Source organism: Lolium rigidum, chromosome 7 (assembly GCF_022539505.1).
Source record: "Lolium rigidum isolate FL_2022 chromosome 7, APGP_CSIRO_Lrig_0.1, whole genome shotgun sequence".
In the NCBI taxonomy this organism is placed as follows: domain Eukaryota; kingdom Viridiplantae; phylum Streptophyta; class Magnoliopsida; order Poales; family Poaceae; genus Lolium; species Lolium rigidum.
The window spans coordinates 291,087,774-291,146,951 of NC_061514.1; the positions used below are offsets into that span (position 1 = coordinate 291,087,774).

The 59,178-nt window shown below is 42.5% G+C and overlaps 2 protein-coding genes across 2 annotated transcripts; both read left to right on the forward strand.

The window, feature by feature from the left end:
- The first annotated feature begins 21,043 nt into the window (after window positions 1–21,043).
- LOC124679464 (peroxidase 2-like) lies at window positions 21,044–22,216 on the forward strand. Its single transcript, XM_047215214.1, has 3 exons — window positions 21,044–21,247; window positions 21,376–21,567; window positions 21,656–22,216. The coding sequence occupies exons 1-3, from the start codon at window positions 21,044–21,046 to the stop codon at window positions 22,214–22,216; spliced, it is 957 nt and encodes a 318-aa protein (XP_047071170.1).
- A 21,985-nt stretch (window positions 22,217–44,201) lies between these two features.
- Window positions 44,202–45,675, forward strand: LOC124679462 (peroxidase 2-like). The gene is made up of 3 exons (XM_047215211.1): window positions 44,202–44,480; window positions 44,607–44,783; window positions 44,866–45,675. The coding sequence occupies exons 1-3, from the start codon at window positions 44,274–44,276 to the stop codon at window positions 45,418–45,420; spliced, it is 939 nt and encodes a 312-aa protein (XP_047071167.1). The 5' UTR covers window positions 44,202–44,273; the 3' UTR covers window positions 45,421–45,675.
- Window positions 45,676–59,178: the final 13,503 nt, after the last annotated feature.

The window sequence follows — 59,178 nt, forward strand, 5'->3', positions numbered from 1 at the left end:
GGTTCTTGGATGGCGGTCCGAGTGGCGGCGGTAGTCGGAGTTCTGCGAACAAACAAAAGAAGATGGCATAAGAAACAGTTGCATCAAAGTGAATATGTACCATACCCGGAAACTTACGGGGCGCCGGGGATGATGGGGCGCGAATGTTTGCCTGCTGTTGAAAGCATTTTCAAACGTTCCCGCTCCGCCTTCCTTGAGTCTAGCGGAGGGGGCTTGACGATCTTGGGCTTCTTGGCGGAGGCCTCGCCGCTGGCTCCGGCTTCGAGCCGGAAGCTTTGGCGCGGGGACGCTTCGTAGGTCGAGGAGCCGCCTTGCGGGGTGCTTGCTCCTCTTCCTCCTCGTCGTCTTCCGGAACCTCCTCCGCCGTGTCGCCGCTGACGGGGACGCGAAGTATGGTGCGTAGATTTTCCTCCGCCAATGTAGCGAGCTGGAGGGAAAGATATCATATGTTAGTCAATATCCAAAAACTTGTGAAGTTTGAAGTAACGAAGGGATCAAAGCTTACCGGAGGACACTGGTTGTTCGTGTAAATATCCTTGATCGGTTCGGGATCGGTTGACCCCGGCCCACCTTCACCAGCGTCTTGAATCTCCTTTTGAGAGAATCAGCCGGAAGATTGTGGCGGGTAGCTCGGAGCTGGTCGTCCGCCCCGGTGTATGCGCAGATTAATCGCGCGTTATATCGCAGAGGCTGGATCCGCCGAGTGAACCAGCTCAGTGTAAGCTGGGTTCCGGTTAGCCCATCGTGGACTAACCGGGGAGATTCTCCGCGCTGCCTTCTCCGGGATGGGAGTTAGGGAAAGCGACGGGATGAAGCTCCAGCTTGCGAGCTCTTCCGGAGGCTCGTTGTTGAATTTGGGGAGACCGTCATGGATCTCCGGAACTGACACATTCTTCTCGTAAAACCATCCGGCGTTCCAGTACCGGACGGATTCGTGCGAGTCATGAGGAGGGTACATACGACCAGGTCGGAGCATGAATGTCATGCTCCCGCAGTTCAGCATAGCTTTGTCTTTTGTTTCTTTCTTCACTCGGAAGAAAAACTGCCATAACTTGACGTCTGGCCGGATTCCGAGATGCCCTTCGCAGAGAGTTGCGAAGTTGGAGAGCAGAAGGTAGGAGTTGGGGCAGATGTTGTGGGGTTGAAGTCCATACGTGTTGAGGACGGAGAGGAAAAATTCCGAGCAGGGGAGCGATAATCCGCGTTCCACCCAAGCCTTAGTCATGACCACTTCTCCGGCTCCTGGCTTGGGGACGACGGTGTCGCGTATGAAACTCCAGTGAGCGGAGATCATACCCTCGTTCTGAAGCTCTCTGAGCTCCGTATCAGTGGTTTCGCAAGGCCACCATTGACCCCGCTCTCCTTCGCGGTTCCGGGCCTTAGAAGCTTTCTTGTTTTCCGTCTCTCGAACCTTGGCTGCCATTCTAGCCTGCCCTTGAAGTTCTTCTTCGATTTCTTGAGCGGTTGGGATCCGGCCTAACTTGGTGCTGGAAGATGCGGAAAAAGGTTGAGCTAGCCGGATGTCGGAAACATATGGTGGTAGGTATGCAATGGGATCCGGACAGATTGGCTCTAATGAGCCGGGATCCGGGCTATTCGGAGAACTACCGATGCAGTGCGAGTCGATCGGCATACTTCCGGCTGCACCCATGCAAAGTGTTTGAGTTACCGGAATCTACTCTACTTCTTCTTCTACAAGTCCGGTGCACGTACCGTCAATGGCGCGGCGAACCGGCGATGCTCCGGCGAGGACGAAGGTCGCCGAACTTGCTGAAAAACGGCCCGCGTGACCACGAATCGGCGGCGGGGGAGATTTCCCGTTCAACCGCGGCGATCTTGGAACGAGGGGAGGCTTGGAGCGACCTGGCGTGAAGTCTTCCGCGGCGGAGCTCGTCGGAGTTGAGATCTGGCGGGCGGCGTGGCGGGAGGAGGAAGATGAAGTGGTGAACGGGTGAAACGAATGAGGAGTTACCGCGCGTCGGGGTATTTATAGCCCTCGCGCGGAGATTCGCATTCCGGATCCTACGGCGGAAACTGAACGGTCTCACCGTTGGATGCATGACACGTGTCTTAGGTTAAAAGCGGTAAAATGACGTGGAGGTAACTTAACCGTGCGCTCCCGAAACTTCCGGCTAAAGATTCACATCTCCGAAAATTTAGCGCGGGAAGATAGGAAGTTGTGCGCGGGAAAAGTGCAAACTCCGTTACATTATCGTTACTGAAGGGCATGTGGGTTTCCGGTTAAATGATATCGGAAACGAGAAAGTTTGGAAGCTCTTCAAGATTCTCTTCGGTTCCGAGTTATATGAAGACGGAAGAATGATGAATCTCGGAGAACTTCGGGGGCTACTGTTGTGGGTATACTTTATGGGTATATCAACGACATGGCCTAGATCCGGCAAGCCCGGGTGGCCCACAGACGGTGATGGTGGCATGGGGCCCATCGGGCGGCCCAGTTGCTGTTGATCAAGAAGGATGAAGTCCAGCCCAGGAACCTGGAGCCGGATCCTAACCGACCTACGAAGGAGTCCGGATCCGTGGAGGCCCGTAAAGTATCCGGATCCAGTACGGCCATAAGGAAGGCGGATCCTTGACGTACACGGCAAGATATTGTATCGTAGTTAGGCAACTTGTATTCCGGCTAGGACTCTCCATGTAAACCCTAGATCCGTGCGTCTTTATAAGCCGGATCCCAGGAGCCCTAGAGGCACAACCACAACCATTGTAACAACGCGCAAGCGCCGGATAATTCCGGACAAGCGGCAGTAGGCCCTGTCATCGTGCGGGTGTTCCGAAGGCTTGGGTAACTCAGCGTACCACCGTCCCGTGTGCACTCCGCCCTATGGCCCCTACTTCTTCTCCCCCTCGTGAGGATCCCTCCTCCGAGGTATTGTCGATTAGGCAACGACAGGGATGCCTTGGGCATCCCCAAGCTTAGATGCTTGAGTCTTCTTAAAATATGCAGGGGTGAACCACGGGGGCATCCCCAAGCTTAGAGCTTTCACTCCTCTTGATCATAATATATCATACTCCTCTCTTGACCCTTGAAAACTTCCTTCACACCAAACTTCAAGCAAACTCATTAGAGGGTTAGTGCACAATTAATAATTTTCATATTCAGAGGTGACACAAACATTCTTTATACTTCTGGACATTGCATAAAGCTACTGGACATTAATGGATCAAAGAAATTCATCCAACATAGCAAAAGAGGCAATGCGAAATAAAAGGCAGAATCTGTCAAAAACAGAACAGTTCGTAAAGACGAATTTTAAAATGGCACCAGACTTGCTCAAATGGAAAAACTCAAAACTAATGAAAGTTGCGTACATATCTGAGGATCACGCTCGTAAATTGGCAGATTTTTTCGAATTTTCTACAGAGACTTGTGCCCAGATTCGTGACAGACAGCAATGTTGTTTCTGCGCAGCGATCCCAAATATAACATCAACTTTAACGTAGAAACTTTACTTGGCACAAAACATGATAAGGAGAGGTTGCTACAGTAGTAAACAACTTCCAAGACTCAAATATAAAACAAAGTACTGTAGTAAAACATGGGTTGTCTCCCATAAGCGCTTTTCTTTAATGCCTTTCAGCTAGGCGCAGAAAGTGCAAATCAAGTAACATCGAGAGTAGAAGCATCAACATCATAACTTGTTCTAATAATAGAATCAAAAGGCAACTTCATTCTCTTTATAGGGAAGTGTTCCATACCTTTCTTGAGAGGAAATTGATATTTAATATTACCTTCCCTCATATCAATAACAGCACCAACGGTTCGAAGAAAAGGTCTTCCCAACACAATAGGACAAGATGCATTGCATTCGATATCCAAGACAACAAAATCAACGGGGACAAGGTTATTGTTAACCGTAATGCGCACATTATCAATCCTCCCCAAAGGTTTCTTTTTAACATTATCGGCAAGATTAACATCCAAATAACAATTCTTCAATGGTGGCAAGTCAAGCATATCATAAATCTTTTTAGGCATAACAGAAATACTTGCACCAAGATCACATAAAGCATTACATTCAAAGTCATTGAATTTCATTTTAATGATGGGCTCCCAACCATCTTCTAACTTTCTAGGAATAGAAGTTTCAAGTTTTAGTTTCTCTTTTCTAGCTTTTATGAGAGCATTTGTAATATGTTTTGTAAAGGCTAAATTTATAGCACTAGCATTAGGACTTTTAGCAAGTTTTTGTAAGAACTTTATAACTTCAGAGATGTGGCAATCATCAAAATCTAAATCATTATGAGCTACAGCAATGGGATCATTGTTCCCAAGGTTGGAAAAAATTTCAGCAGTTTTATCACAAGCGGTTTCAGCAGTTTTAGCAATTTCGAGGCGGTTTTGTTCGCTTTGCACTAGAAGTAGAAACATTGCCAACACCAATTATTTTACCATTGATAGTAGGAGGTGCAGCAACATGTGAAGAATTAGCATTACTAGTGGTGGTAATAGTCCAAACTTTAGCTACATTATTCTCTTTAGCTAGTTTTTCATTTTCTTCTCTATCCCACCTAGCACGCAATTCAGCCATTAATCTTATATTCTCATTAATTCTAACTTGGATGGTATTTGCTGTAGTAGTAATCTTATTATCAATATCATCAGGTTTAGCATCCATTTTATTAATTAAAGAGGATTGTGATGCGGACATGTATGAGATTCGGGTTTCAGCATTTGAAATTTTAGTTTGCAGACCAGAAATCTCCCTATTCAAGTTTTCAAGTTGATTTCCTATATTTTTCAACAAGGTAGATTGTTCATTCATAGTTTTATTAAACAATTGATTTTGCTCATATTGTGATTGCATAAAGTTTTTAGTGGATCTTTCAATTTCTAGCATCTTTTCCTCATATCTACCATAAGTATTACCATAATCATTACCACTAGCGGGATATGGCCTATAGTTATTACCAGAGTTGTTCCTATAAGCATTGTTGTTGAAATTATTATTTTTAATGAAATTCACATCAACATTTTCTTCTTGAGCAACCATTGAAGCTAAAGGAACATTATTTGGATCAACATTAGATCTACCATTCACAAGCATAGACATAATCACATCAATCTTATCACTCAAGGAAGAGGTTTCTTCAACGAATTTACCTTCTTACCTTGTGGAGCTCTTTCCGTGTGCCATTCAGAGTAATTTATCATCATATCATCAAGAAGTTTTGTAGCCGCCCCCAAAGTGATGGACATAAAGGTACCTCCAGCAGCTGAATCCAATAAATTCAGCGAAGAAAAATTTAGTCCTGCATAGAAAGTTTGGATAATCATCCAAGTAGTCAGTCCATGGGTTGGGCAATTCTTTACCAAAGTTTTCATTCTCTCCCATGCTTGAGCAACATGTTCAGTATCTAATTGCTTAAAATTCATTATGCTACTTCTCAAAGATATAATTTTAGCGGGAGGATAATATCTACCAATAAAAGCATCCTTACATTTAGTCCATGAATCAATACTATTCTTAGGCAAAGATAGCAACCAATCTTTAGCTCTTCCTCTTAATGAGAAAGGAAACACTTTCAATTTAATAATATCACCATCTACATCCTTATACTTTTGCATTTCACAAAGTTCAACAAAATTATTAAGATGGGCAGCGGCATCATCGGAACTAACACCGGAAAATTGATCTCTCATAACCGAGGTTCGATAAAGCAGGTTTAATTTCAAAGAATTCTGTTGTAGTAGCAGGTGGAGCAATAGGTGTGCATAGGAAATCATTATTATTTGCGTTTGTGAAGTCACACAACTTAGTATTTTCAGGGGTATTCATTTTAGCAACGGTAAATAAAACAAACTAGATAAAGTAAATGCAAGTAACTAATTTTTTTTGTGTTTTTGATATAGAGAGCAAGACAATAAATAAAGTAAAACTAGCAACTAATTTTTTTGTGTTTTGTTTAGGTGCAGCAAACAAAGTAGTAAATAAAATAAAGCAAGACAAAAACAAAGTAAAGAGATTGAGAAGTGGAGACTCCCCTTGCGGCGTGTCTTGATCTCCCCGACAACGGCGCCGGAAAAAGAGCTTGATGGCGTGTAACTCACACGTTCGTTGGGAACCCCAAGAGGAAGGTATGATGCGCACAGCAGCAAGTTTTCCCTCGAGAAGAAACCAAGGTTTATCGAACCGAGGAGGAGCCAAGAAGCACGTTGAAGGTTGATGGTGGCGAAATGTGATGCGGTGCAACAACAGGGATTCCGGCGCCAACGTGGAACCTGCACAACACAACCCAAGTACTTTGCCCCAACGAAACAGTGAGGTTGTCAATCTCACCGGCTTGCTGTAACAAAGGATTAACCGTATTGTGTGGAAGATGATTGTTTGTAAGAAAACAGTAAAACAAGTATTGCAGTAGATTGTATGCGATGTAAAGAATAGGACCGGGGTCCACAGTTCACTAGAGGTGTCTCTCCCATAAGATAAAAGCATGTTGGGTGAACAAACTACAGTCGGGCAATTGACAAATAGAGAAGGGCATAACAATGCATATACATGATATGATAAATATAGTGAGATTTAATCCGGGCATTACGACAAAGTACATAGACCGCCATCCAAGCTGCATCTATGCCTAAAAAGTCCACCTTCGAGTTATCATCCGAACCCCATTCGGTATTAAGTTGCAAAGCAACGGACAATTGCATTAAGTATGGCGCGTAATGTAATCGACAACTACATCCTTAGACATAGAATCAATGTTTTATCCCTAGTGGCAACAACACATCACAACCTTAGAACTTTACATCCATTGTCCCAGGTGTCAATGAAGGCATGAACCCACTATCGAGCATAAATACTCCCTCTTGGAGTTAAGAGTAAAAACTTGGCCAGAGCCTCTACTAATAACGGAGAGCATGCAAGATCATAAACAACACATAAACAATAGATTGATAATCACCATAACATAGTATTCTCTATCCATCGGATCCCGACAAACACAACATATAGTATTACGGATAGATGATCTTGATCATGTTAGGCAGCTCACAAGATCCAACAATGAAGCACAATTAGGAGAAGACGACCATCTAGCTACTGCTATGGACCCATAGTCCGGGGGTGAACTACTCACTCATCACTCCGGAGGCGACCATGGCGGTGTAGAGTCCTCCGGGAGATGAATCCCCTCTCCGGCGGGGTGCCGGAGGCGATCTCTGAATCCCCGAGATGGGATTCGCGGCGGCGGCGTCTGCGGAAGGTTTTCCGTATCGTGGTTCTCGGTGCTGGGGGTTTCGCGACGGAGGCTATAAGTAGGCGAAAGGGCAGGTCAAGAGGCGGCACGAGGGCCCGGGCGACGGGGCCGCGCGGCCGGGGCACGGGCCGCGCCGCCTGTCACCTGGCCACCTCGTGGCCCCACTTCGACTCCCTCTTCGGTCTTCTGGAAGCTCCGTGCAAAAATAGGACCCTGGGCGGTGATTTCGTCCAATTCCGAGAATATTTCCTTACTAGGATTTCTGAAACCAAAAACAGCAGAAAACAGAAGCGGCTCTTCGGCATCTTGTTAATAGGTTAGTTCCAGAAAATGCGTAAATACGACATATAATGTGCATAAAACATGTAGGTATCATCAATAAAGTAGCATGGAACATAAGAAATTATCGATACGTTGGAGACGTATCACTAGTCCTAGTAATTCATCCACACAATGTATTGCTAAATCTTGTGATGAATTATCTTCCTTGCCTTGTTTCTCTAACAATGAAGGTTCTACTTCCTCTAGTACTTTTGTTTTTACTAACCATTTAGAGGAAATCAAAGAGCTCAATGCCCAAGTCGCTTATTTGGAGAAATACTTGGTAAAGAGTCATGAAGGGAAATGCAAACTTGACAAGATGTTGAGTCTGAAACAATCCCCCAGTGACAAGAGTGAACTTGGATTCAAATCAAACAACAAGAACAAGTCCAAGAACAACAAGAAGAATAAGACCAAGTACAAGTCGAAGACCCGGCCAAGATTACTTGCTTCAAGTGCAAAATTGAAGGGCATCATGTTAGATGTTGTTCATTGAAGAAGAAGCCTCTTAGTGAGAAGCAAGAAGGGGAGAGGCATCAAGTTCAAGGCCATGCGCAACAATGGGTTGAAGAAAGGCCACTTCCCAAGAATAATCATTCCAATGCTCCTATTGTGGAGAAATCTAGTCAGAAGAAGGACAAGAGAAGAACGTGCTACATATGTCATGAGAAGGGACACATCTGTTCCTTGTACACTATTGGTACCTCATCCAAACCTATCATCGTTGATGATGTCTATTCTCTTTGCAAGGATGAACATCGTCTATTCTAGAAAAATAACACTCTATTCTTCTATTGATCGCCTCAAGATCGTCCTACAGGAATACTACTACCTTCTTTCACAATAGCGTAAAAAAGCTTCATTATTCATCGCAAAAAATGATATATTATTCACCATCTCTTTTATAGATTATACATACATTGTGTTCTTTTATTGACCACACCATACCTTCTTCTATTAATCGCCTTATGGTCACCATACGGGCATACTCCATTATTTCTCGCCTATTTTATTTATCACCTCACCATCACCCTACCTCCACTATTCATCTCATCTTTTATTCGAGAAAAATATTACTATATTATATTATTGATTATTTCATACCTTCTTTTATTGATCTAAACTAGTTGTATACACCAAGAAGACAACACCACGGGAGCGGCGTGTCGCCGCGCCAACCTTCCTAGTAGATATGAACACTAGCTAGATATGCTTGGATAGGAATCCTCTTAACAGTAAAGGACAACAAGTTCCCCCTCCAGCAAGTGACCCTATGCTACATATTCTTGGAATTGGACGAAACAACAGCCGAAGCCAATATTTTACCGTACGAAAACAGAGTCCAGAGGGGAGTCGAAGGGGAGCAGCAGGGCAGCCACACCTGCCCTAGGCGCGGCTTGGCCCTGGCACGCGCCTAAGGTTGGTGTGGGCCAACCTGGCCTCCACCAACATCGCCCCTCCGCCTATTTATTCACGATCTCGGGAAAACACTGAATACCCGAGCCTGCATCCACGAAAAGTTCCGTCACGGCCGACATCGCAGAATCCATCTCGGGGGTTCTGAAGCTCTTCCCGGCACCGTGCCGGCAGGGGAAATCATCGACGGAGGAATCTACATCGCCATGCCCGCCTCCGAAGCGATACGTGAGTAGTTCATCCTTGGACTATGGGTCCATAACAGTAGCTAGATGGATGCCTTCTTAACTTTGTGCCTCATGTTTAGATCTTGTGAGCTGCCCTACATGATCAAGATCATCCTTATGTAATCCTACATGTCGTGTTTGCTAGGATCCGATGAATATTGTATACTATATTGAGGTCGATTATATATTCATGTGATATGTTATTTGTGATCTTGCATGCTCTCCGTTGCTAGGAGATACTCTGGCCAAGTAGATGCTTGTGACTCCGAGAGGGGATATTTATGCTCGATAGTAGGTTCATGCCTCTAGTAATCTGTAAGAGTGACGGTAACTTCTAAGATTGTAGATGTGTTGTTGCTACTAGGGAGAAAACAACAATATTTTATCCAAGGGTACATAATTATATTGTTTACTTTACACACATTGCTTAATGCGATAATATGTTGGTTGCAACTTACGGGGTTCGGACGATAACTGGAAGGTGGATTATTAGTCATAGACGCAGTTGGATTACAACCTATGTATTATGTTGTAATGCCCAAACAAATCTCATAGTAACCATCTGATACGTCGCAAACGTATCTATAATTTCTTATGTTCCATGCTACTTTTATTACAATACTTGAATGTTTTATACATACTTTACAGCATTATTATACATTTTCCGGCACTAACCTATTAACAAGATGCCGAAGTGCCAGTTGCTGTTTTCTGCTGTTTTTAGTTTCAGAAATCCTAGTGAGGAAATATTCTCGGAATTGGACGAAATCAACGCCCAGGGGCCTATTTTTACACGAAGCTTCCAGAAGACCGAAAGGGAGACAAAGTGGGGCCACGAGGTGGCGACACACCAGGGCGGCGCGGCCTGGCCCTTGGCCGCGCGGCCCTAGTGTGTGGGCCCCTCGTGACGCCCCCTGACCTACCCTTCCGCCTACTTAAAGCCTCCGTCGCGAAACCCCCTATACCGAGAGCCACGATACGGAAAACCTTCCAGAGACGCCGCCGTCGCGAATCCCATCTCGGGGATTCGAGGAGATCGCCTCCGGCACCCTGCCGGAGAGGGGAATCATCACCGGAGGGGCTCTACATCATCATGCCCGCCTCCGGATTGATGCGTGAGTAGTTCATCCTTGGACTATGGGTCCATATAAGTAGCTAGATGGTTGTCTTCTCCGCTTGTGCTTTCATTGTTATAGATCTTGTGAGCTGCCTAACATGATCAAGATCATCTATTTGTAATGGTACATGTTGTGTTTGGCGAGATCCGATGAATAGAGAATATTATGTTAAGTTGATTATCAATCTATCATATATGTGTTGTTTATGTTCTTGCATGCTCTCCGTTGCTAGTAGAGGCTCTGGCCAAGTTGATACTTGTAACTCCAAGAGGGAGTAATTATGCTCGATAGTGGGTTCATGCCTCCATTGAATGCAGGACGAGTGATGAAAGTTCTAAGGTTGTGGATGTGCTGTTGCTACTAGGGATAAAACATTGATGCTTTATCTAAGGATATTTGTGTTGATTACATTACGCGCCATACTTAATGCAATTATCTGTTGTTTACAACTTAATACCGGAAGGGGTTTGGATGATAACCTGAAGGTGGATTATTTAGGCATAGATGCATGCTGGATAGCGGTCTATGTACTTTGTCGTAATGCCCTGATTAAATCACATAGTAATCATCGTTGATTTGTATTAAATCTTTATTTGTCAATTGCTCGCCTGTAATTTGTTCATCCAGCATGCTAGTTATCTTATTGGAGAGACACCTCTAGTGAACTGTGGACCCCGGTCCATTCTTTTACATCTGAATACATTCTACTGCTTTTACTGTTCTTTGCAAACAACCACCATCTTCCACTCGATACGCTTAATCCTTTGTTTTCAGCAAGCCGGTGAGATTGACAACCTCACCTTGTTACGTTGGGGCAAAGTACTTTGATTGTGTTGTGCAGGTTCCACGTTGGCGCCGGTTTCACTGGTGTTGCGCCGCACTACACTCCTCCACCAACAACCTTCACGTGTTTCTTGGCTCCTACTGGTTCGATAACCTTGGTTTCTTTCTGAGGGAAAACTTACTGCTATGTGCATCACACCTTCCTCTTGGGGTTCCCAACAGACGTGTACATCTACGCGCATCAAGCATATTTTTTCTGGCGCCGTTGCCGGGGAGATCAAGACACGCTGCAAGGGGAGTCTCCACTTCCAATCTCTTTACTTTGTGTTTGTCTTGCTTTATTTTATTTACTAATTTGTTTGCTGCACTTAAACAAAACACAAAAAAATTAGTTGCTAGCTTTACTTTATTTACTGTCTTGTTCTCTATATCAAAAACACAAAAAAATTAGTTACTTGTCTTTACTTTATTTGTTTAGTTTATTTTACTACTGCTATAATGGGTACTCCTGAAAATACTAAGTTGTGTGATTTCACTAGCACAAATAATAATGATTTTATATGTACTCCTATTGCTCCACCTGCTACTACAGTAGAATTCTATGAAATTAAACCTGCTTTCTTGAATCTTGTTATGAGAGAGCAATTTTCACGGTGTTAGTACTGATGATGCTGCTGCCCATCTTAATAATTTTCTTGAACTTTGTGAAATGCAAAAGTATAAGGATATACATGGTGATATTATAAAACTGAAATTGTTTCCTTTCTCATTAAGAGGAAGAGCTAAAGATTGGTTGCTATCTTTGCCTAAGAATAGTATTGATTCATGGACTAAGTGTAAAGATGCTTTTATTAGTAAATATTATCCTCCTGCTAAGATTATATCTTTGAGAAGTAGCATAATGAATTTTAAACAATTTGATAATGAACATGTTGCTCAAGCATGGGAGAGAATGAAATCTTTGGTAAAGAATTGCCCAACCCATGGACTGACTACTTGGATGATCATCCAAACCTTTTATGCAGGATTGAATTTTTCCTCAAGGATCTTATTGGATTCAGCTGCTGGAGGTACTTTTATGTCCATCACCCCAGGCGCCGCAACTAAATTACTTGATGATATGATGATCAATTACTCGAATGGCACATCGAAAGAACTCCTCAAGGTAAGAAGGTAAATTCTGTTGATGAAACCTCTTCTTTGGGTGATAAGATTGATGCTATTATGTCTATGCTTGCAAATGGTAGATCTCATATTGATCTTAATAATGTTCCTTTAGCTTCATTGGTTGCTCAAGAAGAAAATGTTGATGTGAATTTCATTAAGAATAATAATTTCAACAACAATGCTTATAGGAATAATTATGGTAACAACAACTATAGGCCATATCCTTCTAATAACGGTAATGGTTATGGTGATTCTTATGGTAATTCTTACAACAATAATAAGAGTGTACCCTCTGGTCTTGAAGTCATGCTTAAAGAATTTATTAGTACACAAACTGCTTTCAATAAAACTGTTGAAGAAAAGCTTGATAAAATTGATATTCTTGCTTCTAAGGTTGATAGTCTTGCTCTTGATGTTGATCTTTTAAAATTGAAAGTTATGCCTGAGAAAGTTGAAGATGCTAGGTTTGCTAAAACAAATGACATACAAGTTAGAATTAATGATAATATTAGATTGTTGGCTGAATTGCATGCTAGGTGGGATAGAGAAGAAAAAGAAAAACTTGCTAAAGAAAATAATGTAGCTAAAGTATGGACTATTACCACCACTAGTAATGTTGATTCTTCACATGATGCTGCACCTCCTACTATCAATGGTAAAATAATTGGTGTTGCCAATGTTTCTACTCCTAGTGCAAAGCGTACAAAATTGCTCGCAAGCTACAAGCTACTTGTTTATGATAAAACTGCTGAAATTTTTCAAAATATTGGTGACAATGATTCCATTGCTGTAGAACATAATGGTTTAGATTTTGATGATTGTCATATTACTGAAGTTATAAAGCTCTTACAAAAACTTGCTAGAAGTCCCAACGCTAGTGCTATAAATTTAGCCTTTACAAAACATATTAGAAATGCTCTCATTAAAGCTAGGGAAGAGAAATTAAAACTTGAAGCTTCTATTCCTAGAAAGTTAGAAGATGGTTGGGAGCCCATCATTAAAACGAAATTCAATGACTTTGAGTGTAATGCTTTGTGTGATCTTGGTGCAAGTATTTCTGTTATGTCTAAAAAGATTTATGATATGCTTGACTTGCCACCATTGAAGAATTGTTATTTGGATGTTAATCTTGCTGATAATGTTAAAAAGAAACCTTTGGGGAGGATTGATAATGTGCGCATTACGGTTAACAATAACGTTGTCCCCGTTGATTTTTTTGTCTTGGATATCGAATGCAATGCATCTTGTCCTATTGTGTTGGGAAGACCTTTTCTTCGAACCGTTGGTGCTGTTATTCATATGAGAGAAGGTAATATTAAATATCAATTTCCTCTCAAGAAAGGTATGGAACACTTCCCTAGAAAGAGAATGAAGTTGCCTTTTGATTCTATTATTAGAACAAGTTATGATGTTGATGCTTCTTCTCTTGATGTTACTTGATTTGCACTTTCTGCGCCTAGCTGAAAGGCGTTAAAGAAAAGCACTTCTTGGGAGATAACCCATGTGTTTATTTTACTACAGCAATTTTTGTTTTGTTGAGTCTTGGAAGTTGTTTACTACTGTAGCAACCTCTTCTTATCATGTTTTTGTGCCAAGTAAAGTTTTTATGTTAAAGTTGATGCTATATTTGGGATCGCTGCGCAGAAACAGCATTGCTGTCTGTCACGAATTCTCGCAGAAGTCTCTGTAAAAAGTCGAACAAATCTGCAAATTTACGAGCATGATCCTCAGATATTTACGCAACTTTCATTAGTTTTGAGTTTTTCCATTTGAGCAAGTTAAGTGCCCCTTCCAGATGCATCTTTACGGACTGTTCTGTTTTTGACAGATTCTGTCTTTTATTTCGCATTGCCGCTTTTGCTATGTTGAATGAGTTTCTTTGTTCCATTAACTTTCAGAAGCTTTGTGCAATGTCCAGAAGTGTTAAGAATGATTGTGTCACCTCTGAATATGTGAATTTTTGGTTATGCACTAACCCTCTAAAGAGTTTGCTTGAAGTTTGTGTGAAGGAAGTTTTCAATGGTCAAGAGAAGAGAATGATATACTATGATCAAGAAGAGTGAAAGGTCTAAGCTTGGGGATGCCCCGGTGGTTCATCCCTGCATATTTTAAGAAGACTCAAGCATCTAAGCTTGGGGATGCCCAAGGCATCCCCTTCTTCATCGACAACTTTATCGGGTCACTTCTAGTGAAACTATATTTTTATTCCGTCACATTCTTATGTTCTTTACTTGGAGCGTCGGTTTGTTTTTATTTTTGTTTTGTTTTGAATAAAGTTGGATCCCGCCATTCTTATATTGGAGATATTACGCTCCGCTTTTTCATATGGAACACTTGTGTTCTTAATTGTGCTTTAATGTTCATGGCGAAAGCTTATTGCTTCGTTAAATTGCTATTTGGTTGGAATTGGAAAATGCTGCATATCGTTTGGCAATTTGGCAATTGTTTGAGATCTCATAGATCATGTTTAAGCTCTTGCATCATGTAGTTTAATCTATTAATGAAGAACTACTGTAGAGCTTGTTTAATTTGGTTTGCATGATTGTTCTCTCTAAGTCTAGATTTTTTCGGGTAAAGTGTTTGAACAACAAGGAAGACAGTGTAGAGCCTTATAATGCTTGCAATATGTTCTTGTGTGAGTTTTGCTGTACTGTTCATACTTGTGTTTGCTTCAAACAACCTTGCTAGCCCAAACCTTGTGCTGAGAGGAAATGCTTCCCGTGCATCCAAACACCTTGAGCCAAACTCCATGCCATTTGTGTCCACCATATCTACCTACTATGTGGTATTTTTCTGCCATTCCAAAGTAAATTACTTGAGTGCTACCTTTAAAATTTCATTCCTTTAGCTTTACAATATATAACTCATGGGACAAATAGCTTAAAACTATTGTGGTGATGAATATGTAGTTATGTGTCTTAATTCTTATAAGTTGCTTGTTGAGCGGTAACCATGTTTTCTGGGGACGCCATCAACTTTATCTTTGTTGGATATCATGTGAGATGCTATGCATGTTCGTCTTGTCCGAAGTAAGTGGACTTCACGATCAAATGGTTTGAGTATGCATATGTTAGAGAAGAACATTGGGCCGCTAACTAAAGCCATGTATCATGGTGGAAGTTTCAGTTTGGACATACAACCTCAATCTCTTATGAGAATATTAATCGTTGTTGAATGCTTAAGCATTAAAAAAGAGGAGTCCATTATCTCGTTGTCTATGTTGTCCCGGTATGGATGTCTAAGTTGAGAATAATCAAAAGCGAGAAATCCAATGCGTGCTTTCTCCTTAGACCTTTGTACAGGCGGCATAGAGGTACCCCTTTGTGACACTTGGTTGAAACATATGTTATGCGATGAGAATCATTGTTTCCGAGCTAAGTAGGACAAGGTGCGAGCACTATTAGTACTCTATGCATGAGACATGCAACTTGTAGGAAGTATTATGCATAGCACATATGAATTATTACTACCGTTAATAAAATTGTTTCTATGTTTTCAAAACAAAAAGCTCTAGCACAAAAATAGTAATCCATGCTTCCCTCTGCGAAGGGCCATTCTTTTACTTTATTGTTGAGTCAGTTTACCTACTTCTTTCTATCTTAGAAGCAAACACTTGTGTTAACTGTGTGCATTGATTCTTACATGTTTACTTATTGCACTTGTTATATTACTCTATGTTGACAAATATCCATGAGATATACATGTTACAAGTTGAAAGCAATTGCTGAAACTTAATCATCCTTTGTGTTGCTTCAATGCATTCTACTTAGAATTTATTGCTTATGAGTTAGCTCTTATGCAACTCTTATTGATACTTGTCTTGAAAGTACTATTCATGAAAAGTTTTGCTATATGATTCATTTGTTTAGTCATTATCTTTGTTGCAATCTTTTGTTCAGATCACTCCATTCATCTCATATGCTTTACAATAATGTTGATCAAGATTATGTTGGTAGCATGTCACTTCAGAAATTATTTGTGTTATCGTTTACCTACTCGAGGACGAGTAGGAACTAAGCTTGGGGATGCTTGATACGTCGCAAACGTATCTATAATTTCTTATGTTCCATGCTACTTTTATTACAATACTTGAATGTTTTATACATACTTTACAACATTATTATACATTTTCCGGCACTAACCTATTAACAAGATGCCGAAGTGCGAGTTGCTGTTTTCTGCTGTTTTTGGTTTCAGAAATCCTAGTAAGGAAATATTCTTGGAATTGGACGAAATCAACGCCCAGGGGCCTATTTTTACACGAAGCTTCCAGAAGACCGAAAGGGAGACAAAGTGGGGCCACGAGGTGGCGACACACCAGGGCGGCGCGGCCTGGCCCTTGGCCGCGCGGCCCTAGTGTGTGGGCCCCTCGGGACGCCCCCTGACCTACCCTTCCGCCTACTTAAAGCCTCCGTCGCGAAACCCCCTGTACCGAGAGCCACGATACGGAAAACCTTCCAGAGACGCCGCCGTCGCGAATCCCATCTCGGGGGATTCAGGGAGATCGCCTCCGGCACCCTGCCGGAGAGGGGAATCATCACCGGAGGGGCTCTACATCATCATGCCCGCCTCCGGATTGATGCGTGAGTAGTTCATCCTTGGACTATGGGTCCATAGCAGTAGCTAGATGGTTGTCTTCTCCGCTTGTGCTTTCATTGTTATAGATCTTGTGAGCTGCCTAACATGATCAAGATCATCTATTTGTAATGCTACATGTTGTGTTTGGCGAGATCCGATGAATAGAGAATATTATGTTAAGTTGATTATCAATCTATCATATATGTGTTGTTTATGTTCTTGCATGCTCTCCGTTGCTAGTAGAGGCTCGGCCAAGTTGATACTTGTAACTCCAAGAGGGAGTAATTATGCTCGATAGTGGGTTCATGCCTCCATTGAATGCGGGACGATGACGAGAAAGTTCTAAGGTTGTGGATGTGCTGTTGCTACTAGGGATAAAACATTGATGCTTTATCTAAGGATATTTGTGTTGATTACATTACGCGCCATATTTAATGCAATTATCTGTTGTTTACAACTTAATACCGGAAGGGGTTCGGATGATAACCTGAAGGTGGATTATTTAGGCATAGATGCATGCTGGATAGCGGTCTATGTACTTTGTCGTAATGCCTCGATTAAATCACATAGTAATCATCGTTGATATGTATTGAATCTTTATTTGTCAATTGCTCGCCTGTAATTTGTTCACCCAGCATGCTAGTTATCTTATTGGAGAGACACCTCTAGTGAACTGTGGACCCCGGTCCATTCTTTTACATCTGAATACATTCTACTGCTTTAACTGTTCTTTGCAAACAAACACCATCTTCCACTCGATACACTTAATACTTTGTTTTCAGCAAGCCGGTGAGATTGACAACCTCACTGTTACGTTGGGGCAAAGTACTTTGATTGTGTTGTGCAGATTCCACGTTGGCGCCGGTTTCACTGGTGTTGCGCCGCACTACACTCCTCCACCAACAACCTTCACGTGCTTCTTGGCTCCTACTGGTTCGATAACCTTGGTTTCTTTCTGAGGGAAAACTTACTGTTGTGCGCATCACACTTTCCTCTTGGGGTTCCCAACGGACATGTACATCTACGCGCATCACCATCTTGTCATGTATGGTCGATATTCTGTCAATTGCCCAGCTGTAATTTATTCACCCAACATGATATTTATCTTTATGGAGAGACAGGTCTAGTGAACTGTGGACCCCGGTACTTTCCTTTACACTGATAAATTCAACCACTGCAATCATGCTCTGTTTCTTACTGCAAAGCCAAGTTCTCTTTAATTACTGCAAACATCTCTTTCCACTCGATACGTCTAATCCTTTGTGTTTAGCAAACCGGTGAGATTGACAACCTCACTGTAAGTTGGGCCAAAGTACTTTGGTTGTGTTGTGTGCAGGTTCCACGTTGTTGCTGACGCTGGTATTGTGCCATGCCACTAGTCCGCTAGCAACACCTTCAGAAGTCACGCATTTCTCCTACTGATCGATTAAACCTTGGTTTCTTACTGAGAAAAAACTTGCTATTGTGCTCATCATACCTTCCTCTTTGGGTTCCCCAACAGTGTGAAGTCGGCATTACGATAAGCATCATCACATCCCATGGTAGGCTAAAGTTATCTCATGAGGCTAATATGTCAAAGGTAACATCTCGTGAGTCTCATGTGCAAATTAGCACTACTATTCAAAATGCTATTTTGTCAAGGGCTAGTCCTAGTAATTCATCCACACACCGTATTGCTAAATCTTGTGATGAATTATCTTCCTTGCCTTGTTTCTCTAACAATGAAGGTTCTACTTTCTCTAGTACTTTTGTTTTTTACTAACCATGTAGAGTAAATCAAAGAGCTCAAGGCCCAAATCACTTATTTGGAGAAATACTTGGTAAAGAGTCATTAAGGGAAATGCAAACTTGACAAGATGTTGAGTGTGCAACAATCCCCCATGACAAGAGTGGACTTGTATTCAAATCCAACAACAAGAACAAGTCCAAGAACAACAAGAAGAATAAGGGCCAAGTACAAGTCAATGACCCGGCCAAGATTACTTGCTTCAAGTGCAAAATTAAAGGGCATCATGTTAGATGTTGTTCATTGAAGAACAAGCCTCTTAGTGAGAAGAAAGAAGGGAAGAGACATCAAGTTCAAGGCCATGCTCAACCACGGGTTGAAGAAAGGCCACTTACCAAAAGAATCAAGCCAATGCTCCTACCGTGGAGAAATCTAGTGAGAAGAAGGACAAGAGAAGAACGTGCTACATATGCCATGATAAGGGCCACATCTCCTCCTTGTACACTACTGGTACCTCATCCAACCCTATCATCATTGATGATGTCTATTCTCTTCGCAAGGATGAACATCGTCTTTTATTTGAGAAAATTAACACTGTATTCTTCTATTGATCGCCTCAAGATCGTCCTACAGGAATACTACTACCTTCTTCCACAATAGCGTAAAAAAGCTTCATTATTCATCGCAAAAAATGCTATATTATTCACCATCTCTTTGTTAGAGTATACATACATTGTGTTCTTTTATTGACCACGCCATACCTTCTTCTATTAATCGCCTTATGATCACCATACGGGCATACTCCATTATTTCTCGCCTATTTTATTTATCACCTCACCATCACCCTACCTCCACTATTCATCTCATCTTTTATTCGAGAGGAATATTACTATATTATATTATTGATTATTTCATACCTTATTTTATTGATCTAAACTAGTTGTATACACCAAGAAGTCAACACCACGGGAGCGGCGTGTCGCCGTGCCAACCATCCTAGTAGATATGAACACTAGCTATATATGCTTGGATAGGAATCCTCTTAGCAGTAGAGGACAACAAGTTCTCCAGCCAGCGAGTGACCCTATGCTACATACTCTCTAATAGAGGTTGTAACCTTCTAAACCTATCAAAATGTAGCGGTATGCCTAAACATTCAAGCCACCGCAACCATGCAACGGCTAACAAAAAGTTCCAGAGGCTATGCCCTCGGTTTTCTAGCTCTGCCCAGCGCGACATCATCTAGGGTCGAGGGTCGAACATCACACTAGGCCAGAGGTCCCGCATCGGGAGGGACGAGCAGGGTTTAACATTTAGATTTTGTATTTTTCGCACCTCACAGAGATTCACGAATTTTGAGAAATTAATGAAGTTTCGTAGAAAATTTTCAAATATTTCAGGCAGATTCAAAGTCTGGAATTCAAATTATTTTCGAAAAATAAAATGATGTGGTGAGGAAACGATCTCATAACCTACCTACAATAGGTAGTCCTCCAACCACTGTAGAACAGCAAATTATATGCTGGAAACATGCTCTATCTCTTATTGAACTGCAGTATCGCGGATGAATTCAACTTGATGCAATATTTTCGGTCAAGATTACATATTCTCGGCCATTGTCGATATCCATCAATTTTGCAAATTTCGTTCGAAATTTTGACGATTTTTTTCCTTGCGGACGAGAGGCCAGCCACTTCATGCGGCGGGGATGATTTACCCCCCCCCCCCCCCCCCGCCCCCCTCCCCCCTCCCCGCACTTTCTGTAGCGGCGGCACTGCAGCAGGATTTACTGGGAGAGGAAGACATAGGCACGGCAACCAGGGTTTCGCCCAAGCTGCCCCCCTAGAAGTGTACGCGGCCTATAGGTACTACCTAGTTATGGGACTCTATATGGACTATTGAGAATCGACCGAGGTTTTGAAGGAGAAAAGATGCTAACGTTCCATTCAGGTCAGATGCCAATGGAATAATGGATACATGGGTCAAATTGCCAGCTTTAGCGACAAACCACACGTGAAACATGTAATGTGTATCCAGCTGATGGTGCACATATTATATGTCACTGGCGTGCATGCTTTCGCCTAATCGTTATCTTAAGGCCCGATCGAACTGACCATATGCAATATTGCATACACTGACCGAATAATACAGCTGATTATTTGCACGGATAATGCAGAGTTGGTATTGGCCGTTTGACGAATAGGTTGTCCTAAACTGGTAATCAAATCAATATGTAAGAACTTTGCATGCTAACCATGCATCTCGACCGAAACCGGCAAATAGTATTGGTTTGTGGGGTATCCTTGATCGACGAAGATGTTTGCGAGCATATATCCATGTACCAGTTAGGCTACAGAATTTGGAGGTTTTAGCCGTGGCGCCAAAACCTCTGGCTATATATATGCTCAGTGCGATGTATTGTTCTCCATCAAGCCACGGCCAACCCAAAAAAAAGTGAGCCAAAAGCACACTTTTGCGCTTAATTAGCCATGGCTTCCACCTCCTTTGTTAGCTTACTGGTGGTCGTGGCAATGGCCTCGGCGGCGTCGGCGCAGCTGTCGCCCACGTTTTACGACACGTCGTGCCCCGACGCCCTGTCCACCATCAGGCGTGTCGTGACGGCCGCCGTGAGAAGCGAACCCCGCATGGGGGCGTCGCTGGTCCGGCTGCATTTTCACGACTGCTTTGTCGATGTGAGTAACTCCCACTTAGCGTGATCAGTTCACTCTTATACAGTCACACACTCACACTGTAAAAGAACAGCTTGTATGTGCACACAGCTGAGCCATGGTTAGGTTTTGATTTATGAACTTCTTACCAGGGCTGTGATGGGTCTGTTCTGTTGGCGGACACCGGGAGCTTCGTCGGCGAGCAGGGGGCAGCTCCGAACGCCGGTTCCATTCGAGGCATGAACGTCATCGACAACGCCAAGACCCAGGTGGAGGCGGTGTGCAAGCAGACCGTCTCCTGCGCCGACATCCTCGCCGTCGCAGCCCGTGACTCCGTCTTTGCGGTAAGCTCGCGGTCATGCGATCGATCCAATGGTTTAATTGCTCGCGCTTGTGATTTGGAACTAATTTCTGTGCATGCCATGAGCACAGCTTGGAGGGCCCTCTTGGATAGTTCCTCTGGGGAGGAGGGACTCTACCACCGCAAGCAAGACAAATGCAGAAAACGACCTGCCTCCTCCTTCCTCCGATCTCCAGGGCCTCACCACCAAGTTCAGCAACAAGGGCCTCAGCGTAACAGACATGGTCGCTCTCTCAGGCGCCCACACGATCGGGCAGTCGCAGTGCAAGAACTTCCGGGACAGGATCTACAACGATACCAACATCGACACGGCCTTCGCGACGTCGCTCAAGGCAAACTGCCCGCAGCTCATCGGCTCCGGCGACAGCAGCCTAGCGCCGCTGGACAGGACGAGTCCCAACGCGTTCGACAACGCCTACTACAGCAACCTCCTGTCCCAGAAGGGGCTCCTTCACTCCGACCAGGTGCTGTTCAACGGCGGCAGCACCGACAACACCGTCAGGAGCTTCGCGTCAAACCCGGCGGCGTTCGGGAGCGCCTTCGCCACGGCCATGGTGAACATGGGCAACATCGCGCCGAAGACGGGGACGCAGGGCCAGATCAGGCTCAGTTGCTCCAAGGTGAACTCGTAATTTCGGCGTCGCCAATGCTGGTGCTATTCATCATGAAGAAAATAAGGTCCTCGGCGGCCAGTACGTACCAGCACCAGCATACTTGTATACGTACGATGTGAATGTGTGGTGGTTGTATTGTACTGTACCCGTGCATACTTGCACTCGTGCGTCCTCATGTGTAACGAATTCCCGTGCGAAGGCATGCATGGAGAATTAATTGCTTACCTTTGTCTCAATCATACTTCGAGTGACGGTACCATCATCAATTCATCATACCAATCTAGATAATTCTCCGATGGAAACAGAGGAACTACTTCTTCTATGGTCAATATTGCAATCAACCCTAGGTGCCAGTGAGAGAAGCGAGAACCAAAACACATATGGTGGACAGTGATGTGGTTACACTTTTAAATAGCATGTACAATGGTAGAAAAAGCACGTCATCTCTTAAAGCATTTTCAGTAGATGATGTAAAATAGAGCATTAAAAACGGGTGCCCTATGAGTTTTACACCACCAAAACGTGTTATTTTACATCACCTCTGTAAGGTTTGGTTTACAAGACGATGTATTTTAGGACACGAGTGGATTACAAGATGATGCATTTTATTGAAAGAGGAAACATTTGAGCACTTCAAATTCAACACTACGAACGGTCTTCTTCTTCTTCTTCTTCTTCTTCTTCTTCTTCTTCTTCTTCTTCTTCTTCTTCTTCTTCTTCTTCTTCTTCTTCTTCTTCCGAAGCTGCCGGTGTGCTAGGCAATCCTCCTTATCCTCCGGTGACCACCAGCACCTCTGGCGTGAGGAGCTCCGCCTCGGCGCAGATCTCCACATCGGGGAAGTTCATCACAGACCGCGGCCGGCCGTACCTTTACGCCGATGCATCGTACGCAGGAACCGTGAGGTCCGCCGTCTCGAAAGTCCCGAGCAACCAACGCTGATCGTGGACGGTCAGCTCGGCGGCTTAGCGGCTGGAGGACTGCAGACAAATGCCGAAAAATCAAAACAAAACACATGGCAAAGACTTTGCCGATTGTTGCCTTTATGAGTTTTTCTATTCTAGCCACGAAAAATTTAATTTTCATTTTCCGAGCTCCAAAATAGGTTTATTTGTTTAAGTACCTACACAAAGTGCAGTCTGCAATGGTACGAAACCTATGCACAAAACTAGAAGACCACTTTTTTTCGATAAAAGAGCATAGCCTCAGCCTCTGCCATCAATAGATGCACACGGCTTGCTTTATTAAAACAAAGTATCAAGTCACAACCAAATCATCATCACTTATTACATCCCGGAATAGCTAAGGTCGATACAAGAATCAACCAACTGAAAATATGGCAAACAGAAAAGCTATGCATTTGCTATTCTATTAAGATGCCGCCACCCAGTAGCCTGGAAAAAGAAGTCCTGAGCAACCACTAGCATCCGGTTGCATCTAATAACCATATCCTCCCGCTGTGCCACTGGGAGGAGTAAAAGCCATTGTTGAATTGAATGGGCAGCTCGCCGGATAACCTGCAAAAAATTAGTTCCACTTTGTTTGTTAAATATATCATTTCTAGAAAACCACTTATGTACAACGATTCACATAACTGCTGTGTGTGCTAGCTTTCTGAGAATTTATAGTCTTCTATACGGTGTCCTACCGATCTCGCTGGAATCAGGCCAGATGTGAGCTAAGCGTTAACTTTCGCTTGTGTTTTGAAAAAAATTCTTTTTTGGTTCACAAGATGATTTTATCACAGATCCAATGTTGGTTTCATGCGGTGCTGCATGAGTGGGAGGAAAAAATAATTAAAGGTCGAAACCTAATGTCTTTGCAGTAGACAAGTCCACTCTTTGTTGAGTGTTAATATGAGGAAACTAGGCATCCATTAGTTGGCTGGCACTTGGCGATATGCTGATAGATAATTAAGTTGAGCCGGTAGATCGAATCTTGAAATTGACGAAGTCACCACAGGGGTCTCGCTGTCGACGGGAACGCTGTCTCTCACTGAAAGAATATTCCGCATTTATGAGACACCAATGTCAAACCCGGGGTTTGAACTCTGGTGGGCTAGGGGTACAACCACCCTCCTAACCATTCAATCTCAGGTTGGTTCTCCATACTACACTATGTTGTTAGTGTCATAAACTACAATTAGACCTCATAACCTCTATAGACAGATTATTCAAATATAAGATTACTAATACATGGGACGGCCTCCTAAATTCCATGTGCTAGACCAAGTTTTAGTATTTCGGAAGCTTTGCCAAAGAAGTGTTAGACCAAGTTATATGCATGCCAAGGAATTATTTACTATCATCAGATAAGAGAAATAGAGTACAGGGGAACATTTCATCTTCTAACACGGATCAAGTATGGATGTCCTTTTTTTTATGAGTATTATGCTTCAATTTTTCCCTTGTCTTACATTACTGGCTGATGGTCAACTGTTCATATCATATTTTAACTCTAGGGTAGAAGAAATAGTGTGTCCATTGTATCCATGTGTAGCATTGACTTATCACAATCTATGTTTCCGTTTTCTGTCATTGACTTAGGGGCAGGTTCACATTTCAAGCAAAATTATCCAATTGATCCGACGTATACAACATAATTCTATGTTTATGCTTATTATATTTAAAGAAAGATGTTGAGTGCAAACTAAGTATACTACATGGTTTTATTTTCTATATACATCAATATGTATAGAAAGATGTACATAAGGGATGAGAGAAAAATTAAATGGACGTTGGCAACGCGCGAGCATTCAACTATTTTTTAATAGCTTGATTCGGCTCCACAAAACTAAATCTAAAACCGAGCCGCCTCCAACTTCTCAGCCCCTATCACCCTCGGCTCCATACGAGCGCAACACCACACCTGCCAACTACCACCCAAATATGCAACCTCAACGTCGGTGCACGTGGTTCTCGGTGTCATCGTGGTTCAGTATGCTCGCCTAGCGACACCATCGATGATCTCCCTTGTCATCGCCCTGGTCCTGCATCCTACAATGCGCTCTCACCGACCGTGAGGAGGCTGGCATGGTAGTTCACAAGGTGCAGTCAAGGACTCAATGCCTACAGCACTCTGAAGATAGATGCATCTTGAGTGAGCAAGGGAATTTAGGAGTTGTGGGCTTAACTGAAAAAGGTCGTTGGCATCGATGGGGCCGCTGCTACGGATGAGGATTCGTTAGCAAAGGCCATGCGTCGTAAGGCGGAGACCAACCTCAACTTCTCAGGTACCGTTAAGAGTTCAAAGTCTTTTTTAACTTTTCCAACACCACTCATGGCCTCTAAGCTCCATAATGTGGGTCTTTTCGTTGGGAAATTCCATTAGTTATATTTCTGTTTAGGCTAATGCTCTTAGACGTATGGAGTTTGATATATTAAAATTTACTCCTACGATTTTTCAAGCAAGTCGGATACCTCTCTATCTGATGATGATGATGATGATGATGATGATGATGATGATGATGATGATGATGATGATGATGATGATGATGATGATGATGATGATGAGCAAGTGTACGCCGTTTCAGACGGCCAGCTACTCACACATCTAGTTGGAGAGGTATCGGAGGTGGGTCAAGATGATGGCGTGTTGGGCTCTTGTATTGAATTACAAGCAGCTAAGCGTAAATCCAGACTCTCCTCTATTAAACGTAATGCATGGCCAAATAAAAAGGCAAATGTGACTAAATCTCCAAGTGTTTCCAAATGAATGTCATGTTTGAGAATATCAGAGGTCTGAAGGACTTGGCTAAACACTTACACATCGCTGAAAACATTAGGGAACATGTTTTAGATTTTGTTGCTATCTACGAGACCGGCAAGCGGAATTACTCGACATGTTTTCTAAATCGCCTTTGAGGCGGGGAAGACTTTGCTTGGGTTTCCGCCCGCCTCGGGGGCATTCTGGTGGCTTATAGTTGGGATCCGAACTACGACTATGGAAATTTTGGACAATTACGGGGGTGACTTTCATATTAAACTTCACATCCGGAATAATAATTTCATATGGAGGTTGGTTTCCGTCTATGGGGCTGCCCAGGATGTTGTAAGCCTGCTTTTCTTCGTTAATTTAGCAAAGGACAATCCACACCCTATGATAGGTGGTGATTTTAACTTGCTAAGATACCTCGCGAGAAAAGTAGGAGCAGATTTGACACCCATCGGCCTTTCTTATTCAACGTTGTTATTGACAGCCTGGATTTGAGAGAGGTCTCAATGGGTGGGAGACAGTTCACTTGGGCGAACAGTCTCCCAGAGCCTACTTACGAGAAATTGGATCGAGTATTGATGGACTCAGATTGGGAAGTTAAATTTTCTCTAGTCTCGGGACAGGTCCTTCCTCGGATTGAAGCTTTGTTAGATCATGCTCCAATTTTATTATCTACCGGGACACCATTACCGTAACGGAGAAGTCCGTTCAAATTTGAACTTGGATGGCTCAATCGGGATGGCTTCTCGGACATGGTTAAATTTATTTGGGACAAGCCGGTTGTTGGGAACACCCCAATTCAAAGGTGGAATAACAAGCTACGCTCGTTGCGTATATACCTTGGAGGTGGCTAGGCAAACGGCGGGTCAGCTCAAACAAGAGAAACTTAGCCTATCATCAAATATTGATGACTTAGAGGCACTCGTTGAGGTACGACCGTTGACCAAGCAGGAGATTGATCTTAAAAGTCAATACAATGCTAAGTTAGCCGGTTTACTTCGTGAGGAGGAACTCAAATGGTACCACAGTTCTAAGCCCAGTTCTTGTTAGAAGGAGATTCGAATACGAGATACTTTCATAGCGTCACCAATGGTCGACATAGAAAGAAAATCATTCATTCTCTTACTCAGGACGAGGGACTGATCGAAGGTCATGAGCAACTAAAGTCCTATATTACATCGTATTGTAAAGGTCTTTTTGGCGGCCCGGAGGAATCGGATGTATCCATGGATGAATCCAGGATTGACGATATCCCCCAAGTGTCTCTATAAGAAAATGCTATTTTAACCGCCCCGTATTCCGAGAAGGAAATAAGAAAAGCGGGTTTCAGATGGAGCATAATAAGGCGCCAGGTCCGGATGGTTTTCCGGCTGAATATTACCCGATATTTTGGAATATTGTCAAGTCTGACCTATTGGATTTGTTTGCTGAACTCCATGTGGGGCAGCTGGATCTGTTCCGTATCAATTTTGGTGAAATCATTCTTCTACCGAAAGTTAATAATGCGGAAAGGATTCAGCAATACAGACCAATATGCCTTCTAAATGTTTGTTTCAAAATATTCACAAAATTTGCTACTATTTGACTAAATTTAGTGGCAAATCAAGTGGTGCGCCTTTCTTAGACTGCTTTTATGCAAGGAAGATACATCCTAGATGGGGTGGTTTTCTTGCATGAGACAATCCACGAGATGCATCGCAAAAACTTGAATGGGTTCATACTCAAAATCTACTTTGAAAAAGCCTATGATAAAGTCAAGTGGTCTTTTCTTCAGCAAACCCTCGGGATGAAAGGTTTTTCTGAGGATTGGCGTGCTCTTATAAATAACTTTGTTTTTGGTGGAAGTGTTGCCATTAAAGTCAATGATGACACTGGCCAATATTTCCAAACCAGAAAAGGGTTCAGGCAAGGTGATCCTCTATCTTCAGTGTTATTTAACATTGTAGCGGATATGCTTGTAATTATAATAGAGCGCGCTAAGATCGATGGCAAATTGAAGGAGTAGTCCCCCATTTGGTTGATGGGGGGCTTATCCATCCTTCAGTATGTCGATGACACAATTCTATTTATGAATCATGACTTGGAAAAGGCACGTAATCTGAAATTAATTCTTTCAGCATTCGATCAATTGTCAGGTCTTAAGATTAATTTCCATAAAAGTGAATTGTTTTGTTTCGGTGACGCCAAAGATGATGCCAACCTGTACACTGAATTATTCGCCCGTGGGATTGGTTGTTTTCCAATCAGCTATCTTGGTATTCCGATTCACTATCGGAGACTCACATTGGCTGAATGCAAAATAGTTGAAGAAAGACTTAAAAACGTCTTACTAACTGGAAATAAAAATTAGTATCCCTTGGAGGAAGCTTAGTCCTCATAAACTCAGTACTCACAAATATGGCATTGTATATGATTTCTTTCTTCCAATTACCGAAAGGAGTCTTACATAGATTGGACTATTTCCGATCAAGATTCTTTTGGCTAGGAGATAGTGAGAAGAAAAAGTACTGGTTAAGTAAATGGAGTGTTGTATGCCGTACAAAAGATCAAGGTGGACTTGGTGTTCATGATCTTGAAGTTAAGAACAGGGCCTTGCTTGGTAAATGGATGGCCAGGTTGTTAACGGTGGATGGTGTCTGGCAACAACTACTGTGGAAAAAGTATGTTGGCTCAATGGCGATCTCTCAGGTTCTGTGGAAACCAGGTGATTCGCATTTTTGAGCTAGCATCATGGAAACTAAAAAATACTTTTTCCTGTTTTGTTCTTTCTCCATTAAGAATGGGCGGAGATATGGTTCGGGGAGGATAAATGGTTGGGAACAACCACTCTTCGCGAACAGTATCCAGCTTTGTACAGTGTTGTTCGCCATAAAGGGGATACCTTGCAGAAGGTGTTGGAATCTTCCCCTCTCTCTATGACGTTCAGATGTGATTTTATTGGTCCCCGACTAGTCGCTTGGAACAAACTGCTTCAGTGGTTGGATTCAATCCTCTTGGTTCAGGGGACGGATGAATTTCATTGGAGTCTCACCAAGAATGGTGTATTTTCGGTCAGCTCCATGTACAAAGCTCTGTGTATACCAACACAACCGGTATTAAATAATAAATCTATTTGGAAGATGAAGATACCTCTCAAAACTAAGGTCTTTCCATGGTATCTTCATCGAGGTGTGATTCTTACTAAAGATAACCTTGTAAAACGCAACTGGCATGGTTGTACGAAATATGTGTTCTGTCATGAAGAAGAGACAATAGAACACCTTTTCTTCAATTATCGGCTTGCTAGATCTATATGGCCAATCATTCAGATAGGGTCTACCTTCTATCCATCTCGTAGCATTGCAAACATCTTTGGCAATTGGCTAAAAGGGTGGATTCTAGGTATAGAACTATTATCAGAGTGGGAGTGATTGCGGTAGCATGATCTCTTTGGATATGTAGAAATGACAAGGTTTTTAATGACAAAAACTCCTTTGTCATGCAGGTTATTTACCAGTGTTTAGATTTGTTCAGTTCATGGTCGCCACTTCAGCGTTCAGAAGATCGAGACCTCTTTATGGAGGTGTCTACACGGTTGGAGAACACGGCCACAGAGTTTAATTCCCAACATGGGTGGCTGCATAGCAGGCAGATTGAAGCCAACGGAGCTTTACAGTAGTTGGCATTTCACATCGTTCTTTGTATTTCTTTTAGATTTATACTAGACTCTAAACGGCTGTGTGCATCCTAGTTATGCAGAGTTGGATGTAATACTTAAATTTTTTGAATAATAAAGCGCCCCTTATTGAAGAAAAACTGAATAGGTTGTTTCATTTTCTTCTTATATAGTTATATGTTCCTTGTTTGTGTCAACTGCTTTTTTAGGAGTCTGACATATTCAATATTTATCTGGTACAACGTTATCGAGATAAATTGATTCTGATTTTGTTTCATGTCACTCGAAGTCCCTTCTTTGTTCCGTTGCCAACATAAAATTCAATCGGTCATTATCCAAAATTCAAAGCTGCATCATTGCATCTAAATCATGGTCTGGATTGGTGACTGCAATGTCATGTTTGGACGCACCTCCTGATACGTCCAATTTGCATCACTATTTTGTATCATAATTTGCTGTTATTCATTGATATATTTCATATTGGGACACAATACTTATGTTATTTCATCTATTTTGCATGTTTCATCATCATTGGAGGATCAAGCACCGGAGCCGAGATTCTGCTGGAAAAAGCACCGTCGAACGCAATATTTCGGAAGATCGATCGTGGAAGGAATTTCACGAAAATTCCTATTTTTCCATATGACGGAGGGAGCCGAAAGGGGAAGAAGAGAGGGGCCATCGTGGGCCCGGACCATAGGGCGGCGCGGCCCGGGCCCCGGCCGCGCCACCCTATGCTCCGGGGGCCCACGACCCTTTCCGCCTCCTTTTCTTCGCGTACTCCTTCGTCCCGAAAACCTAAGCCACGAGAGGGATCCTCACGAAGGGTTACGGCCGCCTCGCGGGGCGGAGAACACCGAGAGAGAAAAGAGCTCTCCGGCGGGCGGGAATCCGCCGGGAAATTCCCTCCCGGAGGGGAAATCGACGCCATCGCCATCGTCATCGAGCTGGACATCATCTCCATCATCATCATCATCGTCTCCACCATCTACACCGCCATCACCACCGCAGCACCTCGTCACCGCTGTAACGATTTGGGTTTGATCTTGATTGTTTGATAGGGGAAACTCTCCCGGTGTTATTCTATACTTGTTGTAGATGCTATTGAGTGAAACCATTGAACCAAGGTTCATGTTCAGATTGTTATTCATCATCATATCACCTCTGATTGTATTCCATATGATGTCTCGTGAGTAGTTCGTTTAGTTCTTGAGGACATGGGTGAAGTCTAAATGCTAGTAGTGAATTATGGTTGAGTAATATTCAATGTTATGATATTTAAGTTGTGGTGTCATTCTTCTAGTGGTGTCGTGTGAACGTCGACTACACGACACTTCACCATTTATGGGCCTAGGGGAGTGCATCTTGTATTCGGTTGCTAATTGCGGGGTTGCCGGAGTGACGGAAACCTAAGCCCCCGTTAGTATATCGAAGCGAGGAGGGATCGCAGGATCTCGAGTTTAAGGTCGTGGTTAGATTTATCTTAATTACTTTCTTGTAGTTGCGGATGCTTGCAAGGGGTATAATCACAAGTATGTATTAGTCCTAGGAAGGGCGGTGCATTAGCATAGGTTCACCCACACAACACTTATCAAAACAATGAAGATTAATCAGCTCGTATGTAGCGAAAGCACTAGACTAAAATCCCCGTGTGTCCTCGGGGAACGTTTGGTCATTATAAGTAAACAAACCGGCTTGTCCTTTGTGCTAAAAAGGATTGGGCCACTCGCTGCAATTATTTCTCTCGCATTTTATTTACTTGTACTTTATTTATACGCAATATCAAAACCCCCGAATACTTGTACTGTGAGCATTTACGGTGAATCCTTCATCGAAACCGCTTGTCAACACCTTCGCTCCTCGTTGGGTTCGACACTCTTATTTATCGAAAGTACTACGATACACCCCTATACTTGTGGGTCATCAAGACTATTTTACGGCGCCGTTGCCGGTGAGTGAAGCGCTATTGGTAAGTGGAATTGGTAAGGAAAACCTTCTATCGTTTGTGCTGATTTTATTTCTGCACTGCTTGCTATAATCATTATGGAGAGATCTTCTCTTCAATTTCTATTTGGGAAATCTACTACTATCGCAACGGTAGTGGATGAAGCGCCAGGTGAGGAAGTAGTACCATATAAAATACCTACGAAAATTATTGAACGTGTTATGGATAACCGCTATGAAGGGGATGGAACTCGTCCATCCTGGTGATCATTTACTATTTTTGCATGAATTATGCGGGTTATTCAAATGTGCGGGTATTTCCATGAATGAAGTTAGGAAGAAACTATTCACTATATCGCTTGTGCGGTAAGCGGCGCACTGGTATAAATTGCTGAAGAATGGTGATTCTATTGATTGGGAGGACATTGTGCCTTTATTCTATTCCAAATTTTATCCTCCAAGTGAAATTCACAAAGATCGGAACCGCATATATAATTTCTGGCCTCATGATGGAGAAAGTATTGCCCAAGCTTGGGGGAGATTGAAGTCTTTAATGCTCAAATGCCCCATTCATGAGCTTCCTGGTAATGTTATTATTGATAATTTCTATGCAAGACTTTCTTTTCAAGACAAGACCTTGCTTGGATACTTCTTGTTACTGGATCATTTACACGCAAGAATGAAGAGTTTAAAAGGGACCTTCTTGATCGGATCCAAGAAAATATCGAAGGATGGGAGAACGACGAGAGATAGAGAATCGAGGTATAATTTATGATTATAAATGTATTGAAACTTTTATGGATACTGATAAATTTCGTAATATGAGTGCTACATATGGTCTTGATTCCCAAGTTGTTGCAAATCTTTATAAAGCTTTTGCCTCTCATTATGAACTGCCTAAGAAGAATTTTGATAAGTATCATGAACCGTATAAAGATAAAATTGATTCATCTGTAAACAAATGTGTAGTGATTGAAACTGTTGATAATGTTATTCCTGAAGCTTATATTGAAAAAACTCCTTTCCCTGCTAAAATGAAGGAGTACTCTGTCATATCTAGTGCGGTTAATAAAAGTGAAAAGAAACCTAAAGAACATGAAGAACAAATTAAAATTGAACCTGCTGTTGCAATAGTTAAAGATCTTGTGACTGAGAATGTGGAGGATGGTCATATTATTTTCTGTGAAGATGCTTCTAATATTGTTTCACATCCTAATAAACCCAAACAAGTTAGTGTTCCTATGCTATCTGTTAGAATTGGTGATCATTGCTATTATGGTTTATGTGATATTGGTGCAAGTGTTAGTGCTATACCTTATGAACTTTACACGGAGATTATGCACGAAATTGGTTCTTGTGAACTTGAAGATATTGATGTGGTTATTCATCCGGCTAATAGAGAAACTATTTCTCCAATTGGTATTGTTCGAGATGTGGAAGTTCTATGTGGTAAGATTAAATATCCTGCTGACTTTTTGGTACTTAGTTCTGCTTGCTAGTGATTATTGTCCTATCATTTTTGGTAGACCTTTTCTAAATACTTGTGGAGCTATTATAGATTGTAAGAAAGAGAAAATTTTGACTAGATTTGCTGGTGAACCTTATGAATTTAACTTTTCTAAATTTACCAAAACTCCTTATAAAGTTGACTTGCCTAGTAATGATTTTAAAATGGAGCGAGTGTGCATCTATTGTTCTTGTTCCTAATAACCCTTTGCAGCAACATTTGGAGAATAGTGAAAGTGAAGCTTTTAGGAAAGAAAGAGATGAGCTTGAGGAAATTTTTCGTCGCCAACCTATTCTCAAGCATGATTTACCGGTGGAAGATCCGGGTACAACACCACCACCGAAGGAAGATCCTGTTTTTGATCTAAAGCCTTTACATGATAATCTTAAATATGCTCATATTGATGATAAGAAAATATATCCTGTTATTATTAGTTCTAAGCTTTCAGAAATTGAGGAAGAAAGGTTATTGGAAATATTGAAGAAACACCGAGGAGCTATTGGCTATACTCTTGATGATTTGAAAGGGATTTCTCCTTCTATTTGCCAACATGCTATTAATATGGAAGAAGATGCAAAGCCTGTTGTTGAACATCAACGTCGTCTAATTCCGAAGATGAAGGAAGTGGTAAGGAATGAGGTATTAAAACTCCTTGAAGCTGGTATTATATATCCTATTGCTGATAGTAGATGGGTTAGTCCTGTGCATTGTGTTCCTAAGAAAGGAGGAATGACTGTTGTGCCTAATGATAATGATGAGCTTATTCCTCAAAGAATAGTTGTAGGGTATAGAATGTGCATTGATTTTCGAAAAGTTAATAAAGTTACTAAGAAAGATCATTACCCTTTACCCTTTATTGATCAAATGCTAGAAAGATTGTCTAAAAATACTCATTTTTGCTTTCTTGATGGTTATTCCGGGTTTTCACAAATTCGTCGTTAAAGCTAAAGATCAAGAGAAAACCACTTTTACTTGTCCTTATGGAACTTATGCTTATAGGCGTATGCCTTTTGGTTTATGTAATGCTCCTGCTACTTTTCAAAGATGCATGTCTGCTATTTTTCATGGTTTTTGCGAAAGTATTGTAGAGGTGTTCATGGATGATTTTTCTGTCTATGGGAATTCTTTTGATAATTGCCTGCGAAACCTCGATAAAGTTTTGCAGAGATGTGAAGAAACTAACCTTGTTCTTAATTGGGAGAAATGCCATTTTATGGTTAATGAAGGAATTGTATTGGGACATAAAATTTCTGAGAAAGGTATTGAAGTTGATAGAGCTAAAGTTGAAGCGATTGAGAAGATGCCCTATCCGAGGGATGTTAAAGGTATTCGTAGTGTTCTTGGTCATGCTGGGTTTTATAGGAGATTTATTAAAGATTTCTCTAAAATTTCAAAGCCTCTTACTAATCTTCTTCAAAAGATGTACCTTTTGTTTTTGATGATGATTGTAAGGAAGCTTTTGAAACTTTAAAGAAAGCCTTAACAAGCTGCTCCTGTAGTTGAACCTCCCGATTGGAATTTGCCTTTTGAAATTATGTGTGATGCTAGTGATTTTTGTCGTGAGGCGCTGTTCTTGGACAGCGAGTAGATAAAAAATTAAATGTTATTCATTATGCTAGTAAGACTCTTGATGCTCGCTCAAAGAAATTATGCTACAACCGAAAAAGAATTGTTAGTCGTAGTCTTTGCTTGTGATAAGTTTAGACCTTATATTGTTGATTCAAAAGTTACAATTCATACTGATCATGCTGCAATTAGATACCTTATGACAAAGAAAGATGCTAAGCCAAGGCTTATTAGATGGGTACTTCGTTGCAAGAATTTGATTTACATATTATAGATAGGAAAGGTGCCGATAATCCTGTTGTCGATAATTTGTCTAGATTGGAAAATATTGCTTATGATCCTGTTCCTGTTAATGATAGTTTTCCAAATGAACAATTGGCTGTAATAAAGGTGAGCTCGCGAGAGAGCCCTTGGTATGCAGATTATGCTAACTTTATTGTTTCGAAGTATTTGCCTCCAACCTTTTCAACTCAGCAAAGGAGGAAATTCTTTTATGACTTGAGGCATTATTTTTGGGATGACCCACACTTATATAAAGAAGGAGTGGATGGTATTATGCGAAGATGTGTTCCTGAATATGAACAACAGGAGATATTGAATAAATGTCATGGAAGTGTTTATGGAGGACATCACGTTTGGAGATAGAACCGCGCAAAAGGTTCTACAATCAGGTTTTTATTGGCCAACACTCTTCAAAGATGCAAGGAAATTTATTTTATCTTGTGATGAATGTCAAAGAGTTGGTAATATCTCTAGACGCAATGAAATGCCTATGAATTACACTCTTGTTATTGAACCATTCGATTGTTGGGGATTCGACTTCATGGGTCCTTTCCACGCTTCGTAAGGTAACACTCATATACTTGTCATTGTTGATTATGTTACTAAATGGGTAGAAGCTATACCTACAAAAAGTGCTTGATGGTGAGACCTCTATAAAAATGCTTGTAGATATTATATTTCCTAGATTTGGAGTACCTAGATATATTATGAGTCGATGGAGGTTCTCATTTCATTCATGGAGGTTTTAGAAAAACTCTTGCCAAGTATGGTATTAATCATAGAATTGCTTCGCTTATCACCCTCAAACTAGTGGTCAAGTAGAATTATCAAATAGAGAGATTAAAGCTATCTTAGGAAAGACTCGTTAATAAATCTAGAAGGAATTGGGCTAGTAAGTTGAAAGAAGCACTATGGGCTTATAGAAGCTGCTTATAAAAATCCTATGGGAATGTCGCCTTATAAAATGGTTTATGGAAAAGCTTGTCATTTACCTTTAGAACTAGAGCACAAAGCTTATTGGGCTGCATTAGAGAACTAAATAAAGATCCTAAATTAGCCGGTAATAAGAGGTTGTTGCAATTAAGTTCTCTAGATGAATGGAGGAGTGAAGCTTATGAAAATGCTAAACTCTTTAAAGAAAAAGTTAAGAAGTGGCATGATAGAAGGATCATTAAAAGAGAATTTAATGTTGGAGATCAAGTTCTATTGTATCGGTCTCGTCTCAGATTCTTTGCAGGGAAATTACTCTCGAAGTGGGAAGGACCATATGTTGTTGAGGAGGCGTATCGTTCGAGAGCAATTAAAATTAGCTCTCTCCAAGGCAATGCCACACAAGTGGTGAATGGACAAAGACTCAAGCATTATATCTCGGGCGATTCTTATAATGTTGATGTTGATATTATTCAAGTGGAAACACCGGAGGCTTTCATCAAAGGACAAATTGACGATCCGCCGAAGCTGGACTTTGAATAGGTAACGATATAGGTAATAAAAAGTCCGCGTTTACCTTTCCGAACATTATTTCTGCTGTTTTTGGAAAATATGAAAAATTACGGATTCGAAACGGAGTGGAAAAGACGCGCGAGGGCGTGCCACCATAGGCCGGCGCGGGCCCCACCTCGGCCGCGCCGACCTATGGTGCAGCCGCCTCGTTGCCCTTTCCGACTCGTTTTCGACCTGGAATCTTCCTTTTGTCGTAAAAATATTTGCTATATAATTCCCCCGGACCCCTGGAGGTCCGTAATATCGTTTTCTCGTCGTGTTTTGTTTCGAGCTGTTTTCTGCCAGATTTGTTTTGATCTAGAAGCACCATGGTCTCCAACAATAAAGACAAGGGGCCTTGGAGGGAAGAGATAGATGAAAGGATCAATAAGGATAAGGAGAAGATAGCATCAGCAAAAGGAGAGTGGGAAACTACGAGGAGTAAGCCAATCTTGGTGGGATCGGTTAACACTGGGCGTTCTTTTTCTCATAACTTGCAGGGAGCTCTTCCGCCTGCTCTGGACCTCGAGTCTTTCCCTTGTGTGGAGGAAGCAATACGGGTTGCTGATGAGTTTTGTGATCAATATCGTGCTCTAAGGAGGGAAGTGGAGATACTTCAGGAGGAGAACCAGCGGCTTCGCGAGATGTCTGGAATATTACTCAAATCCCGAGCACAAGGCCGTCACCGCCACACTCGGATAACAATGAGTCTTTTCGAGGTTTTGGTGCGAATTGCAAAATTGAGAAGTCGAAGTCGAAGGAGATCCTTATGAAGCGCGAGAGGAATCCATCGCCATCATCACCGGAGGAGTAATTCATCGTCGGTATTGGCATCCCCTTGGTTTGTTCCAAGCTTGGGGGAGTGCCGCGGTATCACATCACCACCACCTTTATCTTTTACTATTAAGTAGTGTCATATCATGAGTAGGGAAGTTATTATATAGAATAGTATGCAATGTGGAAGTATCTCTCTTAGTTAGTTATCGATGTATCCGTTGGTGTGAGTTATCGTTATGGAATATTAATGAGAAGTCTTATCATTTACTTTTTGCACACCTTATTTTAGTTTGCAATCTCCATTATATGATTATTCTTGACATGAGTATTGATATCACTTTGGGAACACTAAGTAAATCTATTTGGTTTTGGCAAACTTAGCATTGGTCAATAGCAACAACATCCTGATGTTTAATAAAAGAGAGAAATACACTTAGATACATTACTCCATTATCTCTATGCTTAGTATTCTTAAGTTAAAATTGCTTGTGCTTATGAGAAAGATGCATGATTGTTTCTATCATATGTATATTTGTTTGTTTCCCTCAACCTTTATGCTTGCTATCAAACCTTGCTAGCCAAAGACCTGTATCGAGAGGAATGCTTCTCATACATCCATAACCTTAGACCAAACCTATGCCATTTGTGTCCACCATACCTACCTACTACATGGTATTTTCTGCCATTTCAAGTAAATACTTCATGTGCTACCTTTAAATAATTCAAACTACTACTCCTTATTTGTGTCAATGTTTTATAGCTCATGAGGAAGTATGTGGTGTTTTATCTTTCAATCTTGTTGGGCGAACTTTTCCTAATGGACTAGCGGCACATCCGCTTACCCAATAACTTTGCAATAAGAGCTGGCAATGAGGTTCCCAGCCTCAATTAATAACTTTCATTAATAATTCTCTTCACATGTTTTGCTCTGATTCATCAGTAAGCAACTTAATTTTGTAATAGACACTCCTCATGGTATGTGAATGTTGGAAGGCACCCGAGGATTCGGTTAGCCATGGATTGAGAAAGCCAAGGTTGGGGGGAGTGTCATCCTAAATAAAACTAAAATACATGTGTAAACAAAAGAGAAGGGGATGATCTACCTTGTCTGGTAGAGATGCCGTCCCTCATGGGAGCCGCTCTTGGAAGGTTCGTTTGGCAAGGGGGTTAGAGTGCCCGCTACCATTCGTTGACAACAACAAACACCTCTCAAAATTTTACTTTTATTCTCTTTATATGATTTCAAAACTTGAAAAGCTCTAGCACATGATTTAATCCTCGCTTCCTCTCGCGAAGGGCTCTGTCTTTTACTTTTATGTTGAGTCGGTATACCTATTTCCCTCTATCTTAAGCAAGCAATTGAGTTGTTGTGAACCAATCATTTATGCTATGATTCAGTTGATCATGTCTTTTATACTTTCTTGTTTAGTACCAATTTTATCTGAATGAATATGACTTTGAAGTTATCAATGATTATGAAGAGATTGTCATGCTTGAATATGAAAGTTCAGCTATAAAATCTAATATGAAAGCTTTGCTTAGAAGTACAATCCGTTAGTAGTTCTCTGACCAAGAACAAAGTTTGCCATCACCAATTATGATTTCTTATGCACCTTTACTTGTGATTTCTCTTTACTTATTTCAAGATGAGTTATATGAGGAAGTTGTTTATTAGAATGTCTTGTGTGAATGAATATGATGCTTCTTGTCCGTATTTTATTTATCGACTCTTCACTCCATAAACATGTGGTCTTGTTTCTCGAGCTCAGTTTCGCTTGGGGACAAGCGAGGTCTAAGCTTGGGGGAGTTGATACGTCCAATTTGCATCACTATTTTGTATCATAATTTGCTGTTATTCATTGATATATTTCATATTGGGACACAATACTTATGTTATTTCATCTATTTTGCATGTTTCATCATCATTGGAGGATCAAGCACCGGAGCCGAGGATTCCTCGCTGGAAAAAGCACCGTCGAACGCAATATTTCGGAAGATCGGCTGCGGAAGGGAATTTCACGAAAATTCCTATTTTTCCGGATGACGGAGGGAGCCGTGAAGGGGAAGAAGAGAGGGGCCACGCGTGGGCCCGGACCATAGGGCGGCGCGGCCCGGGCCCTGGCCGCGCCACCCTATGCTCGGGGGCCCACGACCCTTTCGCCTCCTTTTCTTCGCGTACTCCTTCGTCCCGAAAACCTAAGCCACGGAGGGATCCTCACGAAGGGTTACAGCCGCCTGCGGGGCGGAGAACACCGAGAGAGAAAGAGCTCTCCGGCGGGCGAGGAATCCGGGGAAATTCCCTCCGGAGGGGAAATCGACGCCATCGCCATCGTCATCGAGCTGGACATCATCTCCATCATCATCATCATCGTCTCCACCATCTACACCGCCATCACCACCGCAGCACCTCGTCACCGTCTGTAACGATTTGGGTTTGATCTTGATTGTTTGATAGGGAAACTCTCCCGGTGTTATTCTATACTTGTTGTAGATGCTATTGAGTGAAACCATTGAACCAAGGTTCATGTTCAGATTGTTATTCATCATCATATCACCTCTGATTGTATTCCATATGATGTCTCGTGAGTAGTTCGTTTAGTTCTTGAGGACATGGGTGAAGTCTAAATGCTAGTAGTGAATTATGGTTGAGTAATATTCAATGTTATGATATTTAAGTTGTGGTGTCATTCTTCTAGTGGTGTCGTGTGAACGTCGACTACACGACACTTCACCATTTATGGGCCTAGGGGAGTGCATCTTGTATTCGGTTGCTAATTGCGGGGTTGCCGGAGTGACGGAAACCTAAGCCCCGTTAGTATATCGAAGCGGGGAGGGATCGCGAGGATCTCGGAGTTTAAGGCTGTGGTTAGATTTATCTTAATTACTTTCTTGTAGTTGCGGATGCTTGCAAGGGGTATAATCACAAGTATGTATTAGTCCTAGGAAGGGCGGTGCATTAGCATAGGTTCACCCACACAACACTTATCAAAACAATGAAGATTAATGAGCTGTATGTAGCGAAAGCACTAGACTAAAATCCCCGTGTGTCCTCAGGAACGTTTGGTCATTATAAGTAAACAAACCGGCTTGTCCTTTGTGCTAAAAAGGATTGGGCCACTCGCTGCAATTATTTCTCTCGCATTTTATTTACTTGTACTTTATTTATACGCAATATCAAAACCCCACGAATACTTGTGCGTGAGCATTTACAGTGAATCCTTCATCGAAACTGCTTGTCAACACCTTCTGCTCCTCGTTGGGTTCGACACTCTTATTTATCGAAAGTACTACGATACACCCCCTATACTTGTGGGTCATCACCTCCCTATGTTGCCAGAGCTCAGCAGAGGTGAGCAGAAGACCAAGATGGATTTGTTACCGTTAAGCAAAAGGTTGTTTATTGATTACCAAATAAATAACTAAATTAATTTGCCTGGAGTTGTATTTCTTCTTTTTGTAGGCATACATGCTATAACTTTGCAATGGCTTGCATGTGCAACCAGTGTGGTAGTTCAAGAATAGTGTTGGACATGCTGAGATGAGATACTTGTATCAGACCCATATCGTGGATCAAAGTTCGTTGTGACACCTTCCAAGTTTAGTTTCCTTACGAATCAATCCGTGAATTGTTGTAATCTTCAATGTACCCTCAGCAGAATCCTTGGACCAAAGGGTATGACATCTTCCTAAAAAAAGTGGAATCCTTGAAGACAGTGAGAGAAGGACACATGTTACATGTATGATGTATCCCATTGAAGGTGCATGCATGCATGTCTTCGCCCAAGTAACATGATAAGGCCCGATGTAACTGACCATATGCACCCAGACTCTGCAACAATATCATGCCCTATGCACACAACTAAAGAAAAGAAAATAATTACAGAAAAAGAAAGGTCCCGCTACAGAGATCCATAACTTGAAACAGCAACACTGACACCACCAAGACAACACCAGAAGTTCAGCTTCTCCATAAACGACACCTCCAAGAAGTAAACCGTGCAGAAACGCTATCGTCGCCCGATCATAGATCTTAGGTTTTCACCCTAAAGAAAGCATCTCTCTCAAAACAATTCCTTCAACAAGAACATTGCCAGGCACAACCAATTAAGGTCAGACCTTGGGTTTTCACTCTAAAAGATAAGACTCAGAGCTTCTCTTGTGGAGACGTCCACACATACCAGTCGCTATTACAAGCCACGAATCGCCAAGCCAATTCCACCTCAGCGGCGTTTAGGGCCGCCTTTGCCACGACCATGGTGAACATGGGCAACATAGCGCCGAAGAGGGGGACGCATGGCCATGTTAGGCTCAACTGCTCCAAGGTGAACGCGTAATTTGGACTTCACCAACGCTCAGCGCGCGTGTGCCACTTCTATAATCACTGACTTACCAAATGGTGGAACAACATCTCTTATAAGTTGGTCTAACTTCCTTCCAACTTTCAATGTAGGACTAAACTTAGCACCCCACCTCTTGCACTCACATGTGAGCTGTTACCAATTTAGACTGCATCTCACATGGGCTGCCACACAGGGGCTTTTAGATTTCTAGAAATTTCTGAAATATTATATGGGCCACTAATATTGGTCCCACTATTTCGACATTTCATGTGATAACATACATCTACCAAGGTTGTGAGCCTCAAAATTAGATGCTCTCCCTTTGAAAACCGAAACTACACTCTTAAAATTGGGCATCTCGTGCTCTGATTTCAGTGACCATCGCTACATACATTCCCATGCTACCTTTGGTAATGTCTGAGACTATGGCTTTCAATCAGATGCCACCAAGAAACGTCTAAGCACCGAATCATCAGCTAACGCCAAAGCTTCGCAGCAGGCTAGAGCCTCTAGGACAGTAGTATCAGTAATTTCAGCAAACACCGCTGCTGATGTCCAAGTTATATATATGCCATGGCTGTCACGGCAGAAAGCTGCTGCTGGTCAGGCCACGTCCTACGTCACCTGAACGGCCGGGGTGACGCTTGATAGGAAGTAGAGCTTCTAAAAAAAAGATAAGAAGCAGAGGAGAATTCAAATCAGGCTCAGGCTGCAAGCTCGACATCGCATCTGCTGAATTTTCTCGCTTTGAGGGACGGCGACTGGGACACAAAATGGTCAGAGCGAGGTTGATTTGCCTTGGACGTACGCTGACTCGAGCGATTAGCCATACCAGACTGTTTGTCCACTCCAATAGCGCCACAATGTATTGCTGTCGTCCGCTTGTATCCATCGAAGTTCCACGGCGATTTTTTTTTAAATAAAATTATCATTTTGCTTTAGTTTCAGAAATATAGCGTGTTTCCACGCAGCTGCAGAGTCTGCACATGAACTGATAAATCGTGCGTGTTGATCTACTACAGCATACCTCGACGGTTGTCGTACATCGAGTACTGTTTCGGATGCTCTTACTGGCTAGTACTCTATATTACAACATATATAAGAATAGGTTTTATAAATGAACCCGACTCAAAGAATACCTAGAGTTGCCCTGCAAACAAAGAATACCTAGAGTTGGTTTTAGTTTCACCTAGTATAATGTATTATTATTGCACTCGATTCATACTAAAACTAAGACAGTATGGTCTTTTAGTTGGTTCGAATTATAGAGCGAAGTTACGATATACATGAATTTTACTTCTTATTAAGAAACATGAGGTAAGTATAGTATAGATGCGCACATACATATCACCTGCTAAAGAAAATTCATGCGGGGTTTTAAGGATGGTAAGATCACCACAAACACCTCGTTGTCGCTGGGAGTATCATCTTGGAAAAATAACTCTACTTTAGGGAAAACACGCAGAGTGTGGTATATCGAGTTTGGTATTCTATGCTGAGTATCTGAACCAATGTGTGGACCTGTAATCATGATTATTTCACATAAATCAGGTTGTAGGACAATTCGGTGGATACATGATAACCCAAGGCCATGAGATATCATTTGAGTTGCCTCTATTGCCAAAATTTACAGGCTTTGTGTTGATGGTAGCGATCTAATGTAACGTAACCACCTTTGGATGCATGTGTGACCCTTTAGGTAACATCTTCACACTCGGTCGTGGAGCCACCTAGGCGAAAACCTCTAAAGGAGCATTAATGGTTTTATCTTATGCGAGGAAATTTTGGATCATATTATGAGGCCATTAGACAGGCTGCATGACTTTTTCCAACCGCTCCCACTACAAAAATACGCCGCTGGTCACCTTTTCATTGCTCTACATTTTTATAAAAATCTTTTGTAGCTCTGCAATGTATCATTTTATCTGCGGTTCTCTTTCGGTTTCACATGTTTTCGAACTGGTGCACTGTCAAGCCCTCTATGGCGAGACGGGACGTCTTTGCATAGTATCATGATATAACACTAGGCAAAAAGGGTCTTTGCCATGTACCTTACGAAATATACACGATAAAGCATGTCCTTACTACTCAGCACAGTTATGGCCATGAAACTCCCGTCTTTCTCTGAATTTATTTTTGGCGCGAAATCTTTTCTTTGACTAGTATCTTGAAAATACACACGGCAAAGCTGTACTTTGCCTAGTGCCAAACAAATGACACCCAGCAAAGGTACGCAGGCACTCGGCAAAGGTGCTCCTCGCCGTGTACGTACTTTCTGTTGCTGAGTTCTTTCTGTAGTTTGTGCCGTGTTTTACTGTTGTGGCGTGTACCTGAAAAATTACCTCGGCAAAGTCGATTGTACACACCATAGATGCTGTTTCTGGTAGTAGCCATATGACACTGGTAGCAGAAGAGGGGGAGAAGAGGGTTATAGGGGCGTTTAGCTGCAGGCATTGAATTGCAGATTTTTCCACGGGCACACAGCCGTTGGGAGATAGGGCCAAAGCCAGAGAGACATGATTCAAGTTGGCCCTATTGCAGGAAAAATGCAGGAAAAACCTAGCTTGATTGGAGTCGGTTTTGGATGCTTCATCCCCAACGCCGGACTAATCGGACGTTAAATTTGGATGCTATATCCCTAGTGGGGAACATGGAGTGGTGCGCAGGGTGCACGTGAGCTAAATGTCGGGCTATAAATATGCATGCGATGCAGCCTTCTTTTGCACAAGCCGCAGCCAGATAACAAAGCGCAGGCAGCAAACCAGCTACAGGCACACAGCATAGCTTTGGTGTTGTAGCGAGCTCTAGCCATGGCATCTGCCTCTTGCATTTCTTTGCTGTTGCTGGTAGCTCTGGCCGCCACGGCGGTGTCGGCCCAGCTGTCGCCGACGTTCTACGACACGTCGTGCCCCAGGGCCCTGGACACCATCAAGAGCGGCGTGACGGCTGCCGTGAGCAGCAACCGCCGCATGGGCGCGTCGCTGCTCAGGCTGCACTTCCACGACTGCTTTGTTAATGTGAGCAAGTTCCAGCGTTTCACCATATATATAACAGGCGCTTCTTTCGTTAATTAGCTTAACTTGCTTGAGTAAAAACAGCCGGGGTTAACCAGTTTTGTACCCTGAAATTCTATCTGGCTGCAGGGCTGCGACGCGTCCGTTCTGCTGTCAGGCAACGAGCAGGACGCGCCTGCGAACAAGGGCTCACTGCTGGGCTTCAGCGTCATCGACAACATCAAGACCCAGGTGGAGGCTATCTGCAAGCAGACCGTCTCCTGCGCTGACATCCTCACCGTCGCCGCCCGCGACTCTGTCGTCGCCGTAAGTAGAATAACATCGATCGTCAACCCGAAGCTGTTAGTGCTAGTCGTTTTGAGTCTTATTTGGAATCGTGCACCTGCAGCTCGGCGGGCCGTCATGGACAGTTCCTCTCGGGAGACGGGACTCGACGAGCGCAACCGGGGATACCGGGGACCTCCCGGCCCCAGACTCCAGCGTGGAACAGCTCCAGGCCGCGTTCTCCAAGAAGAACCTCAACACGGTGGACATGGTGGCGCTCTCGGGAGCGCACACCATCGGTCAGGCGCAGTGCCTCAACTTCAGGGACAGGCTCTACAACGAGACCAACATCGACACGGCCTTCGCGACGTCACTCAAGGCCAACTGCCCGCGACCCACCGGCTCCGGCGACGGCAGCCTGGCGCCGCTGGACACGACAACGCCCAACGCGTTCGACAACGCCTACTACACCAACCTGCTGTCCCAGAAGGGGCTCCTGCACTCGGACCAGGTGCTCTTCAACAACGCTGCCACCGACAACACCGTCAGGAACTTCGCCTCCAGCGCGGCGGCCTTCTCCAGCGCCTTCGCCACGGCGATGGTCAAGATGGGCAACATCCAGCCGCTCACCGGGACGCAGGGACAGATCAGGCTCAGCTGCTCCAAGGTGAACTCGTGATCAACGTACCACCCGACTCGCCAGCACTATACGTGAATGAATAAGGCCACAGAAACTAGCGGCCAATACTTCGGGAGTACCAGCGCAGTTCTACACTAGCTAGAACCGTGTATATATATATATATATACGTGCAGCAGAAAATTATGCATGCACCTAGTACATATGTAACTATCTAATTCTATCATGCAAAGGCATGCAGAATTACTTGAAGAACCCACAGAGCTATAGAAAGTTATGCTGGCATATCCTTGAAACAATCTTTCTTTCAGCTTTATAAATAGAGAAACCACGACCATCAGTGACGAAGCTGGATAAAAACGTCATTCGGGCGTGTTCGGATTTCACTGAGACCTTATTGCTAAAATTGACAATAATTAGCACTGCTTAATGAATAGATCTATAGCTTTCACTAGGATCATCTTACCTCCATACCCAATTGCCCATATACCAGATCCGTTTCTAACAACCATGCAAAGTTCGATCAAGTCATACGGAGCAACAAAGGTTTGCTGGGGCCCAAACTAAAACAGAAAAGCGAAGCGCCCTAAAGGTGATAAATGAAGCTCAGCGACTTGTTGAGCAGGAAGACGGCGCGCCGCGCTGCTGGAAAAACATACTTTTCGTTCCGTCGTATCTTGCTTGACCCGACCCTTGCGGACAGGGAAAGAAAAGCGGTGCTTTTTCACACCAATTGAAATCAGAATTTTTGTATATATAAAGAGACAAAGTCAAGTTGAGTTATTAAAAAAAACATGAAGAATTTGAAAATAGAGTCAGGAGCATGCTATAAGAAGCCTTTCTCGACAACCATCTTATTACGAATAGTCCAAAGGGTCCAGGAGATGGCCACAAACAACACCTAGAAGGGGTGTCTCTTATTTCTGGTGTTATGGGTCTCCAGAAAATCACCAAGGTCTTTGCCCTGCCAGTCAGGACCCGAAGCATCTTGGACAAAGCTCCAAAATAAATCTCAGTGTGGAACAGAACAACATTATATGAGTTTTCGACTCGGGGATCCCACATAAAGAGCATAACCCATCCTCCAACCCATGTCGCATAGTTACTTTGACCCTCGAGGGAAGACGATCTCGTAGCAGCTGCCAAATGAAACTCTTAATCTCGGGGGAGGGGGGGGGAGGACGAGGGGCTATCCATAATGGAGTGGTCCATGGTAGGGTAGTTCATCTAAATACGGCCCGATATGCTGAGCTAACCGAGAAGGCCCCCGAGGGGGCAAGACGCCAAGAAACGCTATCTGTTGAGGCTGATAGACAGGGGGACTTTCCCTAAGCACACCCCATGTCGATGTTTCCTTCGTGCAAAATATTCTACAGAACTCAATGTTCCATGCCCCCCCCCCCCCACCCGCCCCCATGCGCCGTGGAGGAAACGACCAACATCGGCTCTGAGAAAGTACGAAAAATCTAGGGTATTCATCCCTTAGGGGACGTCCTCCAAGCCATAAGTCCAGCCAGGAGAGGGCACCCTCTTATTTCCTATGGAGAAGGAAATACCTACCTGATGTAATGTTTGATTTTCTGGAGGGATCTCCAAAACCGAGACACCTCACAAGGATCACGAGCCAAAAGGGTCGATCTCATATATATATAGAAACTTGGCTTAATAAGCCAAAGTCAGAGGCCTCCCTCATCTCCACACCCATTTCAGCATGAGTACATGATGACTGCATTTTTGAAACATATTTACCTTGTGTTCTTGCATGAGTAGTGACATGATTTTGGTATTTTATGGCGCTAGAGCGGACCATTTATGCTTGTTTCCACAAGATTCAAAATTGTGAAGGTATTGATGAACATATCATTTAGAGCTATCATATTGGACATAAATATAATATTTTGAAATGATAAAGTCTTTTAAATCATTTTCCATGCACATGGGTAAAAGGGCAATGAGCGAGGAGGCTCTAGTAACTTTAACAATCGTCATTACGTGCAGGGAGCGCTCGTACCATGTGGCACCGACTCCTCCTTGTCAAATACTTGAACCACACAAAGAAGGATCTGAGATCCGACATTTAGAGCCACCAGAAATTGCAGAAACCTCACCTCTCGGAGGGATCAGGAGGGGGGTACTTGCAGAGGGCACCATCCTTGCTGCTACACGGATCATTAGAAGTCAAGGCATCATCACCATCATCATCAACCAATGCATCTTCATCACCATCACTGTTCTCATCTCACTCCATTCCCATATGTTGTAATTTCAATTGCTATTGTGGATATGCACTTGTATTTATCCATAGATTCATATTCGATCCATATACTTATGATGATGTTGTTGCTTGCTTCCATGAGTGAGTAGTTTACTTTGTTATTGGAGAGATGGAGAAACCCTAACAATATTATGATATGACACGACAGGTTTATAGAAAGTTATGATGGCATCTCCTTGACAAATCTTTCGTCCAGCTTTATAAATAGAGAAACCACAGCCATTAGTGACGAAGCTAGATAAAAATCTCACTCGGGCAGCTCTATATTGTTCCTATTTCACTAAGACCATCTTCCTAAAATTGACAATAATTAGCAATGCTTAATAAAGAGATCTACTAACTTTCACTAGGATCATCATCTACTAACTTTCACTAGGATCATCTTACCCCAATGCCCATATGCCAGCTCCTTTCCTTTTTCCGATAAAGAGCATATATTATATTGATATCGTCGCGAAGATACAAATTACACTCTACTTCTGCAACAAAGCAAAATCACAATAAATAAAAGTCCCGCTATAGTGATCTATTCCTTGTAGCAGCAGTACTAACAACACCAGAAGTTCAGCTTCTCCAAAAACAGCGCCACTAAGAAGGTGTAACAACCGGGAAAACCCTAATGTTAGATTTTCTCTGTTGCTTGTTTTTCCAAGTTGTTCCAAAGTCATCATCTGCATGCATGCATCAAATGAATGTTTTTGATAAAATAAAATTATTTTATAAACCAAATTATTATTTTTTATCTCTTACCTCTCTGCTTGAGTTCAAATTTTTTTCAATGACGTTTCTAACCGCTCCGATGTGTATCCGGCTTCCGCGACCCCTCCACGGGCTTCATTGTTGTCCCCTCTCCCTCCTAGACCTCTCGCTTGTCTCGCTCACCCTCTGGTAAAATCCCTCGACAGTGACCACCTCTCTCCTCTGCAGCACGTCGTCGCCAATGGTGCTCCAGTGACCTTTTAGACTCCGCGCCGCCACCTACTCACCAAGCACGTCAAGGCGCTTCCAACGCACGCACGCCTGCTTCCTGGCGCATCTTAATTTGATCGCGTCGTCCTTGACATGCATCGGCTGCCGTTGACCATGGAAAAGGTTCGCCACATTGGTCGTCGATGTGGTGCGCGGGCCCTTTCCATCAGACAATGCGGCTAATCAGCATCTGGGTGAGAAACATACCCAGATCCAGATCTGGCAATCTTTTGCATCGAGTCCCCTGGAATCTTTTGATACTAACCCGTAGTCCGAACTGCAGATTTTTTTTGGGTAACCCCCTGCGCGTGTAGACAACCAACCAGGGCCCTCTGCCTTGTCAGCTTCTCCTTAGCCCCGCCGGTCAGAGACCTGGGCTGGTTTTCAGTTCGGTGACAAACGTCCCTGCCTTTCCTATTTTCCTGAAAAGTTGCATAAAATGTTTATATCTTGGAGGGGTCTCTAAAACCGAGACACCTCACAAGGATCACGAGCCAAAAGGGTCGATCTCATATATATATAAATATAGAAACTTGGCTTAATAAGGCAAAGTCAGAGGTCTCCCTCATCTCCACACCCATTTCAGCATGAGTACATGATGAGTGCATTTTTGAAACATATTTACCTTGTGTTCTTGCATGAGTAGTGACATGATTTTGGTATTTTATGGCGCTAGAGCGGACCTTTTATGCTTGTTTTCACAAGATCCAAAATTGTGAAGGTGTTGATGAACATATCATTTAGAGCTGTCATATTGGACATAAAAATAATATTTTGAAATGATAAAGTCTTTTAAATGATTTTCCATGCACATGGGTAAAAGGGCAATGAGGGAGGAGGCTCTAGTAACTTTAACAACCGTCGTTACGTGCAGGGGGCGCTCGTACCATGTGGCACCGACTCCTCCTTGTCAAATAATTGTCGTTGAGAGCAGGCAACCCTTTCCATGGCCTCAATGGATCCGTACGACGCAACCAGCACCATCTCACCCTGAGAGCCAATCCTTGCAATCTTGGGTCCTTCAGTCCAAGGCCTCCAATTTGAGCCGGCTTGCATATGGTGTCCCACGCTACCAGGCATTATCCTCCATTAACCTCCTTCTTTCCCGCCAAAAAGAAGGCTCTCATCCATTTGACCAACTCCTTCAGCACCCAAGTTGGCGCCTCTGCGACCATCAACTGATGAATATGCCGTGCACTTCTCACTGACTTGATGAGTATAGGCCTGCCTGATTTCTGAATCACTCCCCTCTGCCAAGCTGGAACGCGGTGTATGACTTGCTCAATCAGTGGTTGTCACTCCGCTTTAGTCAACGGTCTCAATGCTAGTTGCATGCCAAGGTATTTGATGGGAAACCCACTACCTCACAGCCCAACGTCTCCGCAACTCTCTCGGCATCTCCCTCATGCTCTCTAATCAACGTGGCCGAGGTCTTTCTATAGTTTACGCATAGCCCGAAGGCCTCACCAAAGACCCATAGAATGGCCTTTTACCGCTTCCAACTCAATGCTCAGCGGGTTGCAGAATATTATCACATCATCAGCATAAACCGAGATTCTCTGGAGCTCCGTGATCCCTGCTAGCCTGGAGAAAAGTTGACTTGTCGTGGCCTTCTTAATAGCCGCAGTCAACACCTCCATAGCCGCCACAAACAACATAGGTGATGTGGGATCACCTTGTCTGAGACCTCTGACATACACAAATTTGTGTCCAGGCACTCCATTCACAAGAACTCTAGTGTTTGTCATGTTTAGCAACAAGGAGACCCACTTTAGGAAACGCTCCCCAAACCCCATGCGCTGTAGCACCTCAAACAGAAAGCTCCAAGAAATCGAGTCGAACGCCCTTGTGAGATCCAGTTTTAGGAGCACTCATGTTTGTCTCTGTTGGTTGATCTACCTTGCCACTTGCCTAACTAGTATGAAGTTGTCATGTAGGGACCGTCCTTGTACAAACGCCGATTGGTTAGTGCTCACCACATCTCCCAACCTTCTCCGAAGTCTGTTTGCCATTATTTTGGAGGATAGTTTAGCAAAGCTATGCACCAGACTAATGGGGCGATAGTCCTTAACCTCCATGGCATCCAGTTTCTTAGGGATCAACGTGATCAGGGCTCTGTTTAGACGGGAAAAGCCACGGCCATCTCCCACACGCTTAGCTTGAACAGCCCGACTATAATGTGCCACTTGATAACTGGCCATGCTCTCTGATAAAAAAAACTCTTGTAAACCCATCCGGTCCTGGCGCACGGTTAGGATGCAGGTCCTTAACCACCACCCCCCCCGCGATTTCCTCCTCAGTAAACATGTCATCCAGTTCCTGTAACTCAGCCGTCGGTATGTCTAACTCTCCCAGATCGAATGAATGCTCTCTGGGTTTTACCCTCGCTAACAGCTGGAAGTAAGCCTCTATGAAAGCCTCCACTTTCCTCTCATGATCCGTAACCAGCTCCTCTCCATTTTTCACCGATGCAATGTGATTTTTCACTCTTCTTCCATTAGCCACGGCATGGAAAAGCACAGTGTTGGCGTCCCCCTCTCTCAACCAGCGAATCCTCGATCTTTATCGCGCCATTGTTCGCTCTAGCTAAGCAAGCCCGAGCACAGATTGCTTGAGCATGTTTCTTAGCCAAATCTCCATGGGGTTCAGCATACGCCTCTCCTGGGCCACGTCCAGGCGTAGGATCAGGGTGTTGGCGATCGCAATGTTTAGCTTGATATTCCCTACTCTCTTCTGTCCCCAAGACTGCACTCTGCGGCATTCCTGAAGAGTACATCCAACCTCCGGAAGGGATCTACAATTGCGGGGTCACATCGATTCCCAGTCCTAGTCCGGCTGTTTGATCGGTTTATTGAACGTTCAGCATTGCTAGTTAGTCTATTCGTGCACAATGTGGCCTTGCCACCGTGTCAGCCCATTTGTCACCACGGTCTTGCCGTCAAGCCCCAATCTGTGAGTTTCAACAGGTAGATAGGTTGTTAGTTAGTGTTAATCTGAAAGTGTAAATTAGTGTTACGGTTAGTGTTAATCTGAAAGTGTAAATTAGTGTTACTGTTAGTGTTAGTCTATTAGTTTCGTGGCTACATACTAATTATTTGCTTATAATTCGTGTTAGTGTTATATATTATTCCATATGCTAATGTTTCGTTGTTGTAGCTCTATTCCTGATGTTGTCTTCATGCTAGTTTATTTGCTTATGCTAGAATTGTAGATCTAGTGTAGGAACCTGGTCCTATTAGAAAAACTAGTGTCTTGATCATTTATTTAGTAATTGTTGTTGGTGAAAATACTTATATTGACCATGATGGATTAACTACTTAATTCTTGATTATATTTCAATAACTGCATGTATAAATGATTGCCAGAATTTTGCTGGACCTTTCGCTTGTTTCACAACTCATGTTTTGGTTTAAAATTTACTAGTCTTAAAGAAAACAAAGAGGGTGGGTAGGTGCCTTTGCCCCGTGGAGAACATGTCGCAACTGTACTTTGGAGGACAAGGATGCAAACAAAAGAGCTCTACGAAAAAAAACTTGTGGGAGTCTATTAAAGCTACAATATTAGCGGAGCTAAAAGCAGAGATGAAGGTTGATGGCCCCTCGGTGCCCAGCCCTAAACCTCATCGGAGTATTTGTGCTTCATGAATCACCGCCGGCTATTCTGATCATACATACAGGAGCTATCATTGTGATGGCATAGAGGTTAAATGGGTTTGCTTTGTCGGTCCCTCCCACCGAATATGTGATGACTACGTATGATATGAAAGGGAGTTTCATCCAATGCTCCAAGGAAGATATCCTTCTTAACAAACCAAAGTCGGTCTCGACATGCCTCTCACAAACAACTCCCAAGATCGAGGAAGCACCAACTTTTCAAGCTGATAAAGAACATGAAGAGATGAGTATCCCTTCAAGTGTGGTCGCCAAGACTCGCGGAGTGCCTGTTGACATGCCAGCTCCAACAAATAAGATGTCACGCTCTTCTTTAGAGCCCCCACCCCCCAGATAGTGATGCATAAAATGCATGCATGAACTGTGTACTTTATTAACATGAATTTCCACATACTGGCAACATATATGATGATAATACCATGTTTTACATTGATTTATGGGGATTTACCAATGATCCCCTTTATTTGGTTATAACTCTCTAGAACAGGAATACCATGTTTTGTGTATTTTTCACTTTCAGGCCTATACAGAGTCAAATTGAGCCAGGATTTTGAAAATGTCATTTTTTCATCGGGAGAAGCAACATGGGCTTTTGGAGCAGACCTAGAGAGGCCCGAGGGCCAAAAGAGGCCAGGTGGCGCGCCCTAGCAAGGTATGACCCCCGAGGGTTCTCTGGAGGAGAGCGCTGCAGAAACACGAAAACGGAGGTTGTAACATAGAAAATTGGAGGGGAAAACTCTGTCGGAGCCACCGCCGGAGGGATCTCCACCTTCCCCAACATCTTCCTCATCATCACCATGACCAAGGGGGAGTAGTCCACCTCTGGACTACAGGTTTGTGGCAGTATCTTGATCTATTTCTCTCATGTCCTTCATAGTTCTTAGTGCCATACGAGCTGCCCAACATGATTATGGTTATATATGTAATACCTATGTGGTGGATCTTTATTCTATGATATGATGCTATGATATTTGAGTACACTTTGTTTAAGATATATTGATAGATGCATATTATGTACTATGTTCTTAAGTATTGGTTCTGATCCAACTTGTATGCAAGAACGTGTGTGGGATGATGTGTGTGTTAGATGGAATACCCTGATTTTAATGATTGGATAGTGACAATAAATTCATGATCTATTATGACTTTGCCTTTTCTTTTGATATCGCTCACTAGGGTAAAGTGAATGCATGTGATATGTTCGCCACATGAAAAAAAGTGATGATCTTGTTTGTTCAAGGTAGCGTATTTGATATTCAGACATCATGTTAAAGTACATATGGTTATACTCTATTAATTCTTAATACAAGATTGCTTAAATTTTTTTCTGTCTTGTGGAGTATAAGAGAGATGTGTTGCATCATCTCTATTTAGGACGTGATGTCCATATGAATGTGTATCTTACACATATTGAAATTATATTCTTTATATCTCACTGATGAATTATTATTGTCCACTACAATTTAAAAGTGAGAATAGTCAAGTGAACCCATGAACCCCGGTCCAAATTTAATCATAAGCAACATCTTTCCATTAAATTTATCTTACTTTTTATTTGTAGCACTATTTTAATCCGAAAATACAAAAATATATAGTTATCTTATTTTCACAAAACCCCAAAACAAACAAACATTTACCGATTTTACTTAGTTTAATTTACTTGTTTAGTTTAGTTTACTCTAGTTACTACTTTATTTTACTTTTACTTACACAAAACCTTGTGCTTGATAACCAGACGGTGGAGTTAGGGACATAAGGCTTTATTTTATTTTGCAGGATTGCTAGCAGAAGAGAGGGTGAGATAACTCTTTATTCCATTCCCCGAGAGATATAACCCTCCAGTCACCCTTGTGGGGAAAATACTCTGCTAGCACAACTGAGATAGCAGAGACACAACTAGCCGTTATACAAAACAACACTCCTAACCCTAAGGCAAAGGAAACCAAAGAGAGTAGCCCCCAAGTGTGCCCGCCAAGACCGAAGTTGTTGCTGACATGCCTACTCCACAACCCCTCCCCCCCCCCCCACCCACCCACCCAAAGATTAAAGAGACAACACTAGTGATGCCAGTACCAAATCGCATACCCCCGGTAGTGTGCCGAAGCTACCATCTTCAGCTACTAGGATGATGCGCTCCTCACAACCTCCAATTAATGTGAATGCCAATAGTCCTATCTCGTTTTTTTGCCAACCTCACCAAAAAGTTCAATAAAAAGTGGAAGAAGTAGTTTGATGGTGCGGATATGACCTCCAGCACATGCAAGATTTTATAAATTGGGTGGTGATGAGCTGCCGACAGTGACAATACACCTGACGTACAAGCCCGTAGGAAACTTATACACAATGTTCATACGAGTGTTACCTCGGAGTTTGGCCTTACTTCTGTATCATTGAAGAATAACTACAATGCAGAATTTGAAGAACCCGGAATTGGAGAAAGTTTCTGAAATCAAAAAAAAAAAAAAATTCAAACCCGAAAACTTCCACCATGACAAAGCATGTGAGTTCTTAGTCAGTTGGGAGGATTTGTATCTCCTGCTGAACTTAAAATCCTTTGACGCCAGCATAGTGAGATGTTGTTCAACATATGAACTTCATGATGTGCAGGCCTTGCCCACCTAATTCAGCATCCTTGGTATGCAAACATGTTCAACTTCTATTTTATTGAATATTTTCTTGCTTTGTACATGTTTTTATCATATGTTTTTATTGCCTAGCATCCTAAAATCATCCTAACGGGACAGCCACGGGCCAAGCTACCAGTGACCCGCACGGAGCTTCACGAGTTTTTGGTATAACAAGTGGTCAAAGTGAACGGGGAGTTCCACCATGCATGACATCGCAGATGTGAAATTGTCAATTAAATGCTACAAATTTGTATTTTGTCACTTTCCATGCTACAAATGGTGAAATGCTAGAAAATTGTCAACGTCCTTCCCAAAGTGTAACTTGCTATGCTAGAAACTTGTGGTGCACATTTTAGCTTATATCTTCATTCTAGAAACTTATATCTTCATGCTTGCTACTTCTGGTCTCGATAATGTATGAACAATAGGAAATGAAATGTGTAGCAACAAATATTTCTTATAGTCGAAGGTCCGAACATTTATGGATGCTCTGGAGGTTGTGGAAGGTTGTTAATCATAGCCATCTCGGATAAACATTTATTTGGAGATGGCCACATACTACACCTGTCTCTAATAAAATATAGGTGGAGACAGACGCTTTAAAAAATCGTCTCTAATACCATAATTATTTGAGCTCTCCACAAATTAAAGCCATCTCTTGCATTCATACTATTAGAGTCGGCTACAAATAAAAGACATCTCTAATAAAATAATGATTGGAGACTGCCAACAATAAAAGCAGTCTCAGATGTTTTCTAATTGGAGCTGGCCACAGATAGAAGTTTTCTCTGGTAGTGATACTATTAGAGACTACCACAAATAAAAGCCATCTGAGGAGTGGGTATTAGAGTTGGTACCCACAGAACAGGGTATAATGATGGGTGACCCTAGCTGGCGATTGTTCGCTCAAAATCTGCCTAGCGATCACTTTCCGACAGCTTTTTTTGGTTTAATCGTGCAGGAGTTCGCTTCCTCTTTCTAACAAAACAATAAATACTGGATGATCCGTACGTGAGCAAACCTCTTTCTTCTCCTTTCTCTGACTCACGTCCACATTAAAACTTTCCAAATTTGCAAATTCAAAATGTTTTAACTTTCAAACGACAACTCCAAATTAAGATTTGTTTTCACCAATAAATTCGTCTCAACGAGATCTTCAAAACTAGCACCCATGTTAATATGTTTTGACAAACTTTTTTTCTGGCTAAAAGTTATCAACCCTCTCTATTTGAATAATCAACCCCTCCGTAGTTGAGTGATCAACGGTAAATGTATAAAATTATCAAAGGCTATTGAGAGAAAGTTCTCCATGCATGCACAAATAGACAAATCTGCTGATGTCAGCAGAATCTTTTCCAAATTTGAAAATTTAAAACATTTTAACTTTCAAATGAGAATTCCAAATTAAGATTCTCTTTCACCAACAAATCTGTCTCGACGAGATCTTCAAAACTAGCACCCATGTTGATATGTTTCGAGAAACTTTTTTTCGGGCTAAAAGTTCTCAGCCCTCTCTCTTTGAATAATCAACCCCTCCGTACTTAAGTGATCAACGGTGAATGTATAAAATTATCAATCTGGTGGAGGCTATTGAGGGAAAGTTCTACATGCATGCACAAATAGACGAACCTGCTGATGTCATTTGAATGTTTCCCAAATTTGAAAATTCAAAACTTTTTAACTTTCAAACGACAACTCCAAATTAAGATTCGTTTTCACCAATAAATCCGTCTCGACGAGATCTTCAAAACTAGCACCCATGTTAATATGTTTCGAGAAACTTTTTTTCTGCCTAAAAGTTATCAACCCTCTCTATTTGAATAATCAACCCCTCCGTACTTGATTGATCAACCGTAAATGTATAAAATTATCAACCCCAAAGTTAATTTTATTTTAATCATTATAGCGAATCTTTTTTAATTTAGAAGCTATTAACCCGGTGTCCTGTTATTTATCAATAGTAAATATAAATAACTACCAACCCTAAAAATCTAACTTCATTTCAAATATTCTGGCGACTCTTTTTAGTTTACAAGTTATCAACCCGGTGGTCCATTATTTATCAATGGTAATTATAAAATAAGTACCAACCCTAAAAAGTATTTTATTTAGAATATTTTAGAAAATATTTTTTTATTTTACAAGCTATCAACCTGGTGCCTCGTTATTTATCAACTCCAAATATAAATAAATAACAACCCTAAAAAGTATTTCATTTAGAAATATTTTAGCGACTCTCTTTTAGTTTACAAGCTATCAACCCGGTGACCCGCTATTTATCAATTGTAAATATAAATAAATATCAACCCTAAACAATTAATTTAATTTAAAATATGTAGCGAATTTTTTTTGTTTACAAGTTATTAACCTGGTGCCTCATTATTTATCAACGGTAAATATAAATACCTAGCAACCATAAAAAGTAAATTTCATTTAGAAATATTTTAGCAACTTTTGTTAGCTTGCAACTTAAAACAGTACTTAATTTGAGTAGCAAGTGGTAGTTCATTTGAGTTGCAAGTAAATCTTCTCACCCGTTATTTTCCCCCTTAAAAACCACTGGCCCAAAAAAGGGAATTGCAAAAGGACCCACTTAAATATGAACTACTGTACGAAATTAAAACCCAAAAGAGAATTGCAAAAAGAGAATTGAGAGCCTGCCTCGTGCTGAAGAAAAAAAAGTGAGATGCTATGTGTATGCATGCAACAACTTATGAAAACATGCTGAAAAGTTGGCTCATTAAATGTAAATCCATGAGATGCTCTGTACATGTGCATGCATGTAGTGTGAACGCTTTTGGCTGCATGCAACTTGCAAAGTAGTAATACAAGTTGTTAGTGTGAACACGTGTGAACACAATTAAAACTAAAGAAAAAAAGGGAATTGACTCGTCCGTGAGCGCTTCCGAACCACATAAAGTGATTGCTCGAGCGATCGATTACCAGGGAGGGGATTCGTATAATGATGCACATATTAGAGGTGCCAGATGGGAAACTGGCTCTCGCCTGTGTAGAAAAACGTGCTCTAATGGAAGGTTTTATACTAGTGACTGAACTAAGACAATGTAAAAAATCCTCAATTACGACATATGATGTATTATATTTTAAGAGAAGTGCGTCGCACTGATATGCTTACTAGTGAAAGAATGAACAAAAAGAAGAGACCGAGCGAACAAACCAAAAAAAAAAAAAAAAAAAAGCGAACGCCTTTCCATACGATAGGGCATGACAACAAAGACACTACTGAGCATGCTGATGAGGAAAATCCTACACGCCCTCGCTCACCTAGTCAAGCAACATGGGCTGGCCTCTTTAACGCGGTAGGTAGCAACATGAATATCTAATAGGCCGGAAACCCTCGTCGCCATCCGAGCCAGGTTGTGTGCATTGGTATTAGATTTCCGGCCTTCATGACGGAAGGAGACGCCTCCTCTCCGCCTCGCCATAATCTGAACTTCCCTGATAATGTGACTGAACCGCCCAAGAGAAGAGCCCAACAGCCCCTGCACCACTTCCATGCAGTCCGAGGCAACCATCATGTCGCCAATATTCAGATCCGATGCCAGCGCCAAGCTCTCCCGACAGGCCATCGCCTCGAGACACCCCGGGTCCATGACGTCCTCAAACACCACAACTGACGCCCCAAGGAACACACCCTCCGGCGACCAGCAAACAGCGCCCACCGAGCCCCTGCACCTCGTCTTAGCAACAGCTGCATCAGTGTTGATCTTATGCTGCCCACTCGGAGGAGGAAGCCAACGCGGCACCGCTGGCTGTCCACCTCCCGTTGTCTTCACCTTTTTGTTCCCACACTCTCCCAGATCCTTTATGAACGATTCGATGAAACAATGCGTCGATAAAGGGCTCTGGTATATCTCCTCATGGATCGCCTTCCGCCGCGCATGCCATAACGCCCAAAGGGTGATCACCATACGCACGAACTCGTCCTGGCTGAGGGTTTCCATCATGACAAACAGCCATTGTCTAGCAGAAGGTTCAGTCGTGAGACTGATATGCTCCACGATGGATGATTCTGTAAGGGCCCAAACACACCGCGACATATTGCACTCAATGAGTGAGTGGCGCCATGAGTCCTCCTGCCCACATATCGAACAACTAGGAGAAGGAGCCATATTTCTTCTGTGACGGACATCACCCGTGGGTAAGGAGCAGTGAGCCAGCCGCCACAAGAATATCCGTACCTTAGATGGTACCTTGCATTTCCACAGCTTAGTCCACTCCCTCTCCTCCATCTGA

Coding starts and splice junctions, on each gene's coding strand:
- LOC124679464 (XM_047215214.1), top strand. CDS start 21,044: ATGGCTTCCACCTCCTTTGTTAGCTTACTGGTGGTCGTGGCAATGGCC. Junction 21,248..21,375: donor TTCACGACTGCTTTGTCGAT/GTGAGTAACTCC, acceptor ACTTCTTACCAG/GGCTGTGATGGGTCTGTTCT. Junction 21,568..21,655: donor CCCGTGACTCCGTCTTTGCG/GTAAGCTCGCGG, acceptor CCATGAGCACAG/CTTGGAGGGCCCTCTTGGAT.
- LOC124679462 (XM_047215211.1), top strand. CDS start 44,274: ATGGCATCTGCCTCTTGCATTTCTTTGCTGTTGCTGGTAGCTCTGGCC. Junction 44,481..44,606: donor TCCACGACTGCTTTGTTAAT/GTGAGCAAGTTC, acceptor ATCTGGCTGCAG/GGCTGCGACGCGTCCGTTCT. Junction 44,784..44,865: donor CCCGCGACTCTGTCGTCGCC/GTAAGTAGAATA, acceptor GTGCACCTGCAG/CTCGGCGGGCCGTCATGGAC.